Source organism: Petromyzon marinus, chromosome 36 (genome assembly GCF_048934315.1).
Source record: "Petromyzon marinus isolate PM22_M1 ecotype Great Lakes invasive population chromosome 36, UKy_Petmar_22M1.pri1.0, whole genome shotgun sequence".
Lineage (NCBI taxonomy): Eukaryota > Metazoa > Chordata > Hyperoartia > Petromyzontiformes > Petromyzontidae > Petromyzon > Petromyzon marinus.
In genome coordinates, this window is record NC_133702.1 from 3,335,656 (window position 1) to 3,407,744 (window position 72,089).

The 72,089-nt window shown below is 45.2% G+C and overlaps 2 protein-coding genes across 7 annotated transcripts; both read left to right on the top strand.

The window, feature by feature from the left end:
* Positions 1 to 1,675: 1,675 nt before the first annotated feature.
* Positions 1,676 to 36,011, top strand: LOC116949403 (actin nucleation-promoting factor WASL-like). Its single transcript, XM_032966692.2, has 11 exons — positions 1,676 to 2,070; positions 12,597 to 12,734; positions 13,229 to 13,315; positions 17,544 to 17,640; positions 18,647 to 18,688; positions 28,079 to 28,250; positions 28,941 to 28,983; positions 29,498 to 29,651; positions 31,447 to 31,940; positions 32,374 to 32,482; positions 33,901 to 36,011. The coding sequence occupies exons 1-11, from the start codon at positions 1,990 to 1,992 to the stop codon at positions 33,951 to 33,953; spliced, it is 1,470 nt and encodes a 489-aa protein (XP_032822583.1). The 5' UTR covers positions 1,676 to 1,989; the 3' UTR covers positions 33,954 to 36,011.
* A 4,504-nt stretch (positions 36,012 to 40,515) lies between these two features.
* On the top strand, positions 40,516 to 71,857 carry PUS7L (pseudouridine synthase 7 like). Of its 6 annotated transcripts, none has more exons than XM_032966685.2 (10): positions 40,516 to 40,652; positions 41,632 to 42,354; positions 43,159 to 43,504; positions 43,783 to 43,942; positions 47,799 to 48,003; positions 49,489 to 49,587; positions 59,301 to 59,382; positions 62,552 to 62,865; positions 68,824 to 68,877; positions 70,356 to 71,857. In XM_032966685.2, exons 2-10 carry the CDS (start codon positions 41,653 to 41,655, stop codon positions 70,983 to 70,985), a joined length of 2,592 nt encoding a protein of 863 aa, XP_032822576.2. In that variant the 5' UTR covers positions 40,516 to 40,652; positions 41,632 to 41,652; the 3' UTR covers positions 70,986 to 71,857. The 6 variants fall into 6 exon arrangements, with proteins under 6 accessions (XP_032822576.2, XP_032822578.2, XP_032822575.2 ...); XM_032966687.2 differs by having other exon boundaries at positions 40,586 to 41,396; XM_032966688.2 differs by having other exon boundaries at positions 40,588 to 40,712; positions 41,587 to 42,354.
* Positions 71,858 to 72,089: the final 232 nt, after the last annotated feature.

The window sequence follows — 72,089 nt, forward strand, 5'->3', positions numbered from 1 at the left end:
TAAAGTCGACGACTACATTTATTGTGGTGGGATGAGTGGAGGCATCCCCGCTTCCTCTTCAATGAAGGGCAATTGATTCAAATGTCAATTCAAACACTATGTTTGTGGAAAGTGTATACTTGATCCCTAACAAATCTAAAAAAAGACATGTTCGTATATGTAAATTACAGGATCATTCAGCCCATATGAGAAATTGTAGGTGTTTAAATATGACGAAATATGTAAGGAAACAAGTAAAGACATTAAACTAATTATCTTACTGCCAATATTTTTGTAAACGTTAGACGTATCAAAACTCCAGTCAAATAGACGAGTTAAATAATTAGTACATTTGTCGATGGCATCATTTACAACGTATAAAATTGGTATCTCACAAATTAGTGGAAGTATGTGCTGGAGGCAAATGCAAATCGCCTAAGTTATCATAACATCTTGGATTATATGGCCATTGTTAATACACATCTGGATGTGAATATAGTATATAACCACATACAGATCTCGCTCAATGTATACTGTATACGTAAACTATTTTATAACCAGATTTTATCAACCAGAGCACCTTCGTTGAGAATATTTCCGTGGTATATTGTGGAATTTTTTTCCTATAGCCAGCTTGTTCAGGTGCTTGGTTCACCTCTAAAATTTCCAAACCGTAATTGATTTCCCTCTGATGCTCGTGAATAATTGATTGATTGATCTGTTGGAGAAGGCGGATTGTGTTTTTTAATTCATCAAATCAAATCAGTTTTTAAACAGAAGAACGATTGTGGCATCATTCCATGATCAAGGTTTGCCATTTCTGATTTAGTTTTCGTTCAAAAACATAAAAATATAAAAGGAATACGTGGCCAACATTTCAACTACGTAGTTCAAACTGCTGCGTTTGGGTGAATGAACACTGGGTGATCTAACGCACGCCACCTAACCTAATGACCACTTAAGCCTCGCTGAGATCAATGTGGCGATGGAAAGTTAACGTGTCACTCTCATCACGAGGTCCAATTGTAGGACGTAGTATAAATAAACATGAAGTGAAACAGCAGCCAATCCGGAAGGTGGGCGCACAGGAGACATCACACTGATGAAGCAATCATCAGACACGCCACGTGCACCATAACCTCAAACTCCACCGTGGTGGCATGAACACATTTCACATTGGGCAAGTGACGTTCACTTCACGAAAGTCAAAATATCCAGTTATGAATCCACCAAAATTTTACTCTTTTGCTTCTGAAAGTTATTTCTTTTTACATGTAGAGTGGTGGCAGTGTATACTGATACAACACAGCGCCCTGCGCAACGAGGCAGACAACTTGCGTTTGAATCCCAGCCATAGCGAACGTCGCTGCAGTGGCGAGTGATATCTGAATCATTAACCAGCACCCCACCAGATGGGGAGCTTAAGGTCGAATAACCCCCATGACAGACAAAGTGTGCGGAGGACCTTTCTCCAGCAGAGAGACTGCCAAAAAGGGCTGTAAAATTATTATAACTTTTAGTTGTTGTTGTTGTGGTGTCAAACGGACGATACCTTTTAATCGACGCCCTATGCACGCACGCGTGCGCACGAGTGAGTGTGCCCGCAACATACAGTGCGCGTGTTTCTCACTACCCCCACCCCCCCACCCGATTTTCCCTGCTCAACACCGGGAAGGGGAAACAGTTGACTCAGACGATTAGCAGGAAGTTTGTGAAGGACCTCGGAACCGCGCTGCTGCTGCTGGGGGCTGTTTTTTTGTTGTTGCTGTGCCGACTTGAAGGCTCTGGCAAAGTGGTTGAAGCGATAAAGCCACGTGCAGAGCGAGGGGGCGTGTGACACTTGCACCTGCTCATTGCCCATTGAGGATGCTCCGAGGCGTACGTTGAAGCCCAAAATATTTGTAGTTCCAGCAAAACATAGTGTTCAATTTGAGTCCTTAAAGCTCAATTTTTTTTAATTTGTAGATGAAAACGTTGACAACCGCTTGAAAAAACAAACGAACAAAAACGATGAATCAGAATATCTCGACGATGCTTTTATCGCTGCAAGAAAACGAGGCTGTGTTTGCAATGTTGGGAAGAAAATGCTTGGTAAGATCTCATTTTAATACGTTATTCGTGTGTGCATGCTGTACTACATTTATGTGCGCGAAAATGTGGTAAACTTGTCGTGCGGCTATACATGAAAATAAACGTGTTTGTAAATCGTGCTCGTGACAGCGTTGACTTGACATGTATACGTGCTGAAACATAAAAATATTTCCCTGAGCATGAGCGATATCTTGAAATAGTGCGTGTACTGTTAGAACTTCAAGGGCAGTCGTGCGCGTGTGTAACGATTTCATGTCAACCAGGAGTTCAGGGCTTGGTGTGTGTAACGGTACGGACCCTTGCAAAATCCACTGCTGGATGAAGGGCATCCTCGCTTTGCGGACGGGGTACGTGTGTGTGGTGGCGGGGTTATTTGACCCTAGGTCGTGCTGGTCAGTGCAGATTGCTGACGGTGGGGTGGGATGCGTGGGACTTAGATGTGAAAGCATTGAAGCACAGTCCGGGTATAAGAAAGAGGACATTTCAAATCGCCGGATCTGAGCGGCTGACACATTCAGAATTCCGCAGCACATCCACCACCTTGCGCAGGAACCTGTATCGCCTGTCCTGGATGCTGGTAACCCATCCGGTGCACTATGCAGGCTCAACGCTTGCTATGCTGATGAGTTGGATATAGCATGCACTTTAGAGTGTATATCTAAACTAACTAATGTATGTATTAACCATAATAGACGTTTGTGTGTCGTTACACCCGCCACCACCCGACACAGCCAATTAGTCAGGTTTGTCACATAAACAATTAGTTACTAGTTCAGCACACCGGTGTGTTGAAGAGTAAACCCACAACATTAACAATTCGAGTACAATGTTTCGCTGGTAATTAGAGCCAGCTTCATCGGGCGACAGGCAAATTTATATTTACGCGATATGACCCCCCAAAAAACTCAATTATGGATAATATTGGATGGGAAAACCTACGTGTTAAACTAATGTATATATTGTTTTGAAAATGTCACTTAAACGAGCAAATGGACGGTGCTTATTTATATCGGTCGCCATAGACCAGTGGTGTAAACTCCACAGTACCATGGCAGAGCCCAGACTATCCCCAGGATAACTGATATATAGCACAACAAGTGTATACTGATAGAGCACAACAAGTGTATACTGATACAACACAGCAAGTGTATACTGATACAGCACAAGTATATACTGATACAGCACAACAAGTGTATACTGATACAGCACAACAAGTGTATACTGATACAACACAAGTGTATACTGATACAGCACAACAAGTGTATACTGACACAGCACAAGTGTATACTGATAGAGCACAACAAGTGTATACTGATACAACACAACAAGTGTATACTGATACAGCACAACACGTGTATACTGATACAACACAACAAGTGTATACTGATACAGCGGCGTGTTTCCAACGAAAAACATTACGCATCATAAACTTGTCAAAAAGGGCTTTCGACTCAGACGGCTAAATCTGCCATTGTTTTCACCTCATTAACCTCGTACGTAACTCCGTGTCACGATGAGGCTGGACAACATTCAGCGTGCTCTCCGATGAACAAAACGAAATGCCGATGATACTCTGACCTGCGGTCTGTCAGCGAGCGAACAAAGCAATGGTTTTGCTGTCATTGTTTATAAAAAAAATTCACGGCAAGCGGCATGCGCGGGACGCGTGGCTGCGCGAGGCATTGCCCCAAGAGGCAATGCTCGGGCAGGAAATAGCGAGGGCCACGTTGCGGTCTCTGCATCTCGCGCGTCGCTGGCAGGTGCTTCCGTTTGCTTTGTGGAAGATAACGGCGCGCTGAATGAATGTGCGTGCAACCCGTGGCGATGCACCCGTTTGACGAGGGGCGGGAAGGATTGCAACTCGGCGGATGACGTTTGTGGACGACGTTTGTCCTGCATTGAGTACAAGTCAAATGTGGAAATTCCTACTCCGCAATGAGTTGCTTTGCATGAATGGGATGCGTGCTTTTAACCCCAAGAAAATTATGCTCAATGGAGATATACCAATGGATGGTTTGATTGCATTTACTGCACGTTGTTGCATTTGCTTTGAACGGGGGGCCCCATATTTTAAAACAAAGCGCTCTTCCAAATAGCATCTGGCAATACAGCGGCATTTGTTTAACATGCCTAACTCAGCTGATGAGACCCAGAAGGTGTAAACCAGTCCCAGAGTTTGCCTGCTTCAACACATGCAGCTGGATAATATCAGTCTGGAAAGCCAATAGGCGGATGGACTAATACTTTTTTAAAATCTATATGTCGAGACACAGAATGGAGTTCTGCTTATATTTGCAGTTTTCTCATTACAAGGTAAGGGCCCCAATTTTAAAAGTGACTTGGGTTTACATAATTACAGCAAAATAGCATGTTCCATTGCATACAAAAAATGGCCACAGGACAATTTGTAAAAAGAATGACACAATTGAGAAGAAATGTTAACTGAGTTGTATATTATACATATGAGTACCTTTTTGTGGAACGTCAGCTGTGGACATCTGAATCTGGACCACCAATAGACATACGTGCTAATTTGAGTAGAGACACGCCTTGATTCTGACGATAAAATTGTGTTCCTAAGCAACTGGACAGATTGTAACGATTAAAAGTTCGAAAGGTCTCAGTATAATTAGAAATGGACCTCGACATGTTCTGATAATATAAGATGCATTGTCTTTGAAACTGATTGGTCCACACGAGTTGCAAAGACAATGCATATATTAATTATCAGAGCATGTTGTTATTCTTGGTTCTTTCGGTAAAGTCACGTTGAAGGGAAACAATAAAATAATAAAAAAAATATATAAAACAATAAAATTCTCACGACGTTTCGACTGCAACACAAGCAATCATCATCTACGTGACTTTACCGAAAGAACCAAGAATATGAATCCCTGCAGTCACGAAAGCTTTAAATCAAAATCATGTTGATTTAAAGGGTAAAACCTACTGTTATATTTTGATACTGGTAAGAAAGGGCCCACATAAATATCTTATGGAAGCCTTGTTCGTAAGCAAGGGCGTTCGCAAGTCGGGAAATATCCTGCATGCTTAACGGTGAAAACCCGTCTTCCGTGGTTTAGAGAACGCACGTAAGTTTAATCGGGATGGTAGGTGTCACATTGCCATTTAAAACAAATGTACCATGGCGTGGTATCGGAATCGCCAGTGCCACCCAGCTGTACAGTAGTTCAGTTTAAAGGGGGAGGCTGCTAAGAACCCCATGCAATTGACTGGAACCATGAGACGCCACAATTCTCTCCTTGCAAATGTTTTTCACTGGGCCAGCCATCTGCACCGCTTGATAAAGAAAAGCCACCGAAATTGCCAAGGGGGGGGGGGGTATGTGGTAGTAACTTCCGTGTTCACGTTATCTCTTCCTCCGATCACGAGTGTAACAGCATGCACTGGCTAAAGTGCAACTTCAGCTCAACAAAGTAGAAAAAAATACGTATTACAAAACAACCTTTCGTGCTGTAATATTAGGTTGCCTTTAAGTAAACGGCATCGCTTTCTTTTTGCTTTGCGAGAGGTCCTCTAATTTTGAAATGTCTCGTAGTCAGTTTGGTGCCGTGGCAATTTCACAGTGGACAAAATAATGCCACTTTTAATTGGCGTCACATTTTCAGCTTTTGCGTGTCATTATCCAGAGCACTAGACGAGAGTTTAAGATGTATGTTTTACCTTCATGAAATAACCGTTATATTTATTGTACGATCAAGGTACATGTTTGTGTAGTTTAGCGGTTATTTGAGCATACTTCATGCTGGTCAATGCAGGTTGATAAAGACAAGAAGCATAGACTAATCACATCTTTTTCAAGGAATATGTGCATGAAAAAATTAGGGAATTAACAGCTTTTTCTATCCATTATTAAGGTTTTTTTTTGGTTTAGATCGTGTAAATATGAATGTGCGTTAAACTCGACACGGCCATTCAATAAGATTGTCACGGAAACAAAACGTGCCAATTAGTTACTATTTAAGCACACCGGTGTGTTGGAGAGTAAACCTACAACATTTCCAATTCGAGTCCGACGTTTCGCTGGTGATTACAACCCAAAAAAATCTATTAACGAAAAAAAACCTTTATCATTGATAATATTGGTCGCGAAAGCCTACGTGTTTAACTGAGAATGTCATACATCACAATAAATATATTCGGGTGGCATAAGAGGCCTACGTGGGGTGAAAGGCCCGTTTCTGTCCTGGTGCTCACGTGTGGCTGTCTGTTTCTCAAACCACTGCTGGAAGAGGCCGCCTCCACTGGAAGGAGCCTAGAGGGTAATTGGTCTACTCATTCACACTGTACAGACGTGTATGGAGAGACAGGAGGACCCACATTTTACCCCATTACATGCGAGCTGTTGATCGGCGGACTGCGGCAGCATCTCTTTCATTTATAGTGAAGCGCAAACGGTGAATGTAAAACTGGCTCAAAGCCATTTAAAGGTGTAATTTGACTTTTTTTTGCATCAACCATGCCACTATAATTAATACGAGCCTAGAAGGTGAAAGTAACAAGTGGGTGGGAAGTTAATTAGAAGCCTAATAATTTTTTTGTGAAAAACCCTGACTTAATTTCGATTTCCATATGAGCATGTTTGATCTGTGTGCCAGAATTTAAATGAGCCAAATACCCAGGTATTCATAGCTTTACATTTTTGTAACCGTGGAGCCACATCAATTATTTAATGATATCACACCAGGTTTTAATATCTAATACGATATGGGACTCCCAGAGAATACGCATTTCATCTTTGGCGTATTTTAACAGAAGTCTTTAGGATATGAAACTCACTACCATAATATTGAAACCCAGTTGTAATTTAGTTTTTACATGTTTTTTTTTTACTGAGACAGTTGTTATAGTGAGTGTGTCAGGGGCCAAATGCCCATAAAGGCTTTGTAGTGGTTCCCACGAGCCCAGTGAACAAGGGAATGACCTCAGGTCATGTATGTATGCTGAACTTCTTTCGCACCGTACGTAGACAACCGTACTGATGTGACATCATCTGATGGGCCTGTTAGGGCAGAGGTATTGTGTGTCTCTGCTGTGCAGCGGCTGCAACGAGATCTGTCGAAGGGCATACATTGTTGGCAAGGTGCGATGGCATCAATGGCCATCGTGAGATCGTGAGATCGTGAATTAGAAGTCGTTAATTATGCGTTTTTTCTCTCCCCCCCCCCCCCCCCCGCGTCATTGGGTTTCCCAATGACTGTTTCTTACATCGCCCTCCCCGCCTCTGTCCACCCAGCAGAATTAATGAGTAAACCACAGTGAGGGTACAGTGCGGGTATTCCCTTGATAAATTGCTTCTTCACTCAACGGGCTTTACTTTGGAAAAAAACGTCTGCGATCATCTGGAACGCTCTTCGTTTTTTCAAATGTAGATTGAAAACTCATTTCTTGAGAACTGCTTTTCGTGTCTCGTTTGTTATTCTTCCCCCGCACCTCCGATGAGCACGGTTGGCTACGTACGGTGCAAAAGTTTCAGTTTTTCAGTTTATTTATTTTGGTATAGCCCTGTGAGCCATTCGGCTCTTGAATCGGGTGCAACCACAACAAACAAAAAAACAAAAACACGAACAAGAAAAGTGACTATGTGTCTGTGCAAACAAACTCCATGAAAAAAACATCAAAATATTCCTTAAAAAAGCACCGTACACCAACGCTGTGTGCAAAAAATCCCAGTGCGATGCAAGTCAAACAACAACAACCACAATAAAACTTAGATTAAGGCCATCTGTCTAACTCCGTACTGCAACAAAACAAACATGTCCAAACCAAAAAACGTTTTCGAAATCACCAAAAAATAAAGCAATAATTGCAACGTAACAGTGATCACAGGGACTGTGACCGAATTTTTTATAATAAACTACATAAATAACATGTAACATCAAATCCTAGAGCCATAGCTGGCTGCATGAGTTACTCCACAACAACAGAAGCATCAGTCGGAGTATCACATTTTTCAATGCACCTTTAAGATCAGCAAGCTAAATCAAAATACAGATAATACTTTGCAGCGTCATACGGAGCGAAACATTTTATTTTATTTTACGCCAATGAATAGCAGTGGCAGCTAGGGGTGTACAACTCCTCTAGAGCAGTTTTGAGAGAAGATCTCATTGGTAGCGATTCAAGTTGTAGTTTATTGGCAATAGCATTCCAGACGCTGGGGGCATCAGTAGCAAAGACCCTTCCTCCAGTTTTTGTATGGCAATAGGGAATGTGAAGCTGGTAAATGAGCGAAGACTTGAGGTCAAATTTGTTCTTTTTTTGTAAGTACATCGTGAATAAATAAGATCTGGTGCACAAGCCGTCGAACATTAAGAGATGTTAAGTTTGACCCAATGTAGAGATCACAGTGGTGAGTCCTATATGGGCAGTTCAATGTAAATCTTAAGGACGAGTGATAGATGGAATTAAGCTTCTTCAGTACAGTACTTGGGGCTGATTTATACACGATGTCACAGTAGTCAAGTAGAGGCAGTATGGTAGCTTTTATAAATTCCAAACGGAACATTGGGGGGAAGCAGTGCTTGTATCGATACAGAAAACCAATTTTTCTTTTTGTCTTTTTACCAATATAATCAATGTGATCTTCAAAATTCAGTTTGAATCCAGGATGACCCCAATATACTTATAGGTCTTGACTTGCTCTATTTGATAATTCTTTAAGGAATGTAATTGGGGAAAAATACCTTCCTGCTTTAGTCCTGGTGAGAAGCATAGCACCTTGGTTTTGGACGTATTCAGGACTAGTTTAAGAGCAACTAGCTGATGTTGTAGTTTGTTGAAATCACCCTGTAGCTTAGCAATCACGTCATCCGGAGAGTGGCCAGCAGTAATCAGTATCGTGTCATCTGCAAAAAGATTTACCCTGGAATGATCCAGGTCAGTGCCCAAGTCATTGACATAAAGAGAGAACAAAAGGGGGCCGAGGATGGAACCCTGAAGTTCAACATACATACGTACAGACTTTTCAGAATCAGAATCAGAAAGGGTTCTATTCGCCATGTAAGTTCACACCGACACGGAATTTACTTTGGCAGGATGGTGCATACATTCAACATATAGGAATCTAAAATCGTAAATAAGTTTTAAACAAGTCTTACTATAATAAGGGTTAAAAGTCTAACACCAAGGGGCTGAAGTATATAAAATTAAATAAATATCAAATATAAAATAGCTTTAAGATATAATTTAAAAATAAAAAATACAAATAGGGTAACATAGTTAATATCGGTAAGGTGTCGTTCTGTAGATCAAATGTTAAAAACAGTGTTAGCCCTTGGCCTTGTTTAACAGGCCAGCAGCAGATGGAAAGAAACTGTTTTTATGGCGTGAGGTTTTGGTACTGATGGACCGAAGCCTTCTGCCGGAGGGGAGTAGCTGAAACAGAGAGTGTCCAGGGTGGGAGAAATCGGCCATAATCTTCCTCGCTCGCCTCATGGACCTTGTCGTGTGCAGGTCCTCGAGGGTTGGTAGATTGCAGGCAATCACCTTCTCAGCAGTGTGGATGATACGCTGCAGTCTGCTCTTGTCCTTAGCAGTGGCAGCAGCGTACCAGACGGTTATGGAGGAGGTGAGGATGGATTCAATGATCGCTGTATAGAATTGCACCATCATTGTCTTTGGCAGGTTGAATTTCTTCAGCTGCCGTAGAAAGTACATCCTCTGTTGAGCTTTCTTGGTGAGGGAGCTGATGTTCAATTCCCACTTGAGGTCCCTTCTTCTCATCTCACTTCTTGCAATACGTTTGTGGGCGAGGTCGCTTCTGAAGAATACGTTAATATCTCAGTGAGGTTTACCTGATAAGATAATTTTAAAAAGTTGTATTTGTATATTTTAAAGTGCTTTATTAACATTTCCTGTTCTCTGCACTGCTATCTTGTTTTGTTTGTTGTCGTGACGTTCTGACCGGGTACCCTACTGGACATCTCTGAAAAAAGAGCTTTATAGCTCATAGGATTCCTCCAGCATAAATAAATATCCTGATTCCGTGTGGTTTCTGTGGAAGAGGAGGCCACATTTTACTGTCGAGAGGAGCTCTCTCGAGGCGAAGTGTGGTGGCATCAGCGGCTGTGGCCATCGTGAATGACATCGTGATCTTGAATGAGTTATTCTCCAGAGGAGCTCTCCAGCCCTCCCTCGAGTAGAGACCCATCGGCCAGCAGTGGCGTCCGCAAGCCATTGCAGGGCTTTACCTCTTTGGGGTTTTGTGTTTTGTTTTAACCAGGCAGTACAATAGGACGTGGATCTACGTGATTTATAAATGCAGCTGTATCTCAAGATGCTGCGTAAAAATGTGGGGCGTGCATCATGGGATTGAAAAAAGGTGTTTTTATAGTTTGTACAGCAAAGCGGTATACAACTAGAGGTGAAATCAATGAATTCATATATACAGTGCAAGTAAATAAAAAAAGCCTCTTCTTTGTTGTTCACTCTACACTAAATGGAATCCATACTCTTTGGTTCTTTCGGTAAAGTTACGTAAAATAAAAAAAATGTATTTTATTTCTAACTAAATAAAATACAATTTTATTTGTAACTACGTGACTTTACCGAAAGAACCAAAGAGTATGGATTCCTGCAGTCACGAAAGCTTCAAATCAAGACTAAATGAAATGTAGTCAAACAAAATCAAATGTAGGTGTAAATGTCCCGTGGAATAATACTTGTTTTTGTTCAAGGGGTTACACTTGTTTGCAGATATTTTAAACCTTTACTGCGAGGAAAATCGGCATCTATTCGAGCAAAACATCTCAGGTTAATTGTAAAAGTCGTAGCGACGAATGAAACAACGCACATAAAATGACTGGGAAGCAAGATTACGTTTCTGCGGCTGGCTATCGATGTTCATGGGGGAAAAACAAAGGTGGTAGCGATAGGTACAGGAGCAAATACGCCAACAAGCGGTTTAAAGCCTTATTAGTGAACTTCGTTGAGAGTGGAGGGGGCATTTTAAGGTCACTGATTTCCAAGATATCAGACTCTACAGAGACATTTTGCGTTGTTAACAGAAGTAATAATTTTAAGCCTTAATAATTATCCTCATTTTTAACAATGCAGCACATTTTTGTTTCATTTTTTGTTTCATTTATTCCACATTTATTCAAGAGAATACAAAGACTATATTGAGAGAGAAAAGCACGGCAACATTAGGCGAACGGAAGTGTCTCACAGATAATCACTGGACGACACGAAGCTTGCCTCTCTTCGTGTCGTGTACAAGTCCAAACTCTGCGAGTTCAAATTTGCATGTCCGCCTGTGTATGTATGCATTTGTTACGGGGGAGTCGTAGTTTGTAATTAGCACACCGTGTGAGCGTTGAGACCTGGTTTCGATTCTTTGTCGCAGCGAGCATCATTGGCAAGTAATACCTGAATCGGTCTTGTCTTGGGTCTCCTCCAGATCAACTCAGCCAAAATGAGTGCATGTACCCAGTGTGGTGTGTAAACTCGGGGTACCAGGGAGACAAAGGCGGCGGTGTGGTGCGACCCACACCACTCTTTTGTGCGCAATGTTGACCTCCATAGCTGCTCGCGAACAGCACATGGCCCAAAAGTCTGCGTAGGCTCAATGAAAGATCTCTGTATATGTGTACGCTTGTGTATGGCGTGTGTTTGAAGGGATGTGCTTAGTGGTCCGATCACAGCCAACATCAATGATTACTGATATCTGAACCAGTCCTTGGCTTTTCCTAGTTCCGCTCAGCCTTGAACGAGCACCTGGTGCCATGAGCACTGGGTTATTAAGGTGGTCAGGTGGGTGGTATTGGCCACATCACCCCCTCTTATGCAAAGCTGACCTTAATAGATGCTCACTAACAGCACTTGGCCCAACATTCTGTCGGACCAAATTGTTGGTGGGCGGGGGGGGGGGATATGTGTATGGACGTATATTGCATATTTAAATATTGACTTCAAACTTTCGTGACTGCATGAATTCATATTCTTGGGTGTTTCGGTAAAGTCATGTAGATAGGTTCAAAGAAAATAACAAAATACTACGACGTTTCGATCGCAACACAAGCTGTCGTCTTCAGGAAATAGGGGGTTAACTTCCAAGGCAAACTGTTTATAAGGTTTGAAATGGGTGACTTTACCGAAAGACCCAAAGAATATTGCATATTTGTTTAACTTCTTTCGCACCGTACATAGCCATCCATGCTAATCGGAGGTAGGTGCGGGGCAAGGTCAACACACCAAACAAAAAAAACAATTTAAATAAATGGTTTTTCAAACTAGATTATTTTAAAGCGCAAATCTTCAGTGGCTTCGTAATATCAGAAGGAAGAGCGTTCCAGACGGCCGCAGAAGCGCATCTAAAAGCGCACGCAATGCGGTGACCGTCTTTGTCTTTCGTGCCTATTGTGTGTTTGTGCGCGCGTCTGCACATTGTTTTGCTTTATGTCTATGTGCGTGTACTTATGTGTGTGTACTTGTTTGTGTCTACTTGTGTGTGTGTGTCTACTTGTGTGTGTGTGTGTACTTGTGTGTGTGTGTGCCTGAGCCAGACTCTGGCATCAGCCGTCGTGCAGGTGCACGTGGCATTGGGAGATGGGCGGCGGTGGACAAAGCGCTGCGTGGGGGTGGCCTGCCTGGTCAAAGACAATCCCCAGCGCTCCTACTTCATCCGCGTCTACAGCCTCAAGGTGCAGTGCCCGACTCATGTCACGTCAGCCGAACGTGACTCCCCACTTGCATGTGCCCACGTTGAACTCCTTCCTGCATCCTACGTGGCCGACCGTGCTCGCTGGAGGTGCGGGGGAAGGACAACGATCATGAATGTACTTGCTCCATCGGGACGGGGATAGAGTGTTGCCCCTCGCTCTGGATATCTCTCACGGGTATTCGCTCGTTAATCGGCTGATAACACCTCGATATGTCGAGGGCAACAGAGCTTTGGGAGGTGGGGTGTTGGAGGGGGGTGTGGCACTCGCTCACCGTCTTGCTGTGTGTTTTTTCCCCGCTCGTCTCCGTGATCCTCACACCTCTTGAGTGGTTACCTCTCTTCAAGAGTGAGTGCATCTCAGAAACGCACAACACCGATGAATGCAACAATCGCGGCAAAAATACCCCCCCCCTCCCTCCCCCCGGAGGCTCTGCGATGATATAATGCGCCTCTAAATGTATTTATTTCCCACAGGAAGGCAAGCTGGTTTGGGAGCAAGAGCTGTACAGCCAATTCAAGTACAACGTGCAGAGAACGCATTTCCACACCTTCGAGGCAGATGTAAGTCCGAAGCACAGCTTCACGTTGACTCCCGTCTACGCTACCTGCTTTTTAACGGGAGATGCGGTAAATAGATCAAAGAGCTATCATAATGCAGCTACGCACCTCGGGTGCAAGGCAAAGGTAATTGCTTGCTCAAGAGCCTCTGCCAGATGCACGACTCGAGAACCCCCCCCCCCTCAAGGCTGTTTTGGCCTTCTCTTCCACCCTAGCCAGATATTGTGTAAGATGTGTACGTATGTAGTACACGTGGTGAACTAATTCCGCACCGCATGGAGCCAACCGCGTTCATCGGAGGTGCAGGGGAAGGACAACTTGTTTGGCGGTACCCACGCTCTACTTCACTGCATGCGGATCTTTCTGATCCGCTGTGGTGTCATTCACGTTTACTGCTGGGTGGACAGATGGCACTGGGGGTGCCGGGGAGATCAGACCGGTGAACTCGTCAATGCAACGGGTGTGTGTGTGTGTTTGTTTGTTAGTGTAGCGGTTAGTGCGCTGCGCTCTGAACCTGGCGACCCGGGTTCGATTCCCGCTCACGGCCAACACCAGTGACGATTATCTGAACCGGTCCCGGGCCTCCCCTAGGTCGACTCGTCCTCAAATGAGTACCTGGTGCGGTGTGTAAACATTGCCACTAGGGAGACAAAGGCGGTCGGGCGTAGTGCTGGCCACCCACCCCCTCGTGTACCGTTCCGGTCTTCATAGGTGCTCGCTAACAGCACTTGCCCCTACAGTCTGTTAAGGCTATACGGGGGATCTTTGTTAACGTAAAATAAGACTTTGAAATTATGGTCAAACACATCTCCATGGCACTCTCGCTATGCCGCTCTGATATCACCCCCTTAAGTTTTATCATGGCATGAGAACCCCCATTGAGACATAAAATGATTAATTCCAGGGTGACCTATGTTATAAACAAGTGCATTGCGCAATAAAAACATAATATGCAACGTAGGACATTTATTTTCTTAATTAAGCACAATACATTTGTCAACACACATTTTTGTTATGTACTTCAGTAAACATTTTACGTTAATAATAACAATAATTACTTTTGTTCAGAAAACACCCTTTTCGCAACCAACGTTTGTGAATTTATTTTCCTATCTTGCACACATGAAGGAGGACTGGGAGTTAATGACCTTAACCTGCTCATCCATGCCATGCTTTTTTTACAACCATGGAAGTTAAAGATCCCCTCACGTCATGCGCAAAGAGTCGGCTAGCGTTTGCCAGTGTCAAGGTTAAACATTTTGCCAAATTCGAAAATGAACAGAAAAAAAAATCACTCAATTTGGGATCATACATAGTCATCACCCCCCCCCCCTCCACCCCCTCCCTACTGGCAGATTAATTCCCCCTGGTCACTCTTGCAACAGAGGCTACCCTGGTTTCTTGAGTTCTCATCCTGGTTAAACAAAGCGCATCTGATGCTTGTGCTACTTGAGTGATGGAGAACGACAAACACGCGTTGACTCTTCCCGAGGGACTAATCACCGGGCACGGCGGCGCTTTCACTTCCGCCAACCCGCCCCCTTCGGATTGCCGTGCTTTGAGTTTGCGATTAGATTCTAGAATGTGCTTTTTTGTCTCATTTTTACTCTCGTTTGTATTTTTTTACTCTCGTTTGTATTGTTTCCTCTTTTATCGTCTTACTTGTACAGTTCAGTTTGCACCAGACCCCTAAATGCAACATTGCAATACATCCTGTGGATCATTTGCATACGAATATTAAACAACCATTTGTTGCGTGGACAAATTGATGCGGGTCTCGTTGGCGAGGGGAGATGGGGCGGCGATGCAGTGCTGCTCCAAACGTGACATCCTGAGTTTGATTTCCAGCCACAGTTATTTGTAGCATTTATAGCGAGTTATATCTGAACCGGTGCTATTTTGGAGAAGTATGGTAGAAGAACTCCGACAACCAGCATGGCGTGAGAAAAGCAGTGGTTAAAATAATATAATGTAAAAGATGTATAGTTATTATTTAACTAACTCTGGGGAGTTTTTTTTAAAAAAAGGTTATGCCTTTGCAGTAGTTTGGTCACATTTCTTTTGGAGAAAGTATTGCAGTTATGAAGTATGCCCGGTGAAGGGGTTTATGAAACTACATTGCTACAATGCAACTTTGGCACTGCTAAGATTCTGGGTTTCAGTTCATATTTCGGCATTTGAATATTAAATCAGGTCCTTAATTAGATGTTTGTTTCAATCAAGCCACCAACAACTTCACAACAAAACCATTATATATTAAAAACATACATTTTATACTTAATTGGGTTTGTTGCAGCTGTGAGAGTTTAACATTAAATGCCTATTTATTTGTTCTGGCATACGCAGGAAAAATATATATACAATTATTGTCCAACTGGCTCGTAACTTTTTGGCCACTTTACCACCCCTCCTGCGAAGGTTCTCTGAAAATCCGGCGAAATATTGTTATTTTGGTCTGGGGTATGGAGACGTAAAAAATATTTATTAATTCAAAGTATTTTATCTGCGATGATTTTTGCTTGTTCTGTGCATATATTTATCTTCATTTATTTATTTTCCTTTGCTAAGTCGTGGGGTTTTGTTTTTGTATTATCTGTGCACACAACTGGATAATTGTCGCGCAGCATTGTGGGATGCAATTTCGTGAATGACGCTATATAAAATGAAACTGTTACTATTAAGTACGATTTTGTGATGAATATTACTTTCAGGGCATATACAATGTGTGCCCCAAGTGTAAATAAAAAGATCGCGTGAATTGAAGTAGTGCTTCAACGTTATCTTCCAGAGCCATTCTCTGCCGCACGGCGATGCACTAGCTGCAGAATTGTGAACGGATGTAGTTTGAATCACGATATGATGCCAATAGCACTGCTGGGGTATATGGGTGGAAAACACTAATTATGCAATTCATTTTGCATATGTAAAGTGTCGAAATGTCACTCAATCTCAAGCCATTGTATCAGAATGAAGGGGGGTCATGTGCATGGAGAGATGAAGGATTTTTTTCTTCTTACAGGATGGAGCGAGGGATAGAGTGCTACAGGGCAGAATGGGAAATCGGGCGACAGTCTCATAAATGTTACATTGGAAACACTTTCGCAGAGAAGGGATCGTAATAGGCAGAGGAGAGGATAAAGTCTTAGGCCTGGATTTTGAATGGAGGGATGTTGTCAGCAGTGTGCAGTGTGACTGGCCAGGCAGCTGGAATTCCAGATGAGATGGGCAGAATTTGAAACGGGGTGGCCTCGCATTGAGTGGAGGCTGGATGGAGGCTCTTGCCAAAGTCCATCTCCATTCAGTTGCCAATTCAATCATTCTTCGTTTTTTGGTTGAATCACAAACAAGCATCATGCATGAGCAGTCATTTTTTGGAAAACCACGTCTAAGAGTAGAAACAAAACCACCTTGTAAGCGGTGGCAGTGATAGGCATAAGGAAACTAAATACAAGTGTAAGTCCCCAAGCATCTCAAAGGGCTTCATAAAACCCTAATAAACAAAACAAAAAATACTTAACATGATCATCCATTTATTCTCTCTCACCTCGAAATTTTACTCATCTCTCTTGTCACATCTCACTACATCTTTCTTTTTAATTTGTTTTATCGCACTACAGTACATCTATATGTCATGTCTGTATCTCTTCGGTCATCTCGCTAGGATTTAAAAATTAAAAAAAGTGGGACCCCCAAAATAAGTTCTGCTTTTGTGTCCTAATGGGCCAGCACCACCACTACTGCTTTAAAACATTTGTCAGAATCTCTAATAATCTGTCTGTAGAGTGCTGTTGGGAATGCATTGTGGGTTCTCGTATTCGAGTGTTGTTAAATGTAAAGAAATGTAAATAACTCTGGGTGGCAGTGTGCCACAGTCGTAATGCTTGCACCTCACAGCAAGATGGTCCGGGGTTCGATTCATGACTCGTGCACCTATGTGGCGTTGTTATATTTTCCCTCTATTCTGGCTCGGTTTCCTCAAAGGTTATCTGATTCCGTCCCTTCACTCTAAATAAACACATACAATGCAACTGGAATGGGTCAAATATCTCAAAGCTGAAAAAGTATCTGCGAATTACTGAACTAAGATCACTTATAATTATACCGACTAACCTATAGTGACACTGGGGGCAGGAACGTCCTGAAAAAAGGGTCTTCAGAGCCAATAAGGCCTTTCTTGGGCAAACGGAAGTAAAAACAATAACAACTGTGCCCTTTGCACATTGCGATGCAGGATTGTCAAGCCGGACTGAGCTTCGCCAGCGATGAAGAGGCGAGGTTGTTCCAAGAGGCCATAATGGAGAAGCTCCAGCGCAGGCATCAAAGGAAAGGTAATGAGTGTAAAATGGAAGCACTGATTACAGCACTCATTTATACGCATGTGAGACGAGTTTGTGTCCGATTGCAGGTGGCACAAGTGTGCGCATTCTCACATTCTCGAAGGCATTGGCAGTCTCTGAGAGTTCCCTGGTGAATTGCATATTTAGAAAAGCCTCATTACAGCTTATCAGGAGCGTCCAACATCTGGATGTTTTGTCAGTTATATTAAAATTAGTGTTTTGTATGTGGGGAAAAATAAATATTTGGAAACAGTAAATCGAAGGAAACACATACAATATGAAGGGATAACGCTCATAGGTCTGCACAGATTGGTCAGCAACCCATTTGCTTTACTGCCGCACCCTGACCAACCCACAGCCAAGTGGATTCGGGAGTTCATCAATTGACATTATCCATCAACTGTTGCCTCCACACTGCCGGATTACAGGCGTGGGCCACCTCAGATAGCGTTTAGTGCTACTTAGAAACGAAGAAGGAGATGATGATGGTGAAGACAATGTTGAATATTATGATGGGGATGATAGCGATTATCATGTCGATGGGGATGGTGATAATGAAGATAATGATCGAGACAATGATGTGTACGCATGTGATAAGGATGATCATGAAGATTATGACAGTGATAACGATGGCACGGCTGTTGCAGCTTATTTTTTACCTCTGTTTTCATTTAATCCCTCGTTATACCCGTGTGTATAATGTATACGAGAGTTGTAACAACGTATCCCCTGGTGATTCAATTACATTTTCTCGATACAGGGTTGCAATTATTATTTTTAAATCAACATTGATGAATGTAGCGGCCACCAGTGGCTGCAGAACTCACGTGGACCCACTACGTACAATATAAACGAATCGAAAATCGTTATTACACGAGTGATTCGATGCATGTGTTGTGGAGCTTAAGAATTAATATTAATCTTTCATTTGTCCCCAATATATTCTGTATTTGCTGTTTACGTGTGGCAATTGTCTGTGTTTTGTTCACTTCATCAGACAGAAAAAACATAGAATTGCCTCCTACCCCTGGTCAAAATGGTGAGTCCACAACCCTAAAGCACATTTATTGTCAAGTACTGCACACTCCTATGCCAACATATATGACCAGGACTGCACTTGTTGATAATAATTAACCTCAGTCAAAATTAGCAATCAATACCTATACAGAATGTTATCATATATATGCACTGTAACAGCTTACATTTTAATTTGAAGGCCATGTTTGCGAATAACTCAGTCAAAGTGTCATCAAAAGCATACGAATTCGTAGTATTTTTTGTAACACCATGAAATGTAGTAAAGTGATCATTCATGCCAATGATGGTGGAATATTGCTGTTTGGCAGCCATTTTTTTAAAAATGGCCACCGCAACTAACATTGGGCGATTTGACAAGGGCCTTATATCTGATCACCACCATAAGTGGTTGTACTAACAATGTGCCAAATATAATGGCCTCGTGAAAATAATCACAATATGTGTTTTCCTAGCCTGCGCCTCAATAAGGGTGACGTGTTCAAATATTTACAGCATTTTTTTCCTGTATCACTGCCAACGCGGTTTTGAGCTTTCGGTATTACATTAGAGTCAACGATGAGGGCTGAAATTTGATTATTGAGAGCATAATTTGAAGTTGATTATCCAACAGTGGGCTAATATACTTCGCCACTGCTCACAGCATTAGTAATATACATCCAACAGACTTCGGAGAATATCACGGTATTAATGAAGGCAGTGATCAGCTCTACACACTCCTCTCACTACCATTTGCATGACCTCCCTATTTAAAGAGGAAATTAGTCAACTCTTCCACAAAGATGATATTAATTTATTCAGCAGAGCGTTGTAGTTGCTGAAAGTCATTCCAGACAGGCATTTGGTGGTCGACAGCAAGGATTATTTCCCAACAAACTTATAAAAAATAGCTGTATTTGTCATTGACTCTGAATTTAAAAAAATGCATTTTCATTTACAAACCTTGCTGAAGAAGCAATGGCGTACACTTTCAAAGATGGCAAACAATCGAGCAATTTAAAATTAATTATATATCATTGGAACAATGAAGATTGAGCAACTATTATTATGAAATGTTCGATGAAATTTCATAGCGTTATTTTATAATGTTTTATTATCGTGTAATGGTATTACAGGATTTATATTTGTACCAGTCTATAGCGGACATGAAATATATATGTACAAATTGTGGTGGGGCTGTCACTGATAGAGGTAGTGTGCTGAAGCCTGCAGCTCGACAGAACCTATTCATCTTCAGAAGAAACTCTGCGCTTTTTTGGATTTGTCTGATCATTTATACTTTGCAGGGCACCCTGGAGGCTATGATGACAAAAAAAGTTGCAATCAACTCTTGCCAATTTTTATTTTTTAATAGTTCTCGGTAAACAAAACAAAAAAAAATAGTTTTTATGTTTTCTTCTAATTAAATGCAGGACCACTTTTGTTTAAAATTCACCTCAAAAACACCTTTTATCTTCTTGTTCCACTTCACCCATTTTCTTCTTCTCCCTCGTTTAGGAACCATTGAGACATTACGCAGCAGCAGCCTCTAGCCGAAAATTCTGAGGGCATGCCCAACAAAATGATCATTGAAACATGACTTTAGTTGAACTCAAATGTATCTGCTTATGGCTGTCTGAACTCACTTCAATATGTGTTTACTTACTGTAACATTTCGTGACGTTCAGTCCGCATTTGTACATTTAAAACACACATTTTGTGATGTGCAATACTATATTTTAATCAACCTCAGCCACTTTGTTTCAAGTATAAACTCCATAATATATACACAGGTACAGTAATTAACAGTATATGGGAATTGCTGGATAATATAACACTTCATATTAATATATACTTAGATTCACTTCTTGAAAATGTGCCTTATTATTGTTAATGGAGACATGGAGAATGAATCAACACTAGAATCTGGCCAAAATGCGGAGTATAAACATGAACTCATTAACAGTATCTACGACTACACAAACAAGTCTATATCCTATGCAATAGTCATTACTATGTAGTAATTTATATACGCATAAATCATGCAGCGTGTGTGCACTGCACTTACTATTGCCACAGATGTATCATTAAATGGCACAATGGTGCGTATACGTCGTCTAGGTACAATTGTTGAAGGGCTTACAGTTGGTATTTTCACATTATCCAGGCAAATCCGTCTGTGCTCTGCTTGCCTGTCTTGCTTTAGGCGTGGATTAACTCTCCACTTGGCCCGACCCAGTCCTGCACCCACATAACAATAGTGGGCAAACTTTACAGCAACATCCTGCATCAAATGTACCATTCACAACACGTTCGCCGGAGTGAGTTTACGTCGGGTGGCAGTGGCGTGGAGATCGCGTGAGCAGGCGGTGCACCGGCACTGGGCCCCATGGGGCTGGATTGGAACATCTTTGAATTTACTGGACAGACATCTGTGAAAAAAGAGCTTCATAGTTCATCAGATTCCTCCAGTATTAAATCAATAGCCTGATTCGGATTGCCTCGGTGCCAGGCTAAGAAGAGCGGGAAATTGGTGGCTCTGTCAGGTGGCCTTTTAAAAATCAGAACCTTTTTAAAATAATTGAATTACCATCCAAATGTTAGCTCTTATCTTGGATAAATTCAGTATTTTATTTGCTCTGTCCAGTATTTTATATGCACACGAAATAGAATAGGACTATTATATAAACGTATGGACACTTTTTGTTAAAAGATTACATTGATTAAGGAACGTATTTCGGAAGTTCGGCGAAACTATATACATACAGTACTTGCCATGAATGGTCCTGGTAAAAAAAAATGCACATACGCACACATAAACAAAGCTTTATATAGCTCATCCGCATTAGACGTGGCCATTCTGATTAATCTAAAAGCGAACCGTAGGAGGGCATGTTACATCATGGGAGGGAAAAAAACCCCACGAATATTTACGCGTTCATTTTGAGCTCCTGCATTTCTCGTAACACAAATTGTCATCGTTGAAACTGATTTTGGGAAACGTTACAGCAAGGGGGGCAAGAATCCACACGTGGACGCAATTTGCACGAATTCCGTTCGACACTGCGTACCTAATCTGCGGACTTACAGTTCAAGCCTGGGTTTTACCCTTTTAACCATGGCCCTGAAACTTTTACAAACACGCTCTGGCATCAAATCAAGATTAAATTCCAGAGGCTTACGGAAAAAAAAGGAAGTGACAGATGGCGAGCTATGTGACGCACACACACGCTTTGTTTTGTTTTCCTCACCCACACAGCCAATGTATTTGTTTGTTTGCTTTCGACCAGTCCCTACCTCCACAGACACATTTTATTGTTTGTTTAACAGCTCTCATAGTGAAAGCTCCCCGCTATGCATTGCTAGCAACCAACTAACAAAAATTGTACTACAGTCTCGGCATACACATAACAAGCAACTGTGAAGCGCTAGGACTGGTATCAAAACAAAGAGGGCATTGCAAGTTGTGGGATTACCCGACGGACAGGTGTGAGGACGGCAGGATGTTTTGCACGGCGCTAGCACTGCAGCAGCCTGAAGACCAGGAGCCTTGCATAGCTAGGAGTTTAGCACGAAAGTCAAGTAGCAGCAGCAGCAGCATCAGCAGCTGTCTGGGAGACAAGCGCAGCGTCCTCGCGTGCCTCGGAAAACAGTGTTCCATTGAAGAGGGCACTGCGGAGGCGCGAGTGGACAACGGTGGACCCGTCAGTCATCTGCTGCCCATTGGGCATGCCGAGCAGATTCCCGTAGAGTATGTGCTCTTACGATGCGCCCCGCTAAAGAGTGGACCTTTGGACGAGACGGCGGGGGCATGCTTGGAGAAAAATGGAGGGCCTGCACTTTGCCTGCCCTTCTCAAGGTCCTGTCCAGACGTAGGTTCCGCGAACAATGAAAGGGAAGCTTTGTGGATGATGCTGGAGAAGGTGTTATGGGAGGTTAGGTGTAGCCGTCCTGAGGATGAAGACGTTGATCGAATTACTACCACTTGCCTGCCTCAATTCCGCTGGAGGAAACTCAAGAAAAGAGGTATCACGTCTTTGGCTGCCTTGTTTGTACCTCACCCCCATTTATGATAATGCAAATAACTGGTAAAAAGTCAAACGAATTTCATGTTAAGATAATGCAGTAATGTCCCAATAAACATGCAGTGTTTTGCCCTTAATTGGCACGTGGTTCGAACCGTTGGTCCAACATTCCAGATTTACTGAGGTGCCAACAATACGTTAAAATGGCATTAACAACTTTGCATTCGAAATAAGTTTTTTTCTGACCGTTAAATTATCTGCTGTTACTGTGTCTATTATATTCCATTAGGGTTGTTAAACGATAACAATTTTCAGAATTTTTTTACGGTTTCCGAATGTCAGACATTGGTAATGGTTTCTGATGTTAACAACTTTCATTCATGTTAAAGAAAAACTGCAGATAATAGGCTAATGAAGAGACATTAAACATCGCAACTCTTATTCTTTATGTAACACACGTGACTAGATGACGTTTGGAATACTATGGCATGATAAGCTAAGCAACTTGGAATACTGTAGGTGTAATAAGGAAGATGTGGTTGTGATGGGCAGGATGAGTGTGCAGGAAAAACTAAAACTAAATGAGAACATTTATACTGGAGGAATCCAATGAGCTATAAAGCTCTTTTTCACAGATGTCCAGTAGTTAAGAGGGCAGGTTACTGAGAGAGGGCATGTCCCAGATGTCAGTGACCTCAGGGACATCTGTAGCTAGATTACTTTGCAGCAAGTGTGGCATCTAGCAGAAGGGATGGCAAGTTGAGGTTTCAGCGGCAGAGGTCATGATGACCTTTTGTCCTTGAAACGAGTAAAGGTGTTTAGAAGTGGTTTCTCAGTGCTATAGGTCAGTCTCCGTGACGTGTTGCTGTCGTGTTTCTGTTACCAGTACGCATACACACGTCATATTCCTCACAAGTTAAGTTTTGATAGAATTTAATAATAATAAAAATATAAAGAGCAAATGAGTATATGTTATTAATAATTCAAATGGATGTGGCATATTAAATAGACTAATTGCAGAAATGGGCATTAAGGAAATCAATTAATTAACATTTTAATGTTTTCTATATTAACTGGTGCACTAATGTAAAAAAAGGAAATCCGACTGTTGATGCATTCAGAGGTAGGGCAAACACCAGTCGTGTTAGTGTATTTCTTTTTTTTACCAATTTCGCATTCAATTTCCAGCATCTGTAATCCCGTCACAACATCCACACCCCCTTCTGTCCATCCATTTATGCAGTCAGGGCTTAACTTCTCACTGAACATTTTCTGGCTCGTTCCTAGACAGGATTGGGCACGTGACTAGTAGCCACGGCAATTAAAATAGGTATACCTGATATGGTGTGCAGGTCTTCGTTCGTTTCTCAATCCGCTTGTCCTAGAGATGGTCGTGGCGGCAGCGTGTTGAGTAGTGGCGGTCCACACCTCCCTTTCCCCGGCCAAAAACTCCAGCAATACTACACTATACACTACTACACTATACACTACAGCAGTGTGTTGAGTAATGGCGGTCCACACCTCCCTCTCCCAGGCCACAGACTCCAGCACTACTACATTATACACTACTACACTGCACTATACACTACTATACAGTACTATACACTACTACACTATACACTACTATACACAGATACATTATACACTACTATACACAGCTACACTAAACACTACTACACTATACACTACTATACACAGCTACACTATATACTACTATACACAGCTACACTCTACACTACTATACTCTACTAACACTGTACACTCCACTACTTTACACAGTTCTAGATTTGAAGCTACTTTACACGGACTCTAGCTCTTCCTGGGGAATTCACAGACGTTCCCAGGCCGGCTGAGCGACATCGTCCCGCCAGCGTGTCCTGGGCCTGGACAGACCTGGCTAAAATTAACCCTGGATATCATGCCACAAGACATATGGCCAGTGTGGAAGAGTAGGCCAAATGCCCTCTTGAGGGACACTCTAGAGCTCTCGTGGTGGCCCATCCTCCAGCAAAGGCGTGAGCTAATCATGTATGTATGTTGAACTTCTTTTGCACCGTACGTAGCCAAACTTTCGATTCATAAAGGTGCGGGGACACAGGGCTGCACCACTACCAACTTTATTGTACCATACGGACTCATACGTTCGTATCCAGCAGTATCCATGAACACGTTGACACGAATGCATGGACACTTTTTCAACACGCACATGAACCAAAATTAGTTTTCATTGCACACACATACCCCATGCTTCGCCTTATCGACTGCAGGGACAGGCGCTAGTGTGCGAGCATTTGTACCAGAGTTTCCCACGTAAACAAAGGACAAAATTCCCCCGTAAAGACTTTGGGACAAGTCCTGTTAGCGAGCACCAATGAAGGCCAGCATGGCACACGAGGGGTGGGTGGCCAGCACCACACCCGCATGCACACACGCACATGTATCACTGCACACATGGAAGCTGTTCCTTATCTTACATAACACCAGAATTAAATGGCTGAAAGATTAAGTAATCCCAACTAATACGATACTGTTCTTTAACAAGAATAACAATTCGCAGTCCTTGGTCAATCCACTCCCGGATGAAAGCTTCAGTATGCCGTGACGGTCGTGTGGCATCTTTGACCAGACTTCACCATGCTCGATGGTGTGAGTTGGTGAAGGGGGTGGTGGTGGTGGTGGGGGGCAGTACTTGTTTAGATATTACTCGCCGCTGATGCTAGCTGTGTCTAAGAATCTAGCTTAATTTGTCCAATGTATAGCGCATCGCACTGACTACTGCACCACCGCTCCTTTGCCGGTGGCGCGGTGATATTAACAACATAGCTGCAATGTGCCCCCAAAAAAATCTATAGCTCAAGATGTCTTAAACAAAAACGGCGTCAATTAACCCAATGTCTCAACATAAGCGAGTTTCGTCATTTCAGCGAGTTGCTCGTGATTTCTGACGCCGTTAAGACGTCACAATTGCGAGGGAGGGCACAGAAAAAAGCGTTTGTCTCTTTGGGAAGCGGACATCGGCCGTCGTCTTAAACCCCATCCCTTTTTGGGGGACTTTTTTAAATTTGTTTTGGTGCCTCTTTTGCAGCTGCTATTGGAGGAAGCCAGCACAGCGGCATGTCCGCTATCTTGCCACGTACTTCCGTTTGTCCAGCTGGGTCCGCTAGATCAACTACACAGAAGCGGAATGTCACACTCGTTTCTGCGTTTGGCTATTGTTTAAAATATATAATTACGCTTCAACATAGGGCGCTGTTGTCAATTCACTGCCGGATAAAGGTGTCCTGATGGCATATCGGTCACGAGGGTTGTTTGACCGTACTTCACTGCACTGACCAGTTGATTATAGTGGGGGGGGGGGGGGTTAGATTTGATGGCCCAGTGCTTTGATGGGGGTGGTTCAGTTTAGATATCACACCACTTAGCGATTATCACGGCGGCCAATGCTCCCCCCTAATTGTTTAAATAAAATGTATCGCTAAGTGGTGTTTTTTTTTCTGGTCCGTCGATATAAAAAAAATTTTATTCTGTTAGAGTTTCAAATCATGACACATAGAATGTCAGCATTTGGAAGTGCCCCCTTATCGGTCATTAAAGCATCTAATATGTAAACTACAAATCCTAGCCACTTAAAGAGTATAATATTGGCGTCAGCTGACGTTGATTTTTTAGTTTTTCTCTTGACTTATAATGCAGTGATATAGCATTAAAACAATACAGTTTTGAATGAAATAAATTAAGGTGTGTGAGTGGTAATGCTCCTCAGTTCGTGAGCTATAGATGTCTTGAGCTAAATCTAGAATAGTTCATTTGCACTTACTTACATGTCTATGTATCGTTGCTTTTCCCACCAGTGCATCTCTGGTAGAAAACTGCATTTTGAAATGACGCAAAACTGACTCCCAAAAGTCTAATTTGCAACTTAAAAAAAATTATAGTCCATGCTATTTGTGCAATTTCATGAGGCAACACATCCATGTATACCTCAAGTACAAAACTGCATCTCCCAATGTTAGAGAATGTCCTGTGGAAGCTGCTATCAGAGAACTACTTTTGAGATGCCTCCAGATAATCCCTTGTCCACATGAGAGGTGCTGAACTCTCCCACTCGCCCCACGATAGACACGTTTGCCACATGGCAGTCAAACCAAAATATAAGCGAAAATCTAATTGGAACATGAATGTTTTATGTGTACAAATGTGCTGCCCTGGCTGGGAGGATTAACTTACCCTACTTGAGATTCTGCCTAGCCACAGGATGGCTGCCAAGATATTAACCCAGGATCTTCATAGTACCAGCACATTGCTGTGGCATCTAAACCACAAGGTCATCTCTTAAATACACTGTTTCTTTTAATCACCAGATTCATTGTATTCATTGTTCTTGTCTTTATCGTTGTTGTGTATATTGTGTGTGTGAGCAGGGTTATATGTGGTATGTATCAGGGGTGTGCGGTGTGTAGGAGTCTTGTTTATGACTGGTGTCTGTAACGGGTGTGTGTATATGTGGTCTTATTTATGGTTGTCACGTGTATGGGTATTGTGTTTTAATGTTGTGTATGAGTGGTGTGTACGAGGTATCCGTCGGTAGAATGAGTGTTGTTTATGAATTGGTCTGATGAGTATTTTGCGAAGTTAATGCACTTGCTCCCAGAATAGGTAACGGAGGTGTAGACTTCCTTGTGGAAGGACGATACGGAAATGTATTTGTCACGTGTCCTTGCTGACCAACCCTGTTGAATGAAATGAGTCGAGAATTTAATTTCAGACTATCATCATACAAGCCCTCTTTGCACCGATATGAGATATGCAATGATTTAGTAAAATTACAAGTAACAAATATGCGATTGAGCGTTGAAGACAGAGAGAAAATTAGTGAAATCAAGAATGATGCTGATGATGTGCATGACTTAATGATAACAGATTAGTGCTTGAGCGAATGAGTGATCAATATTAATTGGAGCGTATTAGGATGGGAGTCTTGGAGCCATCTGTGCGTTGGTAATTCTATGGATGATGAATGAGGGAATTGAGTGAGTGAGTGAGATCATAGGAAATAAAGCAAATTTTCATAAGCATTAACCCAGATACTCAAGTAGAACTGTTCTGAAAAAAAATCACAAGACTGTCGGAGCTATTCATATGATTAAAATTACCATCGTTACAGTAACGTCTAGGCACCGTAATTCAGTGAATGGATTATGAGTGCTATCGCAAATTCATATTTCCTATCGTCAACTGAAAAGTAATTTCTTTAAAACTGCTTTTGTCGCGTTTAGCTTGTTGTCCTTCCCCCGCACGTCCGATTTGCGGGGTTGGCTAAGTACGGTGCGAAAGAAGTTAAACACACCATACATACAACTGCTTGCTTCGTGCTCTCTCTCTCTCTGCAGCAATGTCGTCAAACACACTCCCCATGCAGCAGGCACGGCCCCTGCCCGTGATCCCCAACACACCAACGACACCGATACCGAGTGGCAAGTCCAACAACAACAGCAGCAGCAGCAGCAGCAAGAAGAAAAAGAAGTTCTGCAAGGCTGACATTGGGATGCCCAGCAACTTCCAGTGAGTCGGCAATGCCAGACTCCTCGCACACACAGAGTTATCTTGCTGAAACAAAGACACGGACAAGTATCCCCCCATAGAGCCTGAACAGACTGCTGTGGAAAATGCTGTTAGCGAAAACGGCACTCGACGAGCTGGGTGGCCAATGCCACGCCCGGCCGCCTTTGTCTCCTCAGTGGTAACGTTTACACACCGCACCGGGTACTCATTTGAGGCTGAGTCGACCCTGGGAAGGCCCATGACCTGTTCAGATAATCGTAACTGGTGTTGGCCGTGAGTGGGAACCAAACTCGGGTCGCCGGGTTCGTAGCGCAGCGTAGCGCTAACCGCTACAACTGCAGCTCCACATCGAAGAGGACATTGCTGAAACGCACCTCCGATTAGCACGGTCGGCTACGTACGGTGCAAAAAAGAGTTCAACGTCCTTACATATATACACATTGCAACAGACGTAGCACCCAACATTCAACGTTGACCCAACGGTTCCAACCACATGCCATCGCGGCACGTTGACCGAGATGGGGGTTACATCTGCCGGCACGTACATATGCTGTCGTGATCCTGACTGCGAGCAACCACTCGTCCGTAACGGGCCACTTTCTAACGCAGAACAGAAATAATGAGAGAATTATATCGCAGGGACTTTAACATTTCTTCCGTTTTGTTTCATCGGTTCGTTGTGTGTTTCAGACACGTTGGACACGTTGGATGGGACCCCAACGCTGGCTTTGATGTGAGTGAATGCATAATATCAAGTTGGCATAATTATCATATCCCTTTCTAAAAAAATCCCTCCTTTTTAATGGACAGACTAGACCTTGCCGTAGGAATGAGGAATTTCCATGCGCTGGCAAGGGGCTGAAAACGGTGGTGAGATGTTAACTACCTTACCCAGTATACAGGAGGTCGTAGGTTTGATCCGGACCCTAACGACCTGTATATTTGGAGTTTGCATGTCCTTCCCGTGTTCTCTCGGTCCTCCGGTTTTTCTCTCCACATTTACAAACATGCGTTTAGAGTATTTTAGCTACTATAAATTTTCACGTCATAAGCCACTTTGTTGAGATATAATTTGTGACCAGGTCGCTTCTGAAAAAAGAGCTACAGTATGCAGCTCAGTGGGGCCTTGCGTGGTAAAATACAAATAATGAATATTGAATAGTTAGTTTCAATGCCCGATTTGAGGACGTAACTTTGACTACAACGCGCCACTCTAATTCAACCCCCGCCCTCCACCCCCGCTGCAGACCAACGTCATGGACCCGCAGCTGAAGAAGCTCTTCGACAGTGCTGGCATCTCCGAGTCGCAGCTCAAGGACAAGGAGACGTCAAAGATCATCTTCGACTTCATCGAGAGCCACGGCGGCCTGGAGGGGGTGAAGACCGAGATGTCACAGCAGCGTAAGTCGAGAGACCCCGCGGCACTCGCTCGTCGCGTGCAACACCGCGACGGCCGCTCGTGACGTCCAGCGCGAGCCTCGCGAGCCGTTAAGGAAGATCGGCACAGCTGATGGTGCCCCATGTGAAGTTGGAATTTTTTTTATACTATTTTTACACTTTAAAAAATAATTTGCTAAAGATGTGGTCACTGAGATTGTGGACCTTTGGTGTTGCGTCTCGATAGAAGAACGAGTGAGGCGCTAAGCTAAGGACGAATGAAATTGGGGTGCGACACTTCGACACCCATTTAATGTTGTAGCGATTGGTAGGACCTTCGGTGACTGCAGTAGTAACATGAAGCCATTATTTAAATATACATAAAACTTACATACGAATGTACTTTTACACGCACGATTCTATGAATGTTTTGTGAGCAGAGGAATTTATATTTATTGACGAACCAATGCTTTTTTTAAACGCCTTTACTCTTTTTTCTACCTTTTCAAATGTTTCCGCAGCCTTACAAGTCGTTTTCTGACCAGTTGAGATCTCGCAGCAACATACTAATGTAATGTTGACTTAATATGTTATATACCTACGGAAATTGCACTACATTTTGTTATTAGAGTGTGGAATTTCCACCTCAGGCCCAGGTCTGCCTCTGTAGATAGACCATCACCCACTCCTTTCCTGGCCATGAAAACACTTTGACTTTAGATTCTCAAATCGTAACCAGTGTTGTGTCGATTGCATACACTGTGCTTTATGCTTCTCCGGTGACCAGCGGCAGGCTTTACCTGATTCATATCAGGTTTAGCGTCACACTCCGCAGGAGGTGGGTGCATTTCTTGACTCGCCGATCCTGCTGATCGTATGTTTGTGTTTAGCAGAAGACGTTAAGTAATTTAGAACTTAAGGGTGGCTGTGCCTTACGAGCAAATCAAAGCAACCGCCAGACCGTAATGTTTGGGGGGGGGGGCACATTTTTATAAACGTTGCTTTTCAAATGTTGCAAGTTAGAAAGCCAGCGACCCAACTATATTTGTGGCAAGTTTTAACTCCCTAGCCCCTGCTGTACAATAAAAATTCAAATTTACATCAGTGACTTACTTCCGTTGCCACCATCAGCCATGGTCAATCTACTGCTGGATGAAGACCTTCCAAAGGCATCGCCATCTATCACCATCCTGCCATGTAATAATAAGAATAATTTCAACTTGTAACGTGCATAGTATTTACTCACTCTCGTAGAGACAAGGGAGAGAATGGCTCAGAGGCGCAAAGAACCACAGACGAGCGGAGAGGCAGCCAGGCAGTGAGCTGGCACCAGCAATTTCCCAAGCTCTGTGATCCTCTATATATTAGAGTGTTATCAGCCAATGAGTGCTTACAAGCGGAAACCGGAGCACACGGAGAAAATCTACGCACACAAGGGGGAATCACTCTCCCATACAGATGGAACAGATGGAGCCCACATCTTGCTGTCCCGCCTTCTCCTGGAGAGACAAGGCATGCTGCCTCCATGACCACGGGAAGGGAGTTTCACAGCGTTTGTGTGATCCACCAACCCTCTACCTCCACAGTGCTGGATTCCAGGCAGGCACCACCACTACCCGGCAATAGCCAGAGACGTAGCTCGAGCCTACCTAGCACCCACGCACGAGCTGATGCTTTTATTGTGACTGAGCCACGTGCGAATGTGTGTCCGTGTGTATTCGACATGCCGTGCGAGTGTTATTCTGTTGAACCACAACGTGCATTTTTATCTTGTCTCCCTTACTGATCGATCATCCACCAACGCGACTGCCTCCGCCAGCACCAATGTCACCCAGGGCCGGCCCGCTGCCACCAACACCCCCCCAGATAGAAGCCCCGCAGCCCTCCAAAGGCCGCAGCCACAGCTCCCGTCCGCTGCCCTCCCGGCCGTCCCCTACTCTGCCCCCGAGCCTGCCGCCGTCGCCACAGCCGACGCATCAGCCCCCCTTCAACAGCAGAGCCGTGCCTCCGCCCCCACCGCCCACCCAGCGCGGCGTTGCCTCCTCCCAAGCGCCACCGCCGCCGCCGCCTCTGCAGGGTTCGAGGGCACCGCCGTGCGGGCCGGCCCCGGGCCCCCCGGCCATGTCAGCGCCGCCGCCACCGCCGCCGCCCCCGCCGGCAAATAAGCCCCCTCCACCCGGGGTGCCCCCTGCACCCGGGCTGCCCCCGCCGCCCATGCAAACTGAGCCACTCGCCCAGGGAGGAGGTGGAGGAGGCGGAGGGAGACGCGGGGCACTGCTGGACCAGATCCGCCAGGGTATCTCACTCAAGGCTGTGAGTTGACACAATCGGTCTTGAGATTCTACTTCGTCGTGCGGCTCTTTTCAAATGTTTTTTTTAAATATGATTTATCACCCCGTAATGTTATTCAAATTGTGCCATCCACTTCACGCCACGAGACCGAGTGTCTGAATTAAATGAATGTACGTGTTTTTATGTTTCTCCGATTCAAAAAGCTGCAGATGCGCCCCTCGAGGTTGATCAATTATTGTGTTCACTTGAATTTCCACACATTTAGATTCATGGCCACTGTCACAAAATTGCGTTTGTGGTAGAAATCTGCATTGTGCAGCGGCTGATGAACTGGATTCTTGCCCTGCATCTACATAAGCCATGCAAAAGAAGAAGGCTGCGTGCCTGGCGAACCATTCACCTCTTCCGACATCCACCGTGCGTAAAGACGCGTGTCATGTTCCCGTGATCGCAGGCTGAGCCCACGAGCCCTGCCTCATTCTCTTGCACGGAGGATGTTCCCGGTATTGCGGGCGCGCTCATGAAAGCATTGGAGATGAGAAACAAAGTCATCCATTCCTCCGGTGAGAAATACAACGCTTTCACGCGCCGCTTTCCACCAGCATCATCAGGAGCATTTCAATCGGCTGATTTTGATCCTTTTTAAATATCGCTCTCCAATGGGGCCACTGTAGATTTTCATCATCAGCCATGGTCCAGTCCACTGCTGGATGAAGGCTTCCCCCAAGCCAGCTGCTATCGCTCATGATCCCACGATCCAACAATCCACCTTGCTCCTTTACAAGAAGTGATTTCATCGCTCCATCTCTCGTAATCGACATCCTGCCATGCGCGTTCAACTCCCTGGCTGACACACTTTGCCAGTCTGAGCCTAAACGATCTCGTCATCTCCAGACATTGTCCCACCTCAGTACTCACCAGGCCTGAAAATCCAGCTTAGCTTCCAATATCTGATGAACTTGGTTACATTCATATTAAAACGATAAGTTTTAGCTTGTGTACAAACAATATTATCCAGCAGCGTGTGTTTAGGTGAGGAACCACTAGACTATTTTTGACCGATTGGGTCTCATCAGATGTCAGGCTTGTTAAACAAATGCAGCTGGATTACTGGGCATTATTGGGAAGAACACATAATCGAATCTACGGGTTCACCAAAATAGCGATACTGTATATTTTAAACTCATCATGCGTCGTGGAGGAGCATTATGTCAATTATTTAGATTCCCAATTAACAGAGCAGGGGCACATAAAGAGAGCGCTGTATTGTATCTCAGTGAGGGCAGTCTTGTCTTTACAGAATCTCTGGTTCTTCAAGTGCTGGTCTGCGCACCAAACAGTTTGATGGCACTGACATGTGCTTTTAATAATAACAACGTCATTTTATAGAGCGTCATTCATGCGATTGCATCCCACAACTCTGCGCCAGTCCCTTACACAGATGATACAAAAACAAAACCCCACTACTTAGCAAATAAAAAAAGATAGACATAAATAACGGGAGAGAAAAATACACATGACAAGAAAAAAAATCATCACAGACAAAATATATTTAAATGAATAAATATGCTCGGTTTCCATACCCCAGACTAAATAACATGCCCACGGTTGTAACCATGCAGGACCGCGATACAAAGTGCGGCCCAGTTACACACTTGAAGTCCTTCATGCATCACATCTTTGAATGTCTTCGTTCAATGTTTTGATTCCCCCGTTAGTGGGGGTGATATTACATTTCAAATGAAACCATTTGAACCTTTCAACCTAACTGTTATCAACACTTTCGGCCAGGAGTCGGCAAACGCTACAACAAGAGGGGTCATTTTTTTTCTAATTCGGTGGAGGAAAAAAATCACAACTCAATATTACAAGAGCCGCAATGCAATGTGAATAAGGTCACGAAGCATTTGTTTTTCGGACGTATTTTTCGTCATTTTGTTTTATTGGTGACATCCTTTTAAGTGTAACTTTGTTACCACAGATGAGGACGATGATGAAGAACCAGAAGAGGATGACGATGAATGGGAAGATTAAAGTCGAGCTATCGAAGACGGGCTTTTGTAATGTAGAACAAACAGCATGGTGCACCGATGCACACACGCACCAACTGAGGCACCACGCAAATGTATAGTTCGTGATGACGTTTTTTTGGGGATCAGATCGCGTAAATGTAAATGTGTCGTATGCCCACCTCCACCAGACACGGCATGTGAATAAGGTTTGTCACGTAAACAAAACGCGCCAATTTGTTTATCCACACACCGTTGTGCTAAAGTAGCAACAAATTGGGACGTATTGTTCACATGACAAATCTTCGCGTGGAGGTGGGATCTATGCCATAATTAAATTCACGTGATATAATCCCCCATGGATAATATTGGTCGCGGAAAGGCAACGTGTTGAATTTACAGTCCACACGTGTAGCGTTCGCGTGGAATTATGTTGTGAGTACCCATAGCAATTACATAGTAAAATAACTCTTTAACCAATTGTGTCTTAAGACCTAACAAAAATGGGACATTTTCACGTGTTTTTAAAGTGTCCCCCCCCCCCTGCCCTCGTAGATATATAACAGCTTTGCCTGTGACAATCATAAGATGTAGGAACGATGCTTTGACTTTTTTTTCCTGGTTCTTTTTCTGATGTATTTGTAATGTCGACTGGCCCACGCTGTTCAAAACAGCAATGAGCTGGCTGACTTGTAACATCAATATAAATCTACGTGTTTTAGTGGAGACGTGACATTCAATGTTGCAAGTATTTCATTTAAATACGCAATGTGGGGGTGGGGAGGGTGGTTGCAAGATGTTTCGTTTATTTTCCAACATCACAGTATTATTACTCATGTTAAATATGTACAAAATGTGATTTTTTTGTATGAATGAATTAATGTTGCTTTCATATGTAAGTGATACAAAATTAAATATATTGTAAGAGTTCAGTGGAAAGGGCAAAGCCAGTTGATGACCAGGGGGGAATTAAAGGGCATCAAATGCGTCGCACATCCGACCATCAATGTACACTCTGACCAATGAGCCACCCATACCCAGTGCAGTGTTTGTGCGCAGTGACGCAACTCTGGTCAAATATAGACGTTCGCAAAATCCGACCTTTGCCAACACGGTAACGTGTTCTCAATCTCACACGCCCAGCACGTTTGCCCATGTTAAACGTAGTTTGCGCTTTAGCTCTGTCCATCAGGTGGTCAAGGTGTGGCTGGCATTATAATATAGATGTTCGCATAGCTCTCCATTTCACATATCCGCATACTGTATGTCTAAGTGCACGGTGAGTCGGATGCCCGATGACATTTCGGTTATGTGTTTTTCTTGCTCCAAGTGGTCACCTCCAACTAAAACTGTTTTTTTGCTGTATACCTGGAGATGCAATGGTACAAACAATCTGTGTTTTGCTTGGTCACCAATAGGTCATTTGTAGATACTTCAGTCAATGCAGATGTTTTTTTAAAATGCATCTCTTGGTTTTTTTTCGTGATTAAAAAAATGTGTGTTAATATCTACTGTAGTGGCATTTCGATTTAAAGCTTTCGTGACTGCAGGGATTCATCTTCTGGGTTCTTTCGGTAAAGTCACGTAGAATGGAGATACAATAATAAAAATAATAACAGAATAATATTCTCACGACGTTTCGGCCACAACACAAGTAGGAAGGCTACAAGTAGGAAGGCTACTTGTGTTGTGGCCGAAACGTCGTGAGAATTTTATTCTGTTATTATTTTTATCATTATTTTATCTCCATTCTACGTGACTTTACCGAAATAACTCAGAAAATGTAGTGGCATTGTCATGTATTCTAAACACAGTACTGTACCTGAATACGAACATAAATTACTTAGATGCAGTTCGTAAAACAGTCGATGAACGGTATTTTTTAAACCTGTATCCGTAGGTTATATACAGTACCATTGTTATGAGATTTCATTCGCTAAATTATTAACAACCATATATTTAGTTCTTACTGACTCCAAACCATGAGTTTTTCTAATGCTTAATGTTATGTTTCAGGAGATTAAACGTTACCTGTGTTGACGTCACTATTTTAGTTCAGAAATAAAAAGTTTGGAATTTCAAACATTGGCCTGGCTAATGTTGCACCTCACTGCTGTACACTATTGTTTAAAATAATGTATTACAATGACACGTAACAATGGCACCTTCCTCCTTGCTTACACTCAATTGCTGGAAGGGTCTGCGTTCGTCGGCATTCTCGTCTGCGCATTCTAAAGTCGAATTTGTAATACCCCAAACTTTGGTAACATAAAGAAAACAACAAAGCATTATAATATATCTGCACGTGAGGGTTGGTGGCGGCTATCGTCTCAAATCGGTGATACTCAGAGAACCATCCCCAGTGCCTCGACCGAAATAATTTATGGGCCAGAGCAGAAATCGGTAACCACCTAAGGATAGTACTGTAAATATTTCGTCGATCTGATTTATTTATATAGCTAATGAGAATGAATTGCTTGATAACCCTCTCATTTCAAATGGTTCTCACGTAATTGACTATGAATGGCCACGTAAGTAAATTTGAACTACTAAAGTTATGCCAGCCACCTAAGATGGTACCGACAGGTCCTGGCTCATGGACTATTTACCTCCAAAGGGGCCCAAAGGTGTTGATATCACAGCCATTCACGGTCACCCAACCACTTTGTCTTTCTAGAAAGTGTACTCGCCCTCAGCACTCCCTCAGCTAGTATGGTTCGCTACATACGGTGCGAAAGAAGTTCAACATACATACATACATGTGCTGTACAACGAGTCTGAATATGTAACTCACAGTAATCCTGTCCAAAATAACACAGTTCTGGGGGCAATGATCGAGGCAAATAAGCACAAGCAACGCTAGCTCACACACATTGATCACAACATGTCCTTCACCTGTACCTCCCCTTAGCGCTGTTGGTTACTTACGGTTTGAAAAAAAGTTCAACATACATACAACAGAGAAGTAGAGAATCATCAGATATTAGTCGTCAATTGATATTAAATTCAGAGGAAATACTCAAGGCAAAGGTAAACGTATATTTGGTTACAGCAAAGTAATTTCCCCCATATTTAACAGTTTTACGTCCCAGTAACCCTGATACCCAAGTTTACCAGCTAGGATGGAAGACAGTAACATATACACAACGTCACAAGAGATGCGAATACACAACACAGTTTGAGTTTAATGCAGAATGCTGTTTTAGAATCTCTATTTAACACAAACTATGGCGCTGTTCAAGGCTCTGGAAAGTCAAGCAAAGTTGAATATTGGCAAGGGTCTTTTAATTATTTGCTATGGCTGTTCTGTGCGTCAATGGGCATGTGACTCAGCTAATCGTGATACCCCGTGGACGAAGGAGAACTGGAAACCCCGAATTCCAGTCCTACACGACTCGTTTTGGACAGCTCTACTGTGCTGCATCATGTTTAACACAATTAAACCAAATCATACGAGTGTACGATGAAAGGATAATGAGAAACATGTAGATCGTGTGATTTACACCCAATATACCTCACTTTCAAGGTTTAGCTGTCCACCAAGACATTTGTTGAACCAACCTTGAATGCACACGGTGTTCTTGGTGTAAATGGCCGAAGAGATCAATAGGTAGAGTTTAGTTGTACAACAAAAGGTTTTAAATTAAGTGCTGACACAGCAGTGTGAAAGGACTTGTTATAAAAATCCAGTATCAGAGAAAAAGGAACGAGATGGATGTGTGCTTGCCTAAAAATAAACGTTTGGTCAATGACGTGTTAAACATCTCGGAAAATATTTTCAGTTTAAAGGAACACCCATTTCCCGATATAAAATAAGTATAGAATAGTGCATTTGTTAAATGAAGTAATTTTCCAACATGGCAATACATTCAAGGTTGGTGATATGCTATGCACTTTCTTTTATGACTGTCATGCCCAATAAAATAACAAAATGCACAATGTTAATAACCCAACTATAACAAATTGTCTTTAATATAATTGAAAAACGCTGATCTCTAAACCAGGTGACAACCGATTGAGAAAATGTATCTTTTGCAAGATTCTTGGTTGAAAAATCCACGTAGATTACACAACACTAGATGCAGATTTTTTTAACTCTAACGTGATTTCCTTCTCACTAAAATTAATTGCGTTCCCAATATTAAGTATGGGAAATTACTTAATTCCTTCATCTTCAATTATCTGCCCAAGGGAAAGGTTCTGGACTCACATTTGCCTTATCCCAGCCCCATCCTTTGGTTTTCTTCTTCAATTCTGCACACATTCCCCCTTTTATTACTCAGATTATATGAATAGAAATAATCTAATTTCCTCTATTATATATTTATTAGGAAAGAAGCAAGGGTGTTCAGTGGAATATGTTTTTAAAAGATTTATCATTTGTATCCATCATATGCTTGGTTTCCAATTCACGTTTTGTTTGGATGAGTGCAATTTACCAGATTTGATTAAATTTTTTAAGAAATGTTGATATGATTAATTAAAATGTAAATGCATTTTCTTCCAAAAAAATATGTTACTTGAGGATAGGATACTTATATAAGAACTTAATGTTTCGTGGAATACATATATTTATGATGTGTGTGAATAATTTTCACTTTTAAATAAGACATTCTTTCAATTACAGTTATCATCCAGAACATACTGTGCAAACCACGTGAATCACAGTATATAATGGCAGTAGCATAATGTTATAAAAGTCCAGTATTGAAGATAAACAATTGCGTTTTGGAAGACAATGTTACCCAACTTATATTAATGAATAATGATTCAAATAATCCGTATTAGTTCTACTGTTTAATTAAAATCTAGTTATTATATTTCCGAATAATTAATTTCCAGGCTCAAGAGTCTTGTATGGTAATTATATAACTGTATCTGTCTTCATTTGCACGATCGTCATAATGTGTCGTCTCAATGTCAAAATCGCATGTAAACACTCGTTAATTGACTGATAACATCTTCATATATGGAGGATTGCAGAGCTTGGGGAGAATTCTGCACTGGCTCACTGTCTGGCTCGTTTGTTTGTGGTTCCTTGTGTCTCGCAGTTCTCGCTCTGTACGAGAGTGAGCGAATACTCTGTGTTACAAGTTGACATTATTCTTATAATTCTGGCTTTTAGCATTCATCCCCTCTTGCCCTACTAAATTTTTTTTAAAATACATCCGCTTCTTCAACATCTCTGGGTGTGCATGTTTCCATTTTTTTGTATGTATTGTGCACTTAAACAGTATTTATTTGAGAGAAAAAAATCTAAAAATTCACTCTGCTGGTCATATTTCTAAAAAACATGTAATATCTTATATTCATTTGACAAATAACACATTTCCTGTGGGTGCTTCTACCTTGTCCAAGACGGCTGAATGCTGTGGAAGAGTAGGCCAAATACCCTTTCTAGGACTCTCTAAAGCAGTAGCCTGAGCGTGTAATTGCAGGACTTTGCCTTTACCTTTCACACACTTTCAATTCTCTCTCCTAATATTATCTGGTTACTTAAACAGTCAAAATATAATTGTTGTTGGTCAAACATCTCAATGCAGGACCCTCCTGAATATGAAAGTCTTCGGACTCAGTGTGGCTTTCCTGGGTGACTAGGGTGCCGTGGTAGCGAGATAGGGGCCGTCCATAAATGACGTCACGCAACTGGGGGGGGGGGGGTCAGACATTTGTGACGATGTGTGACGAGGGGGGGGGGGGTTGAGAAATGTGAAATCACATCAAAATGCGCAATTTTAAATAAAATATCATTGTTATAACAACACTAATTGTTATAACAACACTCCTACAACATCAGAGTGCAGCGCCACATGAAATACGCACTACAATGACAATAGTTTAAAGCGATTTGAAGCATGTTTTATTTTCAAAATGGAAATATGGTTTGGGGGGGGGGCAGAGCTTTGGGACGTCATATTTGAGGGGGGGGTCTGACTTTTTGTGACGCCGTGTGACGAGGGGGAGGGTCAAAATCGTCCAAAATCGTGTAACGTCATTTAAGGACGGCCTCATATTAACTATGTGGTGTACAGAATGTCGTTAGTTTGATCCTGACCCTGGCGCCTGCTTTATATTTGGAGTTTGCATGTCTCTCTCTCTCCGTGGTAGTGTGCATTTTTATCTGGGTCTTCCGGTTTTCCCCTCTACATTAAGAAACGTGCGTTTAGAGTATTTAGCTGCTTGGAATTTCCACACGATAGGCCACTTCATTGGGCTATAATTTGTGGCCAGGTCGCTTTTGAAAGAAAAAAAAAACAGCTACATAGCTCAAGTGGGCCTTACCTTGTATAATAAAACAAAATCTTTTTTTGTTAAAGAAGTCAATTTTTTGAGTATCAAAACCATTTAAAGCTTTTGTGACTGCAAGGATTTATCTTCTTTGGTGCTTTCGGTAAAGTCACGTAGAATGAGAAAAAAATAATAAAATAACACAATAAAATTCTCACGACGTTTCGGCCACAACGCAAGCGGTCGTCTTCAGGTGAAAGGTACAGAACTGTCGGGACGACAGAGCTTCATTGAAACTCAATCACTTGGCCGAACACAATCGGGTGGTGTGTGGGTGCTGAATGAACAGCGCCCTCTCGCGTGAGAAGCGGCGATGTCTCCGCTCTTGTGATTGGGCGGTACGAACGTCCCCTTGTTTCCGCGGGACCAATCGGATCGGCTGTTACATGTTTTTTATTCTGATCCGGGTTCACGAGGCACGCGGACTCCGCTCTCTGTGTGTTTGTGCTGTCCGCGCGCGTGAAAAGTCTGTCGATATTTTAAACGTATTTACAATGTAAGACTTTCTCAATGTTATTGTTGTTTTTTTCCCCACCTCCAAGCAGGCTGGCCGTGTCATTACCGGCGCAGAATAGTGCAAAGTATATCTTGAAACTCCCACTTGCGAGATATCTCGTATGGTATTCATAGGTTTACAGTAGAGCACTGCATGGGTCTACGTCGCAGTCAGTGTAATCACCTACATTGTATTGTACCCTATATAAAGTGGGATCGACGGTGACATTATAAGTTGCCCGTTTAGTGGTGAAATTAAGTCGATCTTAAATAAGTTGCGAAGACACGTACTGTATGCGCTTTCAGATGCTTGAGTTTCAACACGTGGTATTTCCTGATTCTTAGGTTTCAATCAATGGACTCCCATTTGGGATGGCTGGCTTAAGTTGGGACTGCTAGAGTTAAATGTGTATCTGGTGTGCAAGTTAGGACTTTGGGTTCAAGTTAAATGTATGAGTTAAAATTAATGAGAGGTTCAACGAGCAATGAACTGACTGATTTGAAAGGCAGTGTTGAATTAAGTAGTTAACACTTGGACTAATACTCATGGAGTATTTTAATCATCACTACATTGCAAAAACACTCCACGCATTTTCGTCAGTGGCACTGGCGTTGAAAGGAAAAATGTGTAATAGGCGACCTTTCTGGACCCATAAGAACACCATTACATCAAGTAACAAAAAAAGTGTGAATAACATAGATGGGCTTACAACTTTTAGATATTTTAGCCTAAACACTTCTGCATAAGTGACCAGACTAATGTATTGGCATACTTTGTTTTCCCTATTAAAACGTATCCTGAATACCTCTCTGTGTGTGAGAGCTGTATGTTTCTTCCCCCATCTCACATTGATCTCCTGTGCTTATGACTAAAGGTTGTTGACGCGTCCCCTAATGGGCTCATTGTTTATGGTGGGAAGAACACAGCGGTTGCCGGCGCCATGGAGGAAGACCAAGAGGGCGGTGTGGACGATGCACAGCAATACTATTACATCGGCAGACACCCCGGATTCTGCGGGGCCATCAAGCAGTCTCCAGAGGACTTCATTGTCGTAGAGATCGATGAGCACAGCAACAGAGCGGACGCCGATCATTTGGTACCGGGCGATGGTCCTTCAAGCCGACTTGTGCCTCACGCTCCCGACCCGTGTGCACCAGTCGAAGCCAAACGGCCAAAGCTTGAGAGTGAGCGGTGCGTTAACGTGCCCGCGGAATTTGTCGCGCGGTGCGACTTTCCTGCCGTGGCGGGCCCGGCTTCTGCGGAGCGTCCCCTGGGTGAAGGCGTTGCGGAGGAGGAGGAGGAGGTCGAAGCGGAGATGGAGCTCGAAGTGGCGGAATCCACCGAGCAGCTCCTCCAGGACGCGAAGTTTGACTACGCCGACGCGCACGCGGCTCTTGAAGCCACTTGCGAGGTGACGGGCGTCCGAAACTCCGTGCTGGCTGAAGACGCGGCCGAGGCGCTGGGAGAATTCGCAGCGGCGGAACGCGCGATGATGATGCTCTTGCCCGCGGGTGAAAGGAGCGACGCCGGCGGCCTCTCCCTTGGACTCTTCCCGGACAAAGAGACGAGAGCCGAGGTCCATCGCACCGTCCGTCAGAGGTTTCCCTTCCTCAAGACGATCACCAGTGGCACTGAGATTAAGGTGAGTGCACCCGAAGCACGGGTCCAATCGGCCTCGTTAATTGGTGCCCAGTATTTTAGTTGACGTCAGATATTTCTGTATTTTTGTGAGTTTCTTTTTGGTGCCTGCAGAATTAAATTGGTTATTCATTGTGCTTGAGTCGTGAAAGTTCACCGGTTCAAATCTAAGACTCGTCTCACAGCAAGCTAATGGTCTCATGTAGTAAAAATGTTTTTTTAATGATATGCGTTGACTTAAATGGGTCACAGTGCATAACAGTGCTATATTTGAAATAATAGTGAAAGCTCTGTGACATCCTGATAATTAGCATTACTTAAAGTAATGTACTTTTAGCTCCCAGAGTACTTGCTCTGCCTGGCTGTCACAATTGTGAACCTGGGGTATGGACGTTTCTCACACCGTGTAGGGTCTGCCAGTGGGTTGCAGTCGTGAGCGTGCTATGCTATGAGCCAAGTGGCCTGAGCTCAATTCCCGTCTTCAGCTAACATCGGTGACAAGTGATATCAGAACCGGTCTTGTCCTCTCCCCATCCAACCCACACTGACCAGCATGGTGAAGTATGGCCAGAAATCTCCCTTGACTGACACGGCATGTGGATGCCTTCACCATTTTGATGCCTTGAAAATGACCGGCATTTTAAAAAATGTTCTACATATGGCAGTAGTGAACATGTGCAAGATTCGATTAATGATGATATTTGTTTTTTATTATGCTTGTGGTCTGAATCAATGATTGCATTAATTCGTAGCACGTTCACCGAGTCCCCTGTTGCCACCACTGACTGCAGACACTTTTCGGCCGCAGGCGAAGGCTGACCCCGTGTACGCGGAATTCCGGGGTCTCGTTTCGGAGGAGGAGGCCGATGGGTTCTTCCGGTTCGTCGACGCCAAGCGAAGGGACGCCACGTTCACGTTCCTCGCCGACTCGCAGCGGGCACGCAGGGCGGCTCTGCACCATGCCGTGACGCGCCACTTCGGCAAGGTCCTGGAGACCAAGAGCTTCTCGGAGGCTCGCGGCGGTGGAGGGCATTGCACCAGGATCGTGGCTCGGTTCAAAGGGAGGAGGGCACCAAGCAAGAAACGCAGGGGCACAGATGTCGAGGCCTTGGGGAGCGAGGACTTGGATTTGATTGATGGCGGCATCTACACCGGTAAACTTTTTGGTCTGTTTGAAAGTCAACGGTAATTTTCGTCGTGCTATATCGGATATATGTTGTTCACCAAGTTATTCCCCTTTCGTCAATCAAGTCCTATATCAACCAGGTAACGAGTCATTTAAGACTGAAAGTCTTTTCATCGTGAGGGTTATTTAGCCATATAATGGTCAGTGCCGGTTGGTTAAGGTGGGGTAGCATAGCTAACGGCATGCCTGTTTGTCCTGTAATACTTGTACATACATGGCTGTTGTGGCTGTTAATGTGCCCTGCAGTGTTCACTTTGCAAAAGACCAACATGGAGACACTGGGAGCGATCAGCATGCTGGCTTCAGAGCTGGGAGTCCTCCCGAGTGACTTCAGTTACGCTGGCACCAAAGACAAGAAGGCCGTCACCTTCCAGAGGATGGTGGTTCAAAAAGTAACCCCCAGCAGGTACGTCGATGTGAGTTATAGGCCAGGGGTGAGGAACCTTGTTCTTACCGATTGTGCTTTGAGGTACCTTTGGTGGGCAGCACAGCAGCTAACACTAAACCGTGGATCACGCAAGGACTCTCTGTACGTTGACAGTGTGCACAGCACTGTTTGAAAGACAAAAGTTTTCTGAGCGTGAAAACGTATAAACAGTTTTGCTCGGTCGAAAATAAACCCCTCTAGTACCTAAGTAGTGCAGCCGTCGATGCCGTTGGAGCAAATACAGCAGTCAAGACGGAACGGAACAAACACGAAACAAACGTAAACGAGGCGAAAATGTTTTCCTTTTAAATTCAATCATGACCCTGGATCGTGACATTGAATCGCTGTGGGGTGAATTGTTATGTGGCTGTTCATTCCAGGGGGAGGCAAAAACATTGCCCCCCTTGACCTTGAAGGATTTGGTCCCTCGTCGGAGAAACCCAGCGAAGGATTAAGCCCTTTCGTAAACGTAGTTTGCCTGCCATTGTCGCACGTCGTTTCCCGGGGAAGTTGGGTGAGTTTCCTCCTCATGGCATGGGCGTGCAAGTTGTGGGATTTTGTCTCTGAAACATGGTTTTACCATGTTAACCCTTTCCCATTCTGGGACGTCTGCAAGTTGGTGGGTGGCTCTCGTTCACCGCTGAATCTCGGAGCGCGCAAGCGGTTAGCGCTAATTGTATTTAGAGAGGCGTAGTGCCGTTGTTATAAAGACGTTGTACTCACCGCAGTGAACTGTAGCGACACGACCGCACTCTACGATAGCTGGCAGCAAAACTGTGCCACGCGCCCCCCTTCCGCATGGCCTTGTCGGAGCCTCCGTACGTCGTCCGACCTGAAGTTGTACCGATAAAGTTATTTTCTTTTTTCTTCGTGCGCGTACATCATCGGAATAGGAAAGGGTTAATAGCCACTTTGTTAGTTCCTAATCTCATTTGGCCTCGGAACTTCAGTGCTGTCCAGTATCAAATGGCAGGGGATTGTGGGCACAAAGTGACGTGGGGAGCGGATATAATTTGTCGATCCATTGCTGGACGATGGCCTTGCCTGCCATCTTGGTGAGTGGTGTACAACCGTACTTCACCACGCTGGTCGGTGCAAGTTGGTGAACGAGGCGAGCGAGGAAGATTATGGCCGATTTCTCCCACCCTGGACACTCTCTGTTTCAGCTACTCCCCTCCGGCAGAAGGCTTCGGTCCATCAGGACCAAAACCTCACGCCATAAAAACAGTTTCTTCCCATCTGCTGCTGGCCTGTTAAACAAGGCCAAGGGCTAACACTGTTTTTAACATTTGATCTACATAACGACACGTTGCTGATATTAACTATGTTTCCCTATTTGTATTTTTAAATTATATCTTAAAGCTATTTTATATTCGATATTTATTTAATTTTATATACTTCAGCCCCTTAGTGTTAGACTTTTAACCCTTATTATAGTAAGACTTGTTTAAAACTTATTTAAGATTTTAGATTCCTATATGTTGAATGTATGCACCATCCTGCCAAAGTAAATTCCGTGTCGGTGTGAACTTACATGGCGAATAAAACCCTTTCTGATTCTGATTCTGATGAGGACTCGGGACCGGCTCAGATGTCGCTTGTCACGGATGTCAGCCTTTGTCAGATAACAAACTCGGGTTCAGTGGGTTCAGAGTGTCGTGTTGGTGAATAATCACTGTAACCACCAGTCCAAGGGACAGAGAGACATACTTAAAAAAAACGATAAAATGAAAATATTTTTTTATTTAACCAGGTAAGGCCCACTGAGATATACAGCTCCTTTTCAGAAGCATCCTGGCCACAACGAAGTGGCTTATCACGTGTAAATTTATAGCAGCCAAGTACTCTGAGTGCATGTTTATAAATGTGGAGGGAAAAACCGGAGGACCTGGAAAATAATCCACGTGTCCATGGGCATCAGGGTCAGGATTGAACCCACGACCCTCTGCCTACCAGGCGAGGTAGTTAACATCTCGACACCGTACTTTAAGTTCTATGGAAATGTTTCACACAATCTCCGCCACACACGTGACAAGTTTCATTTCTGTGCGACCATTCGTTCATGGTCTGGGGGCAAAATCTTTTGACGCCCGGTTAAAATGTGCAACAAATCCCAAGTGACCGTTTCACACACCAGCTCAGAAATTGTGTACGGCAGTCGACACTAGATGGAGCAATACGACAGCCTTTTACTTGATGCGCATTAATAGCTCGCGTGGAGCAGTTATATGTGGTGACACAAGGCCATAAAGGCTGCTATCTCTGGTGTAGGCCAATCAATTTTAAAAACAATACATACAAATCATGTGTGTTTTCATGATTTACCACAAGCACGTGTGGTTAATGCAAACACGCGGTCATGTACCTGAAGTTGAATATATTTAGATTGTGATTGTGCAATTAATTTTCGTTAATCACTGATTACTTGTTTAGCTTTTTCAATAAATGGCTCCTGCATTTCTATTATAGTATTCAGAAGGCGGGTAGAGTCCTGGGCGTAATGGTTTGTGCGCTGTGCTGTGAACCCGGTACCCGGAGTGTCCACAGATACATCAACCTGCGCTCACCTGCACGGTGAAGTATGGTCAAACAGCCCCCGTGAACGACACGGCATGGGGGAGGCCTACAGACAAAAGGCTGTACAATATGATGTTTTAGTTTTTATTGTTCACGAACGATAATCTCCTGGGTCACTTGGGATTAGCACCTCTTCCATTACCTCTTGCAAGCAACACGTGGTTTCACCGTCAGTCACTGAATGTGGAACCGGAACTTTCTTGACGGCAAATGTTACTGCCGCGTTATACGTTTCAAATTGTATCACGTTGAAAACTAATTTCTTTAGAACTGCTTTTTTGTGTTCAGTGTGTTGTCTTGCCCCCCCCCCCCCGCACTTCCAATGAACACGGTTGGCTATGTACGGTGTGAAAGAAGTTCAACATACATGCGCGTGTCATATATCCTACCGTGGAAAGAACATCTGATTTGACCAAAAAGTTTTTTTTGTCAGATTCCATAAAAAAATAGACATTGCTATAATACGACTTTTGTTTACTTCAGGGATTTTGCAATTTCCCTTGCGATCGCAGTCCTGGTTTTTTTTGTTCCATTTGTCATATGTAGTTTCGGTTTTACTCGCGCTGGCCACGCGACCTCCCGCGGCGCTCCTGGACTCGCGCCCCAGGGGTCGCCCGTTCCACTCCATCCGCCGGCGCGGCAGTTTTAAAACGACGGTGCACGTTTCTAAAAATCACCCCTGCCTTCTCATCTCTGTTAAAGCCAGCGGAATCGGTGGGTTCCGCCCGCACACAGTGTGTTCAGCAGGTCTCGCACGGTGGGCTAAAGTGTGGGTACGAGAAGAGGAGGGCAAATACCATCTGGAGAGGCTCTCCAAGGCTCCCTCGCGTGGCACGGCCAACTTGTTGCAGGGTCGCACCTTTAGCTACTGAGTCTAAACTAAAACGATAAATATAAATGTGTCGTTAAACCCGCCACCACCCGACACAGCCAATTAATGAGGTTTGTCACGTAAATACTAAACTATTTTTATTTTACCAGGTAAGGCCCACAAATGGTTGCTCAAAGAAGTGTCTGCTTACGCGGAAATGTATCGCAGCCAAATACTCTGAACGCGCGTTGATTCTCAGTGTGGAGGGAAAAACCGGAGGACCCGGAGGATAATCCACGCAAGCACCACGAGGAGAACACGCAAACTCCAAACACACAGGCGTCAGGGTCGAACCCGCGACCTCCTGCGTACCAGACGAGACATTTAACGTTTCGTCGAGAGTAACGGCTCTGCCGATGGCAAGTTGTGACCCCCTTTCCTCGGCAGGTTGCAGGAGGCGGCCGCGAGGCTGCAGGCGAGAGGCCTGCGTGTGGCGGCGGCGAAGCGGGCCGCCCGCCCGCTGCGACTCGGCGAGCTGTGGGGGAACCATTTCCGCGTGACGCTCAGAGGTGTCGGGGCGCCCACCGCAACCCCACAGCCGGACGACGCCGCCGTGCGGGACTGCGTCGAGCGAAGCGTGCGCGGCGTCGTGGTGAGTGTCCGGCACGTCGCCGCTGCCGCACGTCGCGAGTACCGCTTTGCTGTGATGTGTGGTGTTAGCTTCTTTCACACCGTACGTAGCCAACCGTGCAAATCGGAGGTGCCGGTGACGGACAACAAAATATTAACGCAAAAAGCAGTTTTAAAGAAATTAGTTTTCAATCTAGATTTAAAAGTGCATAGCTCCAGTGGCTTTCTAAAATCAGATTGAAGAACGTTCCAGACGGCCGCAAAAGTTGCATCTGAAAGCGCGCGATGCGGTGACCGTCTTTGTTTGATGGCTAATCAAAAACCGCTGCGTTGGATGGTTTATTCTCCTTGGTTTATCGCTCCTTGATGAGATCAGCAAGGTGATGTCGTTCATTTGTGGCAAGCACTTTTTGTGTAATAAGTGCGACCTTATCATGTCTCCGTTCAGCAACCGGAAGCCAATGCACGCTGATAAAATGACGCTCGCGCATCTGCAGCCCGTTTTGTCAATGCACTGCCGGGTTGAGGGCCTACCCAGCCGCTCCTTGCGGGGCTGTGAAGGATATTTTTCCGAATGCCACCCACGCTGGTGCGTACGGGTTTGGCGAAGGTGGGGAGAAGTGTAGAAGTGCAACGGATATTACCGCACGGCCCTCGATTCCCGCAACGCCTATCGCAGCGGTGCTTTGAGCGTGGTTGTCACCAATACAGGCGCTCTCTGGGCTTTAACGTTTTTACCCGTCCCTATGTAACGTGTGTGAAAAATAGCTTTACAGCTCATCGGATTCTTCCAGTATCAATAGATATTTTGATTCCGATGAATCTTGCCTAGCTTCCAAAATCAGAATGTTTATTTCGACTGGAGGAATCCAATGAGCTGTGAAGTTATTTTTTTACTTGATGTCCAGTCGGTGATTCGGTCATTAGCAAAGATATAACAGGCAGACTTTTATTTACTGATACAGAGATCCGTTGGCAACAAGAAAGTGTCATGGAAGCCTTGCTGAGTCTCAAGATTTTCACATGGATAATTTGTTTTTATTGAGTAGATATATAATGGTGCAATGGTTCATTAGATGAAAATGTTTTCCGAAGTTTACGATGCACGTGTTAAATTGTGGGTATAAGTACAATTTGCTCTTGATTTGTATGTGTTGCGCTTAATTGGTTCGCATAAACTCTAAAGCTATGCAGCCATGAGATTAGACATGCACCATTATTGATTGTAGAGTTGAATCGCAAAACCTGAATGGTGACATGCTCATCGTTGATAATTATTGTTGGTAGTGGGAACAAACTGGTTTGCCCAGAGAAAGCCCACTCGCACAAGGGGAATAGACGAAAATATCAGATAGATTGTCCAGCAATCGACTTTGTGAACTGCCCATTTTTTACTCGTGTTTAAGCATTCAACATGGTAGCAACCTGGAGGTTGGATGATGTATTGAAACTGAAAACCACGGAATGAAAATTAAGTGTATTTTTACTCATTCGGTTGTGCATTTAGGAGCATGGATTTATCAACTATTACGGGCCCCAACGATTTGGAGCAAGCCAAAGCATCAAGACGGATGAGATTGGTAAACATCTGCTTAAAGGCGAGCTGGTGAGTGTTTATTATTCAGCAATTTCACATTGGCGACTTTTTTATGTACAGTGAGGGAAAAAAGTATTTGATCCCCTGCTGATTTTGTACGTTTGCCCACTGATATAGAAATGATCAGTCTATAATTTTAATGGTAGGTTTATTTGAACAGTGAGAGACAGAATAACAACAAAAATATCCAGAAAAGCGCATGTCAAACATGTTATAAATTTATTTGCATTTTAACGAGGGAAATAAGTATTTGACCCCCTCTCAATCAGAAAGATTTCTGGCTCCCAGGTATCTTTTATACAGGTAATGAGCTGAGATTAGGAGCACACTCTTAAAGAGAGTGCTCCTAATCTCAGCTTGTTACCTGTATAAAAGACACCTGTTCACAGAAGCAATCAATCAATCAGATTCCAAACTCTCCACCATGGCCAAGACCAAAGAGCTCTCCAAGGATGTCAGGGACAAGATTGTAGACCTACACAAGGCTGGAATGGGCTACAAGACCATTGCCAAGCAGCTTGGTGAGAAGGTGACAACAGTTGGTGCGATTATCCGCAAATGGAAGAAACACAAAAGAACTGTCAGTCTCCCTCGGCCTGGGGCTCCATGCAAGATCTCACCTCGTGGAGTTGCAATGATCATGAGATGGGTGAGGAATCAGCCCAGAACTACACGGTAGCTGCATTCGCTAGATGGGCCCAGGCCACCAAATTGGCAAAAGCAGCAGCAACATAGCAAATATAAATTAAAGCAAAATATAAACACGCTACAGAATAAAATTTAAAATGCTGTATTAACATAAACGATTAATATAGAAATAATAAAGGTCCTGTATAGGCAGTTGGCTTGGACAAATTAAATTCCACAAAAAATATTAATATTTATATTTGGATGATGCTTGTACTGGATTAATGTCTGATGAAATTGCCCATTAAGTTATCGTACAGAATCGACAAGTTGTACTGGCAGTGGAAGGCCCAGAACACAGACTTCCAAGATCGGACTAAACGCTGCTGGCCACGTGGTTATAGTATTGAATAGTATTGGGGGAGCGGCAGTGTAGCGGTTCGCGCGCTGTGCCACGAACCCGGCGACCCGGGTTCGATTCCTTCTCACGGCCAACACCAGTGACGATTACCTGAACCGGTCCCTGGCCTCCCCATAGGTCGACTCAGCCTCAAATGAGTACCTGGTGCGGTGTGTAAACATCGCCACTGGGGAGACAATGGCGGTCGGGCGTGGTGCTGGCCACCCACCCCCTCGTGTACCGTTCCGGCCTTCATAGGTGCTCGCTGTCAACACTTGCCCCTACAGTCTGTTAAGGCTATATGGGAGATCTTTATCTTTATAGTATTGAATAATTAGCCCAATGGCCAAATCTAAATAAAAACTATATGGAGATACTGCTCCCCACTTTGGAACAAAACACAAAACCTATCATCGTTTCCAATGGCTGTTTAAACCATCTAGAGCATGAATTCGTATTTCCACAACCAACGTTTACCATTCACCAACACAATTGTCTTATATAGCAACAATATAGATTGTGTTTAGTTCTTAAGTGGGGAGGGCTTCGACGGATCAGATCAAGTCCGACATGGCTAGATATATTGAACATATCTGCACGGCCAAAAAGGGTGTTCATGCTTGATGAACCGAGCGGGAGCATCTGTGGAACTACTTGGGTCCAAAGTAGATGTGAATTGGTCCCAAGCCTCCTCACGATCTCATGTGGAGCGACTTTCCGGATGAGAGGCCAATCAAAATTCCTCGCCAGGTATGATTTCTTGCCGTAGAGATACCGTTGCATGTCTGCACGTGGATGACATTGCATACGTGCAGTGCAATGTCACGTTATCCACTGCACGTGGATAACGTGACATTGCACTGCACGTATGCAATGTCACGTTATCCACCCGTCGTCGCATATCAACCGTGACCAATTAACCACCCACACCCGGTGCAGTGTGCGTGTGCACTGTGTAAATGTCGTTTTCTATAGACGTTCGACACCATATCCGATTTTTTCACACATCCGCCCGTGCCTCAGTCCCCTGCGAGTCTGACGTGAAATTTTAATGTGTTTTTTTTTAAGTGTTCCTGACATTATTTTAGATTAATGTGCTTGTTGAATATATCCGAGTTTTTTTTTGTTTTCACCACTTTCTGTCTTGTTAATTCAATTCACTCCCTTTTTATAGGCGACATATGCCTGTTGCGTTACATCTGGTAAATTGATGTAATTGCTCGTATTTTTTGCATTCGCCCCTGCCGTAAATCCGCCTTTAAACGTGTCTGCTTTGAGGTTTAATTCAGTGTCGTGAAATCACCTTGATTGTTTGCCCTCATCGGAGTAAATCTGAATTCGTCTCATGCGCAAACGCCCCACTTAAATTCGTCTTTTATAGCAGTGCTGGACATTGAGCGGCACAATGATGGTTGTCACACACGGGAAATGCATTTCTAGCTACAGACAGCCAGTAATGGCTTGCACGCTGGTCCTGTAGTTGCTTTGATATCACTTCAAAACTCTGGGCAAGTTTCTCAACCGACTATTGCCTCCGTTAAGTTATTTTTTTTATTATCTCCCATTGTATAGAGCCCTACACATTACCCCCATGAAAAATATTTTGCACGTGTTTGCATCCCTAATACATCTTTCCAATTCTAAATAACATCAGCAGTTGGTCATGCGTTGTTGTTAGATGCTCTTGAGTTGGAAAGGCCAAATGCAGCAATCTGGGTTGTTTTGTTTATAGATTTAGCGCACTCAAAGAGTGGCCCATTTTTAGTTTGCTTGTGGCACCTCGCTCAAGCTGCCTGTGGTCACACGGTATGGGTCGCAAAGTTAAACTGGCGGGTTCGTGAAAGGCATAATGTGGTAAGCCTGACTTAATTCATCACAGGCCCTGTTTGACAAAGACTTTTATTGCTGCCAACTGTATATTAGCTGTAGGTAGTCTGTCTGGCCTGGATATGCAAGTGAACAAAACTATGCCTGCCATCAAATTAAAATTTAACAATGTTCTGGGAATAGCTGTGCGTGTTATGCGTGCGGTAATCACGCAGAAGTATTTTCCGTGTGCTATATGCAGGATGAAATCGTTTCGCATATCTTGAATCTGCGTGCGTTTTCACATCGTTGTGTTACTGAGCAGTGGATGTTTAAAGTCCATTTACGCGGCAGTGCGCAGGGAAAAGTCACGCACTTTTTTTTCAAATGTGCACGATTGCAGTTGCGCGGATGGTTTTGGGTTTAGGAATCGCGGCGTTTGTTTCCGTAAATATTTCCCAAAAGAACGAGGCTTCGCGAAAATAAACGAGGAGGCATTTTGTACTTTTAATACGTTTAGATGAAAAGTACTCGAGGCCAAAATTGAGCAGTTGGTAAGGCAACTTTCAGTGCTTGATGAGCTAGCAAGGGGAGCAGGGGAGAGCAGGTGTTCGTATTTTTGTTTAATGCGACACACCGGCCAGACTAAACACAAATACGGCACTTACGTGCGCTCCGCCTAAGAACCGCTATAATTTTCCACTCGTGTTTATTTTGCGCCGCATTGTCTTCTCGGTATTTGGCAGCACGCTCGTTCGCGAACTGCGCATCGGCATTTTGGGTCGGCGAAACATTCGCGGCGATCTCCCGGGGATGGCTAAACGAACCCCCACCACCACCACCTCCGTATAAGCGCCCCATGCATTTTGCCCTCGCTTGGCACAATTCTACTAGGCAGAGCTGCACGTACACAACACACACACCCCGAGCACTCGACACGACGGCCGGGCCCCCTCCTCGCACCAGCTCCCCCCTGCCACGGGAACGTCCTGCTCGATTATCCCGAAAGCGTTCAGGGGGTGTGCTCCACGGCTTCTTGGTGAGCCACGTTAAGTCAAGGCAGTGGCCGTGCCACGAGTGTTGAGAGTTTGCCGGAACCCCACCGGGCACGTGCGTGCGGGTTAAATGCCCGCCTCACTCTGATTTGAAGTTTATCCATCTGGAACGCCGCCCCGCGTGCCTGCCGCTGCACGTTCACGCCGCTGCACGTTCACGGCATTCAATCTACGCCGGCTTTTGAGAGACACTTAAAGGGCCCCCCCCCCCCACCCGACCTGTTTCGCCCCGGCTCTCAAGCGACACCGAGCTTGGCTCCACGCCTCAGTCACGGTCATTTATCTCTTTGAAATACTGTCCGTGTTACAAATTGCATCATTATTATTAATGCATCGTTTAGCCTAGGAACAGATAACCGTGAATAAATGCATCATTACATGTCTACTTGTGAATATACTTTTGTAATCTCATTTTTTTTCACGAATACAATGAAAGTTTGGTGAGTGATATCTGAACTGTTTTGGGTGGTGGCGTTGGTTTGGCCCTTCCCCAACCTGCACTGACCAGCACGGTGAAGTATGGTGAAACAACCCCTCTGACCGATGTGATGCGGGGAGACCTGAGCCGATCACGTCCGATTAGTACGGTTGGCTATGCACGGTACGAAAGAAGTTCGTCGTACATGCATCAGTAGTTGACAAGAGGGCAGGTAAATGAACGTATAAAATGCAAACATTCTATATTTTCCTGTTTCATGGTAAAGCATAGTCGTATTTATGAAATAGTGCTGGCAGATACGAGTGTTGTTGTCACGTGATTTTGGTCTGTCGTTAGATTTAAAAAAAAATGTTTTTAAAGATGATTGGCTGTCGAGACATCATGACTGTCTCCCTGCAGCGCTAAGCGGAACTCATACCAAGCACCGTTTCATGTATCCATTTAGAGACGAAATAATGAAATATTCCACGGGCCTGTCGCCAATTTTTCACCAGTAACACGCTCCCGAGAATCCATTATCTTATTTTTAGCCCTTTAATCGGCACTTTAACAAGAATTTGAAGTTGGGTAAATATAAAAAGAGAAGCCAAATGGTTTCTGTAGCATTTCACTGCGGTAAAATTATCCTTTTTTTTTAACCAAATATGTCAGTTGTCTCGTGTCCCCTTTTTCACCGCAGGTCCATTTTCTTTGCATTCCAAGAATTATTTGTTGCCACAGCGAAGGAATTGGTTACCGAACATGCCGGCCATTTCAGCCTGAGTTCAAGAGGCGGCTGATGTTAATCTCAGCGGGCCAGCCATATTAACGTGCTATTGACCTTTGAACCCGTTCTCTAACCCTGTCGGGGAAAAAAGGGGAGCTGCGTTGTAAAAAAACAAAACAAGGCTGCGCGGGAAGAAAAAGACTTTTTTTTCTTTAATTAGCGGCCGCGCTGCAGCTAATTTTTCTTTTGTTCCAGTGGCTGTGGGTCGGGGAGGCAAGTGTCAACAAAGAGTTTCCCGCTGAGCTGTACAGGCCCCGACGTTTGATTAACATTTTGGCTTCACGCCTCGGCAGACTTGAGCTGCTCAGGGCTCACGCGAAGCCCCTCCGTTGGCTCGGAGCAGCGACGCAGCTGATGGGCAGCAGTCGTGCACGGGATTCGTTCGCATTTCCCGCTCCGCGATTCGCTCCGTGTGCTCTTGTTGCTCGCTCGTTCACGAATCAAATTCGGCCGGTTTGTTATTATTCTTTTCAGAATGCGGCTCGTTTCAGTGTGAATTATTTAAACACAGCCTTTTTTAAAAATATTTCCACCTTTTTGAGTTCAGGTCCTTTCAAGCCGCGTGTCGTGGTTAAACCGGCCAAGTGGCTCAGCGTCAGAGTGAGCGGGGTTGTGAGTTGTGATCCCGGTTGGGGTTTAATAAAAAAAAACGGTACTTTCAACTTGTAACGAGGACAATATTCACTCACTCAAAGAGCGAGAATGACTCAGAGGCATGGGGAACCACACACAAGCGTGGAAATTAGCCGGGCGGTGAGCCACATTCCCACCCAAGATCTGAAGTCCTTTATATATTAAGGTGTTATCGGCCAATTAACGAGTGTCTACATGTTTGAGGAAACTGAAGCACCAGGAGAAAACTCCCGTGTGTGTTGACTCAGGCCAGTAAAATGCATACTACTTTGAGGGGATGTCAGCAGTGGTAGTCGTATGGGCATACTTGTCCGCATTTACATGACTGGTTTATGGCTCTTTAACAAATTGAGCACTGCCTCAATGCCCATTTGAGCAGGAAATCACTGAGTTCAATACTTCTTGGTGTGCATGTTGTGGTTATAAATGTACCTGCGTCTGATTGGGGTATAATACTTGGTTTGTTTCACTCACTTGATCGTCCATCCACAAAAGACGGAGGTAATTTTTTGACTCGCGATATATTCATGCAGAGCATTGCCTCATCATGTAATCATCTGTGAAATGGCCATAAAAAAAAACTCTGTAACAGTCTCCCCAAGAGTGTAGTACATTGTGCACTGCTGCCATAGCCCAAATCATAAAAAAACATTACCCATATAGCACAAAAAAAACCCAACAACGTGATCTATGTAAAATATTCTTCGCTGTGGTATTTGAAAAAGAAACAAACCGCGTATCTCATCGTGTTCCTGCATGCACTTTAATAACTCGAAGAGCGATAACCGAACCGAACTACTACTTCTACAAGAAAACACAAGCGGTTTAATAACATTACATTTTCCACGGCACACCCAAGCGCCCTTGTGAACACTCTGCTGCTGACGCACACTTTAATTTCACTGGGCCGCTTATCGCCCTGCTTAATTCGGCGGGAGATTAAGCCCGTTGCCGACTGACGGGGGGGCCCTGTTGGCACGGCGCGCGGCTGCCCGCGCGGTCTGGCCCGGCACCGTCACGGCGGGAGTTGTTTAACCCGTTTGGAGAATCACGACGCATAGCGGTTTTGCGTTCCGTTCCTGCGCGTCGGGGTGTGCGCGCACGTGCATCAGGTGTGTGCGGATATTTATTTATTTCGCGAGCAGCATCTCCGTAATTTCTGCATCGCCCCCTTCCCCACCGTTTGTTGAGAGATGAGAGCCACGCCGACTCAATGGGAGTTGGCCTCATCTGTCAGTGGGTTTAATGTGTTTTGGGTTTGGAGATGGCTGGGCTTGGCCTTCAGGGATGTAAGCCCTCAGCCGATTTCGTTGCAGCCACCTTTGTGGAATGAAAGAGCCATCAATCTGTCTTTTGCCCCATCGCCCTGTACCACCACCTTCTCAACCCTGTCCCTCCATCACAGACTGACGGCCAATTCTTAAGTAGCACCTTGTAACCCAGTGGCAGTTTTTTTAGTTTTTACTCAACTAGGTTCACAACAGTTGTTAATCAACGTATTTTTTGTGCAAAGCGTTTATAATATTTTACATGTTTATACACACATTCTGCTTGCATATAGCATAATAATAAACATAGTCACTTAGATTGAAAATTAATAGATCACGATGTTTCGAAAGAACCAAACAGTAAGGATTCCTGCAGTCACGAAAGCTTCAGATCAATATTAAACGTGTATTATGTTACACGTTATACATGTATTTCTTGTATTGTCTGGTCACATATATATTAACATAAATATATAGCCATGTCTATGATTTTTGTTATTAGCCGCTGCGGTAGTAAAGTTGCAAATGTTCACCTATTACAATTAAGCAGAAGTCTTACGCACATATAACGTAACGACCACCCAGCAATGGTGTGTTAACTACCACCATCCATTGGTTTGTCTCCGGCCACGGTGAGCTGTCTTGGCAGTAATGCACCGTTATGAATATTCCAACGCGTTATGTCATCAAATAACTCCCCAGCCGTCATCTTTCCGCCGTCGTTGTTTGTGCCCGTGTTCTTTTCCATACCCCACCTCGATCCGTACGCCTTCGGCTGGCAACGGCATCCGAATGCAGCCTCTCGACGCTTCGGATCGGCTTTCCAAAAGCACTCCGTCCTGCCTTGGCTGCGCCTTGTTGTTCGACTGTGAGGCCAACATCAACCTTAGGCGTATCCGTCGCCAATAAACATCTGTTTCGTTTAGTGGGCTCCCACCGACGCAAGTGATTTTTCAACGAACGTGCGCTCAACTGGAACGCGGCTTTTATTCACATTGAACGGATTAACGTCGGTGTCGCGTGCAAGGTGAAGGTGCGGCCGTGCCTGCGAAATCTTGCTCAAACGCCTGCTGGCAGAAGCACGTCCACTCGACGGAGCTCTAGGGAAGCCGTCTCCGGAGGGTATTTTGCCTACTCTTCCACGCTGTGTCAGGTGTCTCCGAAGAAAGTCGGGAGTACCCACGGAAAGTGTGTCATTTGTCCATTTATGAAGCGATGACATGGATTTTAAGAATCGTGAAAAAACACACCGTGCAACATTTTTTGGATTCCTATTCTGCGCTGGCCACATGTCTCGGAAGAGGTGGGAGTACCCACACTTCACCCCACCACACTCGACCTGCCAAGCGGCTTGCTGGTATTACCCATTTATATTGTTGGCTCCACAGGTGGGGGTGATGTAAGGTTTGCCTGCAGATCAAACCGGGGACCTCCGGAATGCAATTCCACTATGGTTGCCATTTCACCACGGAATAATCTCCCATTATAAAGTAATATATATGGAAGTTTTACTTCCTAATCTTTGCCATGATGGTTTTGTGGCTTTTTTTTCCACTGTGGTGCAGTGCCAAATGCAACCCTTTGAGCCCTTAACCGTGGCATCAATGGTTTTTTTTTCTCACAGCTGCCGCCTGCGATAATGAGCCTTTGTGAACAATTTGAGGAAGTTAATGAAGCCACAAATTGTGCAAATAATTCCCTGTGAAGTCTCCAAGCCCTTGATTTAAAAGTTTTTGTTTCAGATTTTTCCAACCGTTAACTTGTGACATGATACCCATTTACACACTAAATTAAACTTAATGTTCCCATGCCTTGGTCCAATTTCATGTTTTCAGTGCCATGAATTTGATTATGAAAAAGAATGAAAGCACAGTGCCTAAAGAGGACATATTTTTAATCAGTGCATACTGCATGCTATAACATATTTAATCAGTGCACACTGAATGCTGTGACATTTAATCAGTGCACACTGCATGCTATGATATACCGGTTGAACACGTGGACACTGGAAAAATAAAGTAGGACAAAATCTGCAATAGACGCACAAACAAAAGCATTCGGAATTAAATTGTGAGCCAGAAGAGAAACGTGGATCGGAGACAGAACTTGAGTTAGATACGTCACGTTTTGACTGTTACAAAGAGTAAGTGGGCTACTTGCGTGGAATAGCTTAGAATAGCGTAGAGTATTAGCTGATGGACAAAAGCAGTGGCAGATTTGCCGCTAGGCAAGGGGACGGAGGGCCCAAGAAGACATCAAATTCTTTATTTAGACTGCAGGAGGAGGAATCCGATGAGCCTTGAAGCTCTCTTTTTTTCACAGACGTCCAGTATGGACGGGTTCAGCAAGTCGCATGGAGATGGAGCGATGAGATTAGCCCACGTGCAGGAGCGAGACGGATTTTAGCATCGCACGTATGTACGTGTTTATGTACGTTGAACTTTTTCCGCACCGTACGTAGCCAGCCGCGCTCATCGGAGGTGCAACACGTCACCGTCCGTCACGTGACCACGACAGACGATGTGTGGAGGTATTCATCCAGCAGTGGATCGATCACTGCAGGTTTAACATGATGATGATGACAATGATGATTGTTCCATGCCACCGCTCCAAGCTGTTTGCAAAGTGAACCCCAGGAGCACTTTCGCCTGCTCTGCCAGCACGCGCGTGAGATGATGACCAGCTGAGTTTCCGTGCGTCACTTATCTCATCGCGAATGCTGCTGCAGGACAAAGCTCTCAAGCTCTTTTTCACTCCGGAGGCAGGAGATGATGCTGTCAACCAGGCCAAAAGGCTCTTCCTGGAGACTGGTAGGTGCCTGTCTGTGATTACAATTGTGTTGGATACTCTTTGTTTGGCTTTGCTTTCTTTGGTCGGTGCCACTCGTATTGTACAGAGCTAGGAGCCGGCAACCAAAATAACAAGGGGGGACTTTTTTTTTCGCAAAAAAAAACAACACCTCTGACAAGAGCCACAATGCACTGTGTGGTGAATACGAGACGGTGGTCATTAATAAATAAACTTCACGAAGCAGCGGTCCTTCAAAGAGCCGCATGCGGCTCCGGAGCCGACCCCTGGCTCTGGAGTGTTCACTGCAGTCCCTGGACTGAGTTCCCTTGATGACAGTGTGATCCGCTACATTGCAACCGCGTGTGTGTGTGTGTGTCTGGGCTACGAAGCCTGTGACCCGAGTTCGATTCCTGCTCACGGCCAACACCAGTGACCATTACCTGAACCGGTCCTGGGCCTCAACCGAGGTCGACTCATGTGATGTGGGAACATCGCCACTGGGGAGACAAAAGTGGCCGGCCGTGGTGCTGGATACCCTCCTCCTTGTGCGCCGTTCCCGCCTGCATAGGTGCTCGCTCACAGCACTTGCCCAAACAGTCTGTTAAGGCTATATGCGGGATCGTTGTCTTTGGGCTGTTAACATCAAAAAGTGAGTCTCGCAGTCCTGTATTTTTGTCAACATTCCGATTTTTGTAAATATATGGGTGCATAAAAAAGGTGTGTGCGAAGCAATGGCGGATTGGCTATCACGCTGTGCTCTGGATTCGGCAAGTTGAGTTCGATTCCTAGTGCATGGCTAACATCAGAGGCAAGTGATATCAGAGCCAGTCCTGAGTTTTCCCTAAGTCGACTTCGACTTTAATGAGTACCTGCTGTGGTGTGAGCATAGCCATTGGGAAACCGATGAATGGCCACGCATGGTGCTGGCTACACCGTTTGCTAACAGCACTTTCCTCAACAGTCTAGGTAGGCTCGGTGGGTAATCTTTGTATAGCTACTAGGTATGTGCTTTGCTTGCATGCGTGTGTGTCTGGATGTACACTTAACACTCTTTTAACGCCTGCTGTTTGAATGTATGTCCTCGGTATCCTTAAGTGCACATCAAAAGCAGCCAACGCGTTTAACACAAAGCGCATGTAAGACATCATCCCTACCCCACCCCCGTGTTTGTGTGATGCATGGGGCACCCTCGCAGAACTCCACGGAGTCGTTTTTCAACAAATTTGGTATTTGTAAAAAAAATTTAAGGTGTGCAAATGCCGGCATGCTGTGTTATCTGAGACAGCCACACAGCGTTCCGCTGTGCTCTTAACATAGCGTGCCGTGAACGTGCTCATATTACCCAACAACAACAACAACACAACGATAACATCTTCCCGATGCTCTTAATGACCATCGGGTGGTGCTCATCTGCCCGGGTGGTCCTCAGCACGTCGAGGTAAATTCCACATTCCCGTGGCAGGGATCGGTGCGTGCCCTTAGGACATCCGCGGTTGTTCCTCGCCCCGCGAAGCCGGTGGTACAGTCTCACCAGGTGGTGCTCATTTTGCTGATCCCGGAGGGATGATGGATTTGGTTGACCCTGGACAGGATTTGAACTCGTGACTCACACTTGGGAGCCCTGCTGCTCTACTAAATGAGCTGTATCCTGGCCACGCTACACCGACGATTTCTAAACTTCAGATCTCGTCACCTTAAGCGACGTCCTTTCTTTTCTCTCTGACCGTTCCCCTTGAATGACGTGCTCAATTAATTACACACAGTGGTCCACTTATGGATACCCCACCAAAATCATGTCTCTTAAAAATCATGTTTTTTTCAACACGTACCCTGACGTCATTTGTCCATCGTAGCCAGTGTGATTTGCTCACAACATTTGTGTTTACTTGTCTTGAACAATTCCGTTGAAATTATGCACTTCCAGAAGGCTGTTGTGCGGCTGATGTTTTGCATTAATTTTTTTTTAAGTGGAGATGGACGTCTGAAGCAGACACGTTGTCCGCTTCTTTTCAGAAATATATTTTTTATTGTGTCAGGTGCACGTGGAGTCATGGCCGTACAGTTGTGATCCACCTCGGGCCAATCCAACTCATAAATGTATCTTGTGCCCAATCATTTACTGCATGAGACTGGTGTGCTATAGACGAGGTCGCAAAGGAGGTCGTTGGTTCGATCCTGACCCTGACGCCTGCTGTATATTTGGAGTTTGCGCGTCTCTCACCGTTGTCGCGTGGATTTATTTCTCCGGGTCCTCCGGTTTTTCCCTCCACATTTAGACCAATTAGATTATTTTTGCTGCTATAGTTGTCCAAAAGATAAGCCACTTTGTTGAGCTATCATTTGTGGCCAGGTTGCTTTTGAAAAAGAAGTCAATCCCTCAGTGTGCTTTGCCTGGTAGGATGGGGATGGTTTAGTTTTATTTGTGTTTGGGTAACATGTTTACCTGAATTTTTGTATTGCTGTAACGTTCTTATTCGCTCCGATTGGACATCTGCAAAAGAGAGCCTTGTGGCTCATCGGATTCCTCCAGGATTAATAAATATTCCAAATTCTAAAAACAAACATTCTAATTGTACAGCTTGCCCGCCGGTGTTAGCCATGGCAAGGAATCAAACTCAGCTCAAGGTCCCTCGTGCAGCGCCTTAACCGCTGCGCTCGACAGCTCCACGGGGCGTCCGTGTGCGTGTCTCTCGTACGTGGAGACGGATGTTTGCATTGCACCTGTGAGCCAGACGGGATGTAAGGGCAGGGAGACGGTCAACAGACGTATCACAACAGCGCACGGAGCATGAGAAGACAACTCGCCTGTGTGGAGTATAAACATACCGCAGACCGACAAGATAAACTGAAACTGAGCTATTTTTTAGTTTGCCAGGTTAAGACCCACTGGGCTATATATATATCCCTTTTTCAGAAGAGAGCCACAAATGAAAGCTCAATGGACTGGCTCATGTGGAAATTTATAGCAGCCAAATACTCTTAAACACATGTTTATAAATGTGGAGGGAAAACCTGAGGACCCAGGGACAAAGCCATGCAACCACAGAGAGACACCCAAACTCCAAATATACAACCTACGACCTCCTGTGTACCAGGCGAGGGAGATAAAATCTAGCCACCGTGGGACCCCCCCCAAGATGAGTTCACACCGCCCCCACCCTCCCCGCCCCCCCCCCCCCCCCCGCACAGGCGACGCCAAGCTAGCCCTGTCCCTGATGCCGGCGCACAAGACGCGCGAGCGACTGATGCTGCGCGCCCTGCACCGCTGCGGCCCCCCCCGCGGCGACGACGTCGGAGGGAGCGGCGGCGGCGGCGGCGGCGGCGGGCGAGCCGCCCGCGCCTGGGTGGCCCTGCCGCGCTCGGCGCGCCTCCTCTACCCGCAGGCCTACTGCAGCGCGCTGTGGAATCGAGCCGCCACGGTGCGCGTGCGGCTCCTCGGAGTCCGGCGCGCGGCCCGCGGGGATCTCGTGCTGCCGGAGGGCGCCGGCCGCCGACGGGACGCGGTGAGCGACGGCGGGGCGCCCGTGAGCGAGCCTCGCCCGCTGTCTGATGAGAGTTGGGCGCCACTGTGTCTAGCAGATGTTGACTACCTCGCCCGGTGTACGGGAGGTCGTGGGTTCAGGATCCCGACCCTTACGCCAGCCCCCGTATATTTGGAGTTTGCGCGTCTCGCTCCACGTGGTCGTGTGGATTTTTCCCTCCACATTTACGATGAAGATGCTTTTAGAGTAATTGTGGCCTGGTCGCTTCTGAAAAAGAGCTATATGGCTCGGTGGGCCTTCTCTGGTAAAATAAAAATAGTTTGTCTAGTTTGTCTACTTCGGGATGTCCGGAAAATGCAGTGCCTTTTGGGCATATCCTCGATCACTTTTCAATGGAAGGAAAACTTTTTCTTTTACTGTATGTTGATATCGAGGGAGTGCTGCGGTGGTGTAATGGTTATCACACTGGACGTGCGACCCAGAGGTCGCCAGTTTCAATCTCCCGGCGCGGCAGTTAAGACAGCGGTGCAAGTTTCATAAACTCCTCCCTCTAACCCCACCCCCCACCTTCTGTTCACCCAGCAGTATAAATCGGCACACCCACAGTGCGATTACGTAAAATGTGGTTACTCCGTCCTCTTGCCTAGACACCTAACCAGCATGGAAGAGTAGGCCAAATAACCTCTTGGAGGAGCTTTCTAAGCCTCGCGGAGGCTCTTCCGCCAGCGCTGGTGTGAGCACTGTTGGCACGATGTTTCCAGGAATGTTGTGAAAGTCATGAATATATGACAGGTGGCAGAAAAGGCCTCCGCCAACTCAACAATTCCAGAACGCACACGAGCCCGAGAACAGCCAAGAGGCCGTTGCACAGTTTTAAGTGGGTTGTGCTGCCCAGTCCACCATAAATATGATTTGCAGCCCAAATCATATTTACATCCATTCGTCCCTTTGAAGGTTGTTCTACGTGGTGCAACATTTTAGAAAAATTACACCGCTCTCTGTACAGGATGCCGTTTGTGAGCGGTTACGTGACGCTGATGAATACCTTTCTGTAATGAAAGCCAGCCCTTGGTGTAACGTCGGCAGAAGCGCACGAAGAGTGGCCATTGGTAAATAGCCACTCTTCGTGTAATTCCCTCGAATGAAGATCTATCACTTCGAGGAAAAGTTACGTTTACAGCCGTGGTTAATGTTGTATCAGAATTTGGCATCTTACATACATTAAATCAGAATGTGTTTTTAATGCATGAGGCTTGCTCGAGAAATCGTTGAGATGCGTTGTCTTCTGACTTTGCCCGGATTTAGGGGGCCCAAATAAATGGGCCCCAAAGTGAACGTACTGTACCTCACAATTTTTTTTTGCAAAGTGACATTTACAAAAACGAACAAAAAAAATCACGTGCCGTACATTTAAGTGCGCGTAGCGGAAAAGCGACAAACATTTCTGTGCGTAGGAAATAATTTGCCAGCCGACGCCAATGGCCGTTTCACACATTGCAAAGAAGATCATTTCTTTCCACTTTCCCCATTGATTATTTCGCAGGGGTAAATGTTTTCATTTTCACGGGACATTCGATCCACCGCGCGGCCATCGCTACGCTTGCTTACAGGCTCTCGGAGCTCGATTCAGTCGTGCGCCGTGCACGCACGATGAGCCCCGGGGAGGCACCCGCAAGAGGAAATGTTTTTTTCCCCGACCTCTGGGTGCCCGTTGGTCTGTCAAGTGGCCGGGCAAGAACCGGTGGGACGGTCGAGACGGACGGGTGGGACGAGCCCCCCGGGGGGGAGGAAGGTGGCGGATGCAAGGCCGCGCGCGTGTAAGGCATTAGCGCCCACCCGCCCATTCGCACGCTCGCTCGCTATACCTGGGCAGCCTTGGCCCTCGCAGCCACGAGGCGCGAGGGCCCCAGCAGGGACGAGGGGGAGTCCGGTCCGAGGCCACGCGCGCGGAAAGCACAACCCGTGGGAAGGGGGCTGTGAAAGTGGAGACTTTGTAACTGCTTAATAACAGCTGTGAACCCGCCTGAATGAGGTCCTATCCACTTACAGGGGGGGGGGGGGGAGGAATTAAGTTAAGGGCACCGAGAGGGTAAGTTTAGGAGACACACGCGGACTCTAATTTTTTTTTTGCTTGTGCTTCTCTCGGCTCCGCTTTTCTGTCATTGTGTCCGCGAGAGCCGTGGGCTTCTTTGTCCTCCCGCTGATGGAAGGCTCCGCGACGGAGGGGGGGGGGTGGGGGGTGGGGGGGAGCAGTGCGTGCGTGCGCGGCGAGTCGCCACGCTTTGTGTTGGGAGAGCGAGAGCCAGATGCCCTTTTGTCGCGGGGCGCACGTGGCTACGGTAGAAAAAAAAAAAAAATTTGTTCCTCCCGCGCATTTCCTGCACTTATCCGGAAAAAAAAAACAACTGCCGGGGCCCCCCGATCGCTTCCAACAATTACCACGGTCGGTGGCGTGCCCGCGTTACGTCAGCTGGGAATTGGGGCCCTGGGCCTAACCAGTTAGTCGGCACTTGCACCCCCATCCTATTGCTCCCCACCCCCAGTCAATCCCCAACTCCACGTCACCCCTTAACCCCTGCAACCCTGCAACCCTACCACCTACTAAATCCCATAACCTCTCTGAAAAGAGTGAGAGAGAGAGAGGAAAAATAAGAGACAAGACAAACAAGACAGAAACCAAATCCCTAGAGGAAACAAGTTGCTGCACTGGTGGTGGTCGCCGGTCGAATTGGTTGGGACGGAAATGAAGTGCAAATTCACTTAGCGTTTTCTTTCTAACAAAGAGAAGATTGAGGCGTGCGAAGAAGTAACCGCCGTGAGCTTTCATCTGTTTGCGTTACGATAGTTGTATTGGCACAGATGCCTGAGCAAAATGTACTTTTTATTTTTTCGACGTACCGTATACGAGCGTTTTAAAAAAAAACATTCTGTTTGTAACACGCGATTTGTCTTTCCTACGGCTGCGTGCGGGCAGGAGCTGGTGTTGGTGTCCAACTGCTCTAGAGTGGCGCTCCCGTTTTTTGCCGTGCCGTTAAAATACACCGGACCACGCTGTCGTCGGCAAGACGAATGGTGCTTTTGTGTGTAACACGATCCCTTAACAATGCCTACATGAACAGTTTTCTTAATAGTGAATCGTGCCTTTTGTGCGTCATCGTCACCGTCAATATTATTTACCCAGAGATTTCCTCGCTTAAGACTCACAACTCCTTTTCAGGAGGCTCCTGGCAGGTTTTCGCAGTACTAGGCGATGTCGCTGCTGAGTGTGATCCCATATTGAGTAATTTGCAGGTAAGGCCTTGCAGTCGCTCAGTAGAGTCGTCTGGTAGAGTTGTCCAGTAGAGTCGTTCAGTCGAGTCATCTGGGTAGAGTCGTCCGGAAGAGTCGTCCGCCGGAGTTGTCCGGTAAAGTTCTCCAGTAGAGTCCTCCGGTGGAATCGTCCGGTAGAGTCACGTGGTAGAATCATCTGGTAGAGTCATCCAGTAGAGTCTTCTGGTGGAGTCGTTCAGTCGAGTCAGCTCGTAGAGTCGTCCAGTAGAGTCGTTCAGTCGAGTCATCTGGGTAGAGTCGTCCGGAAGAGTCGTCCGTTGGAGTTGTCCGGTAAAGTCCTCCAGTAGAGTCCTCTGGTGGAATCGTCCGGTAGAGTTATCCGGTGGAGTCGTCCGGTAGAGTCGTCCAGTAGAGTCATCTGGTAGAATCATCTGGCAGAGTCGTTCAGTAGAGTCGTGTGGTGGAATCGTTCAGTGGAGTCAGCTCGTAGAGTCGTCCAGTAGCGTTGTTCAGTCGAGTCATCTGGTAGAGTCGTCCGGTGGAGTCGTCTGGTAGAGTCCATTGGAGTCGTCCGGTAGAATCGTCCGTTGGAGTCGTCCAGTGGAGGCATCCAATAGAGGCGTCTGGCAGACTCGTCTAGTCATCATCTGGTAGATTAGTCCAGTAGCCTCGTCCAGTGGAGTCGTCCGGTAGAGTTGTCCAGTAGAGTTGTCCAGAGCGTTGGCAGAGCATACCAACGCGCGCCTTCCTGCCCTTCCCCTCTGACCTGCGCCAGTCTTGCCCGCTATTGCGAGTCTGCATCCTGCCCCCGCCCTTTTACAGTTTGTCTGAGCAGTAAAGTGAAAGTGACATTTAACAATGATGAAAAAGCCATGCTCTCATTATGGAATTTATTTTAATTGGCCCGGTCATGCTACAAAAACCTCACGGTCAAGTTGGAGCCGTAGTGTAGGTTTAATCTTTGAGTTGCCCTCACCAACTGTTTAGTATTGGAGGTTAGAGACCTCCGGGGAAGTCATCCTCGTCGTCATCTTCTGTGCTGCTTCACAGCACTCCACGCCCCATGCCAGCAACGTGGTGCATCCTCTCCAATTCGACTCTCCAGCTGTCTGGTTAAATACATAACTTTAGCTTTTAAACGCCTGCACGTTCCCACTGATTGTGCACTTCTGATCGGGGGAACACACGAAACATTTCTCTTGGCGTCTTGCTTTATTCATGGATTTGTTTTGGTCTTTTTTTCACAACTTTACCCCAATTGCGCTGTCCGCATCATGTCATGCGCTTAAAATAAATCCACTCGGATCTCTCACAGGGCGACGCGAACCGATTGCGTTAAAGAACATCCCACTGAAGGAGATGTTACAGCGCTGGTTCTAAGAACGCCGTGCATCGTAATGATTGCGTGGTACAACCCCACAACATGGAGAACAAAACCCGATCATGCTGCTTGTTACCAGAGCGCACGTCTAGGCTGTACCATCTTCCCCTCCTGCATTGTCTGCGGCGTCACCTGTAACTGCTGTAACAAGATGCGATTATAATAATTCGCCTCTCGTACCAATTCAGTCTCGAGGCGCATGTCCATCCAATGCAAAAACAACTTGTCAAATGAGGGCTTCAGTTCAGTAAGATGAAATGTGTTGTGCCGTGCAAGCACGAGGGGAGATATTCCTGCCTGGCAGGAGCGGCAATAAAACGCACGCAGCGAAATCCTCCATTGTTTACGAGAATGACGGCGAGGCTTGGGAAATTAAAGAGCTGTGACTGAGAGTGGGGGTGAGAATAAGAGATGAGATATGCCGATAGGAAACCCGCGGTAGACAATTAGTTGTAGTGCCAAGACTGGCGTGGTGTTGCGTGGTTTGTCGATGGAAGGAAGGCGCGCACATGAGGATGTTTATGCCCCATGCCATCCTGCCAGAGCGTGCACACGTGGTGGCACTGTAAACAAACGGAGCAATCACGTATTTACTTGTAAAACCACCCAGGCATGGGAATCTTTATTTCCACAAGAGCCAGATGGTTTGCCGCAAATGCCTTGGTTGTGCTGTTGAAGTTGTGAAAAAGGACATTAATCCAACAGAACTTAGCAGGGCCAAATTGATGTAACATGACCCTTTGGAAGCGCAGGCATGAATCTACGGGTGACTGTGTGTTTCGTGTAGTCGGAGTAAAATAATAAACCGGCCCCCATCTCTGCTTGGGTAGTGGTTAATGAAGGCAGTGGTGTGGCAATGAAATGGCTTGCATCACAGCGGCCACGTTTATACTGCAGATGTTTTAAAGTGTGTATTCACAACTTAAAGGGATATTTTTATACCAATTTGTAATGGGTATCGTATAGGAATGAGTTTTGAATGTTAAAACATCTGAATTTTAGATTTGCATGTACAATTTTGGATATTTATTTTATTCCTTTGAATGCAAAATGTTCACGCTAAACATCGTGACATCACTATTGGCACACAAAAAATGGCGAAAGGGATGATGACGTGTCAGTGACGTGACTTCTGGACAAATGAAAAACCAAATTATTCTGATGAGGCATGTAAATTCGTGGATTTTACGAATCGATACAAAAAAACATCGGGAAATCCTTTGCATAAAGCAGAAACATTTGAATTGTATTTTTTTGTTACCGTTTGTGGGACCTGTAGGTGTGTGTGTGTGTAATAACTTTTGTGTAAACTGTGTTGTGTTTCACAGGTGCATGTTGTGACTGAGGAAGAGGAAGCTAATGAGGTTTACACAATCGACCAGGTATATGTATTGTCCATTGCGCGGACTCCCTGTTTATGGAGCAGTTAATGCATTTATTTTGTCATGGAACGTCAGTTAATTTTACGATGCTCAGGCAATTAGCCTAAATGTAACATTGGCAGTCCGTTTGCATAACTTGACAACGACCGAGCCTCACTTGCATAATTCGACTTGTGTGCCATGTAGGTAAGAATATATGGTAATTGGTGAATCTAGAGGGTTTTTTTAACGCGTTATAGTCAACCCATCTATAAAGATACAAATAGAAATACGTTTTAGTCTCATCAGCCTATTGGTTTCCCAAACCGATATTGTAAAACGGCAATTTGTTTATGTGAGCAAACTCTGGACAGGTTTAATACTCCGGGATGTCTTGAGCAGTCATGTAGGGGAGTGCTTGTGCCAACGGCATCTGGTAATCTAGAAGCGTTCGTTGAATACGTCTGACTCTGGCTGATGAGACTTAGAAAGTCGAAACCGGGGAACACTTTGCCTGCTTAATGAATGTATGCTTGATAAACATTTGTTTCTGAAGCCAATAGGCAGATTAATGAAACACACGCTTTATTTCTATGTGGAGACGCGAGTTCAGCTTGTAGACGTTTTTATTTTGATGCAAACATTGCATGGACGTGCATTCGAGCGGTATCACTGCCAGGTGTTGTGCTGCCACAGCTGGCATCCGGCAATGCGCACACGCAGTTTGTGGTTTAGGATGCGATGTCTTGTTGAGACAGCACAGATAGTAGGCGTTTGACATAGCCATGCAGGTGTTTCTTGTTTGCATGCTTAAAATGTTCTGGCAGAATAAAGGAATTGGACCAAACATTGGAAGCAGATGTCTTGACATTCAATTGCAGATTTTTTTTTTTTGGGGGGGGGGGGGGTACGTACAATAAACGTTGTTATCCACGGGTGAATTATATCCAGTGGTGGATGAACCGTGCTTGCGAAATAAGAAATGAAGATGTGATATTCCACGCTAATGAGTGCCTATTACATGTACTGCTTCTGTAATTAGCTATGCTGAGCTCGTGGCTCACGTGCATATTAGTCAGATGAACAATAAACACAGACAACACATTCTACTTATCCCCATTCTGCTTGGGTAAACAAATCGTCTATTTGAGCTATGTTTTGTTTTATCTGTGTTTTTGTTTTATCTGGGTCACTAACCCCTCTTCCCCAGTTACCCTGAATAATTGAACACCGGCTCTGGCTTAAGATTACCAATCTTTTGAAACATTATCCACGAGAGGGATTCTCAAAAAATAGTTAGAGCCCTTAAATGTCACTTGAAATCATTTGCGGCCTACAGTTGGCAGGTTGCACCGCACGCAGTCGCCACCACGCTAACCCTCGCGCTGCCTCGCGGTAATCACATTTTAAACGGCGGCGGTATTCGCCGCGCGGCGCACGGACGCGCCCGTCTCCAATCCGCCGCGCGAGCAAATCCGTGGCGCTGCCGCCCGAACCAGGTGGTGCTCCCCATGCCGGGCAGCAGTGTGCGGTACCCGGACAACGAGGCGGGCGCGGCCTACCGGGCCACGCTGCGGCGGGACGGCCTGGCGGACTCCGCATTCCGCGTCGCCGAGCTGCGCGTCAGCCTCCCCGGCGCCTACCGCCGGCTCCTGGCACGCCCCGCCAACGTCTCTCTCGCCTGGACGGAGCGGGGCCTGCCCGGCGCCACCCTCCTCCGCGTCGGCCGCGCCGGTGCCGCCGACGCGGCGGAGACCGCGGAGCGTGGGAGCCTCCCGGGCGCCGCCGGTCGCGCAAGTTGCCTCTCTTCGTCGAGAGCGGCCCAGGGCCTCGACCTCGAGGCCACGGAATCCGCTCGCCCGGCATCTGGCGACGGTGCCGCAAGCGACCTCAAATCGGAGAGTTGGGCGTCGCGAAGTTGTTTGCCGGCTCCTGGAGGAGGCGACGACGTTCGATTTGATGCGGAGGAGGCGTCCGCGGGCAATGGCAGTGGTGTCCCTGAGACTTCGGGCTCAGAGGAGACTTTTGCTGTTGGCTCCTCTTCCTCCCTGGTCATCACCTTTGATCTACCCTCGTCGTGCTATGCCACTGTGTGCCTCGGGGAGATGATGAAGCGTGAGGTGTGTTGACTGCGCCGGTTTGGACTTCGCCCAGATTGTGTGCATTGCCCAAGGCTTGGAGGAGTCGATTTGAGAACCCCTTTATACGAAATAACTGTCATCGCCGTTATCACTTATTGCAATACGTCTTAAGGTGCCCTGCTGCCTTTTAAGGGGGCACCCCAAGTGGCAGCTGTCCCTGTGCGGCACAAGATGAATGCAGCACCTGCCTGCAGTCCGCCGCCATTACTCTGCTAGTAGGGGGTTGCTCTGCGGCTTTTCCCAATTAAGTAACTTGTGGGGCAATTTACCAAATTTCTGTAAATTAATCCCAAATTACAACGTGGCACTGAAACACGTGGCCTCCTCTTTCCTGAATAACGTCGTGGGGTATTTAACGTCCACTGCGAAGGCGGACAGCGCAGCAGTATTTACGGTTCGTATTAACCGGGGCTGCCATGGGCTCGAACCACGAGCTACTTTTCGACCATGTCACTGTCCCGTAGAATTCCGGTGCGCTGTCCAGCGGCAGCTGTGACAGACGATCGGGCACGTCAAGTTATGTGAATGCTTCAAATGCTTCCTCGTGAGATTATCCTTAATTGTTTTGTCAGCAAACGCACAATACGTTCATGTGCGTGTTGTGTGCGACAACTTATGTTGTTGACAGTGTCTGAATATTGACGTGGTTTGAGGTTTATAATGAGGTTCATCTCATGATGAAAGTGTGCAATGTTGTTTTGAAAGCCATTGGAGTAAGCGATAGAAAGATTAAAAGCTCAAGTGACCTTGTGAGTATTGGTAGCGTTAAAAGAGTGCCAACATTGGAATTTTATTTCGTCTGTAAAATGAAAACATACACAACGTTAAAATAAAGAAACACTTTGGGTACAAAGATTTAACGAAGGCCTTTGATCTGAAATGTAATCGTGCCTTTGTGTTTATTTTGACCCGTTATCTGAAACATTTCCCATCATTTTACTTCCTCGGTCGACGAGAGGCAAGCAAATGACACTAACGCAAAGCTCAACATCGCTTACACTCCCACGTGACTCGCGTGAGATCGGCCGTAGTTCACGAGTAGCGCGCGTCGGCGATGAGCGGCGCACAGACAGGGCCCACGGCTCGTCAGAG

Bases quoted from the DNA above. Each gene is read 5' to 3' on its own strand.
- LOC116949403 (XM_032966692.2), top strand. From the start codon at position 1,990: ATGAATCAGAATATCTCGACGATGCTTTTATCGCTGCAAGAAAACGAG. The intron at 18,689-28,078 runs GTGAGTCCACAA...CTCTCTCTGCAG, and splicing joins TCCTACCCCTGGTCAAAATG to CAATGTCGTCAAACACACTC. The intron at 29,652-31,446 runs GTAAGTCGAGAG...TGCCTCCGCCAG, and splicing joins GACCGAGATGTCACAGCAGC to CACCAATGTCACCCAGGGCC.
- PUS7L (XM_032966685.2), top strand. From the start codon at position 41,653: ATGGAGGAAGACCAAGAGGGCGGTGTGGACGATGCACAGCAATACTAT. The intron at 43,943-47,798 runs GTACGTCGATGT...TTTCCTCGGCAG, and splicing joins CAAAAAGTAACCCCCAGCAG to GTTGCAGGAGGCGGCCGCGA. The intron at 48,004-49,488 runs GTGAGTGTCCGG...TTGTGCATTTAG, and splicing joins GAAGCGTGCGCGGCGTCGTG to GAGCATGGATTTATCAACTA.